We start from the raw sequence: 52,749 nt of genomic DNA, 5'->3' as shown, positions 1-52,749 counted from the left end.
CTGGCCCACAGGGACTCTTACCTCAATATTCTTCTGCCACACCAGTATTAATCAGAGTAATCTTTACTAAAGTAAACTTTTTCTGAATCATGTGTTTGGCAGAAGTGGGACAGGGATGCTCTGCCCAGTGCCAGAAGTGCTTCTGCTTTCAGCCAGATTATTCTGGAGATGTAAAACAAAAGTATTGCATAGCATCTGGGAATCCTAACACATATCCACATCCTACTGAAGACTAATCACAACAGTTTCCCATTTGGAAAAAATCAAGTGAATAGAAACAGTAACTAGCCAAGAAGCACTTAGTAAAAATCCTCCAGAAACTTCCAAAGCTTACAATCGCCCCAGCAGAAAAAAACATAAGTAGCACCTGAATGTTTGCAAAATCAGTAAGGCAGAAAAATAAAAGTCAAAATTGTTTCAACGACAACAAAAACACTCCAAACCCACAAAAAAAAACCCAAACAAACAAACAAAAACAAACACACAACTCACACCACTTGCAGGTCACTGCAATCTTTCCAGAAGCTGGTTCTTGTAACTAGATTTACCTGAAGAATTTACTGTTCTAATGTTAAAAATAGAAAATAGTGATGAGTGCATAATTTGATAAAACTTTACGTATTTGTTTCATTTGTTCTTCGTAGAGGCCATTATCAGTAGCTTAGGTACTACAATGCAAAATTTCTACCAAGATGTCTGTGCTCATATGCTCACATGCAAATGCAAACTTGACTCCTCAAGGATACAGCCAATGGAAACTGTGCAGCATGAAAAATTGTGTATGTCCTACACTAAGTGCTTTTGTTAATCCTCTGCCTAGTCAATCAATTTCTCAACAGTCTCAAAGAATGAGACTGTATTAGTAGTTCCTACATTTACTTTCACTAAACTGATTATAAAAATAAGGATCAAACAAAGAGCCAAAGAAAGGAGAATAATCCATGAGTGCATTTCAGTTCACCTCAAAATTTCATTTTGCATTTTCATTTGACCTCAAAATACCATCCATCAAAAGATTCCTTGTATTTATTTTTTTTCATATCATCATAAACACACTCTAAAACTTGAAAAAAAAAAAATCACTAAATAGTTATTTGGAAATATTTCTAAGTTTATCTCTTCAAAGGCATGAACAAGCAGGAAGGATACACTTTTAGCAACATTTTGAAATTCATGTTTCACAGAATGGTTTGTGAAGTCTGAGAGCATGCCACACAAGTGACCTTTCCTTTCTTCCAAGTAATTAAGATATAAAAGACCCTTAAACTGTATCAGTTTTGGCAGTGACTGTCTCTCAAGTACCCAGATTTAATCATCAACAAGATGTCTCTCACATTCTCTTTTGTTGTACTCTCATTTCATTGTTTGCTATTCCTATTACAAAAATTCTGCAATTCTAACAAGAAAATTCAGAACTTAATCTTCTAAAATGTCTTTCTTCCTTCCCCTTCCCCTTAACCAAAGCTCACATTAATCCCAAGACTGGAAAAGCTGGTATCTAAAGGTTGAAGAGAGAATAAAGGAAGAAAACAGGAGAAAAGTATCCTAATGTGAAGCATAATCTAAGATTTGCTGCCAAGCAAATTCAGAATGTTTGCATTTCATCATGCATCTTTTCACTTGATTGTGTCTAACCTTTCCCATGTTCAAAAAATGAGAATAAGAGAAATATCATCAAGCAATATCTGTATTAATGGATAACATGTATTTCACATAGACTGGTGATACATTATATAGTTTGTAAAAATGTTATTGCATATATGAGTTTAAGGGTTTCTTGTAAGAATTATCAAAAATTATCTGGAGTACCACATTAAAAATACTACCTGCAAACAAGGATATCTAAGGCTGCTTTGCATTGCTCTTGTGGCTAAATCAAGGCCTATCATTCTAGTTACCAAAACACAACCATGAGTTTTTCTCACCCTCAAAAAAAGGAATTATTTATATCCCTGAGCAAGCTCATGTTACAACAATAAATACATAAATCAAATGAATTATAGATTTGGCAAAGAATCAGGAAGTCTTAGAAGATTTGCAAACAATAATAAATTGCTGGTTAAAAAAAAGTCAGTCACATACTTGTATGACATACATGTTTTGACAGAACAAAGACAGTAAATACTTCCTTTTTTGTAGGGCTTGCTTCTTTCCTACCTATTCTTTACTTGGAATTCATTTCTCCCCACATTCGGTTATGTAGGGATGAAGACCTCCATAAAACATTCCAAATTCCACATATTCAAAAGCAGCAAACAAACTACAGTTAAGCTCTAAAAAACAAATGTTAACTCAACTTTCTTACTTGAATATACACTGAGAACAGAAACAGCCATTGACTTTAATGACTAAAACAGATCTTTCAGCTTCTTTTGCTTCTCCTAGGAAATCAGCAGCCCAAGCAAACAGCAGCTCTGCCTGGCATTGCACCTGCCACATGGTAATAACTCATTGCTACAGAAGGCAGCAGCTCTTCACTCCCAGTCCTGCTGCATTCCATCACGTATCTGGCCACAAATTAGTCAGATTAGACACAGCACTTCTCCATAAAGAGTTGCTCAGGAGGTTGGAGGGTATCAGTTTGAGTGCAGGGACTGGCTAATGAACAAATCTATTTTAAAAAATAAGGAGGCTCCACCTCTAGATCTTGGTTGGATCTACCTTTGCCATCCGTAAAGGCTACTGCTATGTCAACATAAAATTAAAACCTCGCTAAGAAAATGAGGAAGTTGGAATAAAATGCTTCTCAACAAAGGAGCAGCAGCAAGAATCTCTACTGGCAGATGGACTGCGAGCCCTGACTCGAATGTGCAACTTCGAACATGGAAGATAATTTGCATACCTAAAACACATAGTAAATTATTTCCTTTAAGAGCTGGATACTTTTAGAAGATAAGCCTTCTGAGGATAGCAAGAAGCAAGAATTAAACAGACAGGAAAAACATCTAATACAGGAAATGGTCTGAGTAACAGCAACCAATGATTTAACTACTGATATAAACAAAAAATAGTATCTACAACAACACTACAAACATTAACACTGTTGATAGCAGTGTTTACCTCTCCTGGAAGTCAGCTTGCTTTCTTCCTCTCATTTAAAGCTCCATCAGCCTCACTATATTTGTGGCTAACTGTTGCTGCAGACAGAGGGCAAAATGCCTGTGCACACAAGACCCTTCTTTCCCTTGCACAACAGCAGACCTTTACTTTTAGGAAAGGAAGGAGCTTCCAGTCACCATGTTTCACTGTGCATCAACTGTACAGTCCTGTTACAACAGACCCCAAGGTGAAAGTGGAGTGATGAAACCAGAAAAGATGAGATACACTTACAACTCTTTGAAGGACCCTAGACATAAGTGTTAACAGTCACACAAGTGCAATCACTTTAGTTCGTTTAAATTTTAATGCCGGATAACAAAGAAAGTGCTTCAATGGACCACATGAATCTGATCTAATGCCACACTGCTTCCCAAAGGGGCAAGCTCCTTCTCCTTACCCTAAGTAGTGTGTTACTGCTGCTTCCCTTGTATTAGTGCAAGCATTTGTGCAGCCACATGGTGAGCTTATCAGAAAACTGATTTGGCTGGAACTAAGCCAGCAAAAAAAAAAAATCGATTCATTTTCAATCAGCATGGTTTCTTGCTCCAGCATACTGTGCGCTCCCTTGACAACAACCCAAAGGACAGGGCAAAATGGGTGGCAGAGGATGAAAGAGAAAGCAGAATCTCTCTTTTCAACAGAAGACCAGCTTAAAGACAGAGATGTGGTATTAAACAATCTGAATGGGAATTCTAGCCATGGACTGCACATCTTCTATGCTCAATTAAGATGTACTGAAAATAAGGCCAACTTTTTCTTTAGTAATTAAAATCAGAGATATTTGGTTCAGTAACGCATCTTTGATTATAGAGAACCGCTTACGATTTTCTTTAAGCACATAGGTTTGCTGAAAATTAACACTGTTCTTGTCATCTAGAGGTGAAACTTGGTATAAATGGTGCACCCTTCATAAAAGCAAGAGCCTGCTTTGGAGACCAAAATAGCAGCTCTGCAGTCAGTGCTCCAAAACATGAAAGCAATGGCTGGGTATGCTATTGAATGAATCATAGGTGGGGACTGAATTAATCAGTGCATAAAGTAGAGAAACTAAAGTATCTGCAGCTTGACTTATTAATTTCATTGTATTTCCAATATATTTCCATGGTACAGCAAACGCTTCAAAATTCTCTGAGGCATTATCATTGCTCAGAGTTCTTCAGAGAAACTAACCACATCTGAACTGCTTTAGTTTCCCATAATCTGGATATATCTGCAACTGAAGCTTTTCAATTTCATTATTGACCAAAAAACACAATCTAATTTTTTCAATTCTATTTCTTCTGTAGTCACATTTTCATGTGTATTCAAGACCAACATGATAATTTATCAAGCAGAAGTGGTTATGCAAAACTGTGTCTGTTTCTACCATAAGAGGGTGGGGGTGAGGGACCTTATGCCTTTCAACAAGAAACTTTAATGCAGAAAAACACAGTTTATTTTAAAATGTCATTCCTTTGACATTTTTGCCTTTTTTGAAGGCGCGTGGTTTGTTTAAAAGATATAAGCACTTTGGAGCCCGCGGTTCTCCAAGGAAATGGAAATGTGAGTCCGATTTCTTTCTGTTGCATAAAAGCACAAAACCCTCAAGCATTAAATCTTAACTTTTTATTTGATTATTGCTGAATGACAACTTTACTGTCTTTACTCCTTAAACAACTTCCTTTCCTAAAACATCCAACCAACTAGAATTCCTATGAAATAAAACCATCTTCTACTACCGGACTTGCAAAAGCTGCAATGAAGAACTATTTTCAAATCTTGTAGCTGATTTAGATTGCTAATAAAAATCCTTTATCAAATGTCACAAAACCTGTGATTACACCAACTCTGTTTGTAGATGCTTGATTGCAACTGAAATGAAATTCAGGAGGTATTCAACTGTGCATAAGGATTTAATTAAATCCTTCCAATACTTGACATTAGAGATATTTGTAACACTGAATTTTTATCCCAGAATTTCTTAGATTTCAGCACTCTATGTCTCGAATGAAAGTTCAGTTATGTATTCCGTATTAGATATGAAAGAAAACAGCAAGAATTACTAGTATAAGTGTATGGCTATATAACATCCTGCCTTTGAAAAGGGCGCAAAAGACATATAGACATCGTTGAGCTTTACAACATTCACTCATGTAGGACTGCTGCAATGCCACTACTTATGTAATGAAAGACAACATCTTTAAGGAAATGACACTATTTGAAACTGCTGGATAGCTATAGCCCTATTGCCTCCCATTATCTAACTGCCAATGGCTTTTACTTGCAACTGGAAGCTTCTCCTCTGGAAAGTGGCATCTCCAACATCACAGCATCCCCCCAGCACTCAGTAGTCCCAAAAGAATTGGCAGCTAAAGGCACTACACACCAATCTGTATATTCTTCCCAGATTATAAAACTCTACTGGCATTTGTTCTTTAGTGCAAAAAGGGCATGGCTTTCTGCCTTCTCCCACCAGTCTACATACAGGTTTTCTCCACATCTTTGCCCCACTCATTCTGATTCAAGAGCCAACAATACAAGAGTGGCCTTGGTTTCTTCCACAACTTTAATCTGACCATCCCAGTACAAAAGCGTTTCTAATAGGAGGAAGATCCCAATTTAATAAATCCAAGTTTCTAGTAGACTCACTATACAACACACGAGCTATAACATCATAATCACTTAACTAAGACCATAGGGGTAAAAAGGCCCCTAAGAATGCTTTGCAAAACTATAAATAACCCATATATTAACCAAAAAGGGCAATTGTTTTTGGAATGCTTTTGTGATATTGCTATTGCCTTTTTGTCTTCTGAGTTACACCACCATGTACGGTACACAAAAATGAACTTCTATAAGATGCAGAAACAGATTGATCTTATCCTATTAAGAATGAAATGGCAAGATGATAATGCCTAGAAATCCAAGCTAGAAAAAGAACTACATTTCACAGGTTAAAAAATGTTTTTTAAATTCTAAAATTATAGAGCAGCCTTTATCATTGCAACACATAATTAATAGAAGCAAATTAAACACATACATATGATTCCTATCACCTGAAATAGCAGCACTCCTCTCTCCTAACTTAGGTGCTCTACTACTGTTCTCTGCTGCACCACCCTGTTAATGTTAACTTCCATACGATTTCTGTATCTACAGAAACATGCACTGACGTTACTGTGGTTACTCTTGTTAGATGAACCTGCATATCATAAAATCACAGTTTTTAAAGGGTGTTACAATGCTTATTATCAACAAGTGATATTGATGAATAAATATCAGTTTAAAACAATATGAAAATTCATACTATAGTTAAGAACTAGCATCTCCTTCAAAAAAAAAGAATCAATGATTCCACAAAAAGCAGAAAGGACAGAAAATTCCATTGTCCATCATATGTATACTTATATATGTGTATATACACGTACACAAATACACATACGTATATGTAAGTGTTGCTAAATATTCCAATTTTTCATATCCAGTTCAATTGGAATTCTCTAACATATGACACAGATGAATAAAAGGATAAAGACTCCTTGTATTCAGCATTTTTAATTGAATTTGTCATTCAATTTTTAGAATGACAAAAACAAGGCAAAGAGTTCAAGTCAAAAATAAGTTATCCATAGTTTGAGGCTGGACTTAATATGTACATCACATTAATCTATACTTGCTAGGCAATGCTGTAGTCTCTAAAGAAAGTACTTTCTCCATTTCTGTATGTGCATTAATCTCACTTGCAACATAATTTTAATGGTTGCTTTTTGGAAAACAGAACAATGATCTCAATAGCAATTTCCCCATGCTGCAAGTGACACATTCGATCTGTCCTTTCTAAATAAATACATAATGCATCTAATCAAGTAACCTTAGACCACACTGTTAATCAGCACTGGAATATAATTTATCAGTACCCATTTCCAGTTTCATTCGCAAAAATAATTTATTAGCTTATGGAATTACAATTATATAAATAAGAAACTGTCATCTTCTGTCAACAGTAATGCTAGACACAGCTCTTACTCATCTTTGGATATGCAAGATTTTGAAAAAAATTCTAAAATCAAACTTACATGTAAGACGACCTTTTCTAAAGCAAACAATTAATGTTCAAATCAGGCAAAAAGATGTCTTTTTTTAAGACTTTAAGACAATCAATCAGAATTTTTGCAGTGCTTCCCAAGTATATGCTAGAAGATAAATGGCTACATAAAATGCACATGGCAAATAAAGATTTTGAAAAAAATCTGATATATTTTGATTGCATAAGCAGCAATAGTCTGTTTCCTACAAATGGCAATTGAGAATTTATCTGTCAGCACTAGTATTGAGGACATAAGATGAAGGATACAAAATATAACACATTACACAATGTTAAGGCATAGCATATTTTGAGAGTTTTTTGAAAAATTCTGTAAATAGGAGAGTTGTTTAGTGGAATCAAGATTCCACATGAGGGAATAAAAATCAGTAATAACTTTGAACCCCTTAGTCATAGTGATCTTCACAGAGAATTGGATTATTTGCCGAGAATAATTCCTAAATTTACCTGTACTGTTATGCAGTAGGCAGTACCTCATGCTTACAGAAAGCTGGAGTTACCTTTAAAAAGCGTTCACTAAAGTCTTCCTCACAGTATGAGGCATGAAAAATCATTAGAACAATGGAAGCTGTTGCCTGTTTAGCAGGATTAGGCCTTTATTTCTTAAACAGGAAAGTGAATATTTTAAGTAACCAAAACATAATCTAATTTTCAAGACAGTCACAGAAACTGTTGAGTCCAATATGAAGTAGAACAGCAAGGAATTCAGAAGATAAAACTGCCAGTTGACTTTTGAAGTGGATAACGTAGTGCATTACAATAATTAGACAAAAACAATCAAAACGTGCTCTATAATTGACCAGAAATTTCTGTCCAGATTCAAAACACTGCGAGCCATCCCAACTCTGAAATTGAACAGATTTAATACCAGAAGAAGAAACAACAATTTTTTATTTTCTGATAAAGTACATCATTTCCCTCTTCCACATTCAACCTTCATTGTTTCAGAGGAAGGGAAGAACCATAGAAGCCAGTTCCTTATATTGGGACTGGAGAAAGGGGAGAAGAGGAAACTTTGTGGATGACCAAATAATATGTTGCCAACCAGCAAACTCAACAGTGGTCAAGACAAGACTCTTGTCAGTCGCCCTCGAGCTCCTAGTTTGTTAGTATCACAGAGGATGCCCTTCGAAACTCAACTTTTGCAAGTTCCTAACTTGTAGTCATCCCTCCCTTGTCATACCTCACTTCCACACATTCATCACCCTCTAGCTTAAGGTAATAAAGTTCAGATGATGATATTCCTTTTCATTCAGCTTAGACCATGGAGTTGTGTCTTTATACAGTAAAAATAAATTACTGTTCAGTAAAGCATAACAGTCCACAAAAAGCATCTGCCTAAAGATAATGAAGCCCACATCTGGTTAAGGCTTCAAGAGAAAAGGAAAGTACAGTTACCTTATAAATTCCTTGGGATGGAGAAAATATGTAATTCACCTCTAAATCACAATTATTCTCTTTCTTCTTTCTCAGAAAACAAAAAGTAATCCTCAAATGAGCCACATTTCATTGAAATTTACTTTGCATACTCTCAAGTATAATATTTACTTTGTCATATATATTCATGATTGTACCGACATCTATAACAACAACAATCAAGGCTCACAAAAATAATGCCTCAAAACAGATATTAAACAATCAGTGTAGAGAAAATAATTAGTTAAAATAAGTATATTATTCTGGACTTAATTTTTGATTATAGACATATAGTGAAAATGCCAATTTATATTCCCACAGCCTCTGAAATTCAGTCCTGGACATTTTATTGTACAAACATGTGTCCCCATCGCTTGGATCAAACAAAATCCTTGGGCAAATTTTGTATCTAGTTTGTGAATCAGCTAGAATAAGACAGGCACTGGAGCAAGGCTCATCATCTGTTTACCCGATATTTCACACGTGCTGGACAGCATGTTGGTCTTCTTTAAACAGAGCCCATTCTCGAGAAGCTGGTGTTTACTCACAGCAGTAAAAAAACCAAGTCCCTCATCAGATCCCAGCCAAATAAATTCAAGTCCCCATAAGCTTTCTAATTACTACATGGGGCAGTACAAGGCACAGGACATGCTATTTCCAGAAGTTTCTGTAGCTGTGTTTAAATACAGATTTCCATTAGTGTATTATTTCACTTTCCACACGTTCAGGTCAAGATAATTTTAGTAATACAAGGTTCTACCAAGAGATTTCTTATTGCAGCTGCAGCTCTACCCTTTCACATATTTCACACAGCAATGAGAAGGAATGCAAACAAAATATTGCTCAGAGTAATTGTATATACCTAAGAAATGTCTTATAATTATGAGTTTTATTCTTTACATAAGAATAGACTGGAAAGTACATTGAACATGTAGGCAGGTACTTGGGACTTTTTTTCCCCTGCTTTGTGGCAAGTGGAAAATCCCTGCTATGGTTTACTTCTGCAAGTTAGCAATCACCTTTATTACAAAAATGTGAGACAATTTTTTTTGAAGGACACTTCAAGATTTTTATCTTCAAGTACAATTGTATACATGACTGAAAGCAGATTCATCACTTAATTTTCGGTAATTTTCTTTCAAGCTTGTTGTTCATGTAAACAATTACAGAAAGCTAGAATTATTTTCTAAATGCATCAGTATGACGCAGACTAGTGTATACTTATCTTTGCTTTGTTTAATGGAAAGAGCTTTTAGGCTGTGTAAAATGCTAGTGATGGAATTGTCAGTCATTCAAACAAGTAAATAGCTTTTTCCTCCAAATTATGCTTTCACAAGATTTTCGTAGCTACTTAACCTCAGTCCCTCACTACTTCTGAGTTGTTGCTTCTGTTAAAGGTTCTTTCTCTCACTCATGTCCAGAAATCTTTACCTCCAGCTACTGGGAAAGTTGTGAGATCTATGGGTCTGCATATTTCACCAGACTCTCTGAACTTGAACTTCAGACACTGAAATCCAGCACATATAGCCTTCCACTAGCACCCAAATACTGCTTAATGCATCAATCCCAGCCAGTTCAACTGTCATTTGAAGAACACTTAGAAGCCTACAGCTCGCTGGCTGTAATTCAGGAAGCTCCTTTCTCCATGTGACACAAGAACCTGCCTCCACAGCCAGTTCTTTAGAGAGACGCTTTCTCCTATGTGAGCTCCTTACTCTCCACATCCAACAGCAAGAGCTACTTGAACAGTACTCTCAGGTGCCTTTTAGAGCTGAATCCCCCAAGACAATAGGGAAAGAAGACTAAGGCGGCTGGGCAGGGAACTGACAAAAAACAAACTGAGATTCACATGCCTTTGTGGGGCAAACTAACACATTATTTTGTAAACAGAAAAGGCCAGTAAGAGGCAGGTAGGTACAAAAGATTTCCTAATGTGACAGTTTGTTACACTGTACGTGACCTCTTCTTGGTGTCACTGTGCCAGCTGAAGAGTTTAATAAATCATTCTGTCTCTAGCTCTTATTGTTGTCCTTCTTGGAATAGGCTGTCACACCTTCCAAATGTGCTGCCTATTTGCTTGTTTGACAATATACCCTGGCCCATTTCATAAGAAATAAAAGTTGTGTCAAAAGAACTATATTCCTACTGTTTAACTCAGCTTATTTTCACTCTGATGGGTAAGAAACTGCTTATGTTACAGACCTTCAGGAAAACAGGAGGGCTGGTAACCTGTCAGTATAGGTGGAACTAGAACAAGAGATGCATCTAGACTTAATGCTTAGTTTCAAAAAGCTATGTAGTTCTTGCTTTTTCTTTTCCTTAAAGGTGCACATAAAGTTACTTGTTACTCCAGTATTAATCTGAGTATCACATTGCCAGTTTTAAAATGGGAAGAGAGATATCCCTATGCTTCAGAGGAACATTGAGAAAATCAGCTGGGTGATATTTAATAACTTTTTGTACATCCATGCTAAGCACCACAAAGACCTATAAAATTAACAGTTCTATTTTTATTCTGTGCTGAGGACAGAGAGCAGAAAAAGCACTGACTACTCTTCAAACCATGAAAAAAAAATGCAAATAATAGCATTGCACTAAATGTATATAATCTTTAAATTAATATATCTAGCTGTATTAAAACACATAAACAAACAACCATAACAGATGCTAATTCTTAAAAATTGCACAATCGGCTATGATTTCTTACTATTAGGAGCAATTTTGTATTAATTTCAGCAAAGCTACTTCAGTCAAGTTCTTTGTGAGTAGAAGGCACCTTGCACTAAACCACAATATCCTGGACTAAACCATCTGGACTAAACTGCAAGCATAGTGCACGGTGACAAATGGTATATACACTGAGGAAAGACATTAGTATTTTCTGAATATTCTAAGTTTACGGAGCATTCTTAGAGCACAGAGTAACAGATGGATGGAGAGAGTGTGTCCTGACAAATTACATACATCTCTATTCCTATTTGAATTGTAAATATCATGTTGATACAAGTTACCCTGAGAATAAGTTGTGGTACACACTTACATAATCTTCTGCTAATGTGAAGTGTTGAAAAAAACGCTTGCTGTTAGCTAGAAGCATGACAGAGTGATTCGAATGCAAGAAAAAGCAGTTAATATTGAATACTGTCTTTGTAAACAGATTTTGATGGATTTAGCTCCATCGTTTATAAACCAAGAGACTAAACATAAAAGGCAATTAGGACATTGAATGTCTTCAGTACCAAATCACTTGTGAATTGCTACATGAAATACAGAAGCCATCACTCAGAATTAATAAATATTGCATCTTAGTAATTTATCGAAACAACAGTTTTTTCCCCACTATTCTCTATTAATACAAATTTTGGGAACATTCCATCTCCTAATTCCTTGAAATGAAGGTATCCAGCACAGTGACGATAAGGCTGGACAGTTGAAACTGAAGTCTGCTTTTAACTCTGATCCAGACTTTCACTCTCACTTTAGGTGAGTTCAGCTGCACCCAGACTGAAACTGGGAATGCTTCCCGTCTCATGGATTTGAGTGTGCATCTTGACTACATAATGGGAAGAGTTTGAGCGCGCACTATCATCTGGAAGTATCACAGGCAGGAAACCAAGTCACACAGGACGGAAACAACGTCATGCAGTGCAGGTGCAGCCTGAAACAACCTCTTGGACAAAAACCTTGCCAAATTCAAAATGCAGTCAACAGGTTAAAGACTCAAATGAAATAATCACTATAGTCATGAACCATAAGCTGCTGTAACATCATACAAGGTCTAGTGTCACTTGACACACAGCTAGCTAGTTAGAAATCACAGCCAAAAAAAGTTATTACTGCATGACCCATATTTTATGTGCCCACTGACATGGGGCAGGAAGTTACATGCAATATATAGGCTTTCACAAAGAAATCTAAAATCCTGTATCCGAACCTTCTCCTCAAAAATCTTGTGTTTCCACACTGCCTGCACAAGTAGAATGCCTCAAAACACATACTCATAGATTCATAGATTTCTAGGTTGGAAAAGACCTTAGAGATCATCGAGTCCAACCATCCCTAATCCCCATTAAACCATATCCCTAAGTAGATCATCCACCCTATTCTTAAACACATCCAGGGATGGGGACTCAACCACCTCCCTGGGCAGCCTATTCCAGTGGCTGACAACCCTTTCAGAGAAGAAATACTTCCTAACATCCAACCTGAACCTCCCCTGACTAAGCTTATACCCATTTCCTCTTGTTCTATCACCCATCACTAATGTAAAGAGCCCTTCCCCTACCTCCCCACCATCTTTTCTCAAGTATTTGTAGGCTGTAATCAGGTCTCCCCTCAGCCTCCTCTTCTCCAGGCTAAACAGCCCCAACTCCCTCAGCCGCTCCTCATAAGTTTTATTTTCCAGCCCCTTGACCAGTTTAGTCGCCCTTCTTTGGACTCGCTCCAGGAGCTCAATATCTCTCTTAAAGCGAGGGGCCCAAAACTGGACACAATATTCCAGGTGCGGCCTCACCAGTGCCGAGTACAGGGGCAGGATCACTTCCCTGCTCCCGCTGGTCACACTATTCTTGATACACGCCAGTATCCCACTGGCCTTTTTGGCCACCTGGGCACACTGCTGGCTCATATCAAGCCAGTAGTCAACCAACACCCCCAGGTCCTTCTCCGCCAGGCAGCTCTCCAGCCACTCTTCCCCGAGCCTATAGCGATGCTTGGGGTTTTTATACCCCAAGTGAAGGACTCTGCACTTGGCCTTATTAAAGCTCATGCCATTGGCCTCAGCCCAACTATCCAGTCTGTTCAAATCCCTCTGAAGGGCCTCCCTACCCTCAAACCTTTCCTCTGCGTTGCTGTACATACAGGGTCCTGAGAGTTCTTTAAAAGAGAAAGGTCATAAATTGCCTTTTATCATGTAAGCACAAGATTGAAAATTCCTCTATTGTACACCTTCCATAGTATTAAAAAAAAAAAAGATAGAATTGACTTCATGAATTGAGAAATTTCTAAAGATGTTTGCAAATAAATGTCCTACAGTACTGTGATATTTTCTTTTGTATCTCAGAGCCAGAAGATATTTTACTTTAAATTACACATTAATAGAAATAGATTTGTTATCTTTGTAAAGCCACTTCTCTCAATGTAGAAAACTGTGAGATGGGCTCCCTCTAGAGTCTTATCTCTGATACAAACTTTGAATTACAAAAGATTGCATAGGTCGTTTATATACGCCAACATCCTACTTAGTTCCTTTCCAAAAAAAAAGTTCTGAGATACAACTAGCGAAAAAAAACTTTACATTCCCAGTTAAATAGGTTTATGTATTTGTACAGATCAATTAAATCCTTAATGTAGAGCAGTAAATTTTGCTTTTCTAGATATCTAACACAAAATCCAAATAAATTTTGAGATAGTTCAAAAACCTGAAGCTAAGCTTAGAAGTGTATATATCTGTATCTGTATTTAAAAAGTGTATATATAAATAAAGTATATATATATAAAAAGAGTATATATCTCTATCTGTATTAAAAAATAATATATCTTTACATAAATGCATTATGTATACGTAAAAACATTCTTTTCCCCTTGAACACCTCTTAAAGTTGTTTCAGCAATTCAAGTAGAACTCACAGCAACCTGGAGTTTGACCTTATTTGATTCAGGTCAGTGGATGCTTTCCCACTGACACAAGCATGACAACATGAAAGCAGATTATTAGCTCCATAGTAACCAGAGAAGGGCATAAAAAGTGTGGGTGGACAATTTTATCATCAACTAGTGAAAACTGTATTATAACCCATACTCATAGAACACAAGACTATGTCTTCCACCCAGAAGATAATGAGTGTGGAGGGGAGATGGTGAGCAACAGAGTGAGACTGGTGTGTGTCTTCTTTCCCCCACCAAATATGCCAGGGGAGCAGAGCTGAAGCAGCAGGGACAGGGGAGTAGGCTGAACCAGGAAAAAGTCTGGCATCCTTAGTTTCTACGTAGTTTTATATTCTTTTGTTTCCCACTCATTGCGAAAGAAAGCACAAGACTTTAGCTTCCAAAAGTATATTATATTGTAAATGTGACAGCCTCTTCTAGAAAGAAGAGATGATTACTTCTTCATAAATCTGACAATCACAATGATATAATTAACACAGATGCACATAAATAAATTACAACCAAAATAATATGTGGATTGAAATCTGTCATTGATAGAGATACAACAAATCATAAATGCTTCCCTCACTTTCTAATGCTAGGATTCGCGCTCTTGTTTTGCTCTACAGTTCTAGATCTAAATCTCATATTGTACTTTTAAAAAAAACAAACCAACCAACTAGCACATCACTAGATTAAGATGGCTATTAAGTTTTCTCCAAAATAGTTAAGAATAGTTTTCAGATTATTTTTTTCCTCATTGCAGATTATCAGTTAACTTACATTTTCCCTTTACAAGGTACTAGGTGCATTACTAGGTCTGGTATCACAGTCATCCTCTGCAGAGTTTGGCATAGAGAAGGTATAACAAGTAAAGAGTCCGATGCCTTGACTATCTTAGTCTTCCTTAAATTCTTAGGCTGAGCACAGAAAGCTCTCAGTACGACCTCTTAAAAACAGTGGCACTGCTTAAAAGAATATGTTGAATGTCATCAAGCAGTCCCTTAGGATTTTGATACATATATATCAGAGTTCAGTCAGTCAATAGGACTAAAGGCTTAGAGAGCAACAATATTCTAGAAAAGTTTATCATTTTTTAAAATCACCTTATATTAGGGAGTAAGCATCAAGAGAAATAGAAATAAACACATTATGTCATATTTTCCTTTCTTTATGCTTCAGTTAAAAATTACATGTGTGATCGCATCACACAAATTTTCTTTACTAATGCAGTTAAGACTTCCTTCTAGTTTTACCTATTAATAAAACAAGCTAGCATCTGTTGTTATGGGTTGGAAAGGATTATCAAATACTATGTACAACATCACATAAGTTTTCGAACACCAAATTAATTCAGGACCTTCTACAAAGCTCACTCTGCCTTAAATTCATACTAGCTTCCTTTTTTCTTCCACAGGTCCTACAACTCCCTACAAATCCCCCAAAGATTGGGTTTTGGGGTTTTTTTTAGCATACTTGGAAGGTAAGTTTTCAAAAAATAATCAAAGGAATGAATCACTATCAACGTAAGTTTGTTCGGAGAGAACCCCTTGTGGTTGCTCCATATTTTATTTTAAAGGGTTTCAGTCAACATTCATCCCAAAACCTGAATATACTGCATCCCACAACACACCATCAGAAAGCATAGTAATATTTAGTCTGCGATTAAAATAATTTTATGACAACATCCTACAAAAAATATGTTCCAACATGAATAAATCAAGCAGTTACTCTAAACCACTTGTCTGTTGGTTTCCTTAGGGGAGCAGCAGCCACAGCAGCCAGCCCTCTACCCTGCCTCCAGCAGGGTAACTTTGCAGCTCCAAGCCCTTACTGCAGTGAGTCCAGCAGGCTGTTTGGCCTGGGCTTAGCCAAGGCTAGGCATCCAATAGTCCCTAACCCAAAACCAAGGCAGCACACTTCTGAGAGCTCTGATTTCTAAGGAAGACAGGATGAAGTCAAAGCAGAGCGATCTGAGCATTAAGTTGCTGCATCCTAGCTGAGACAAGCACCATGTTTTCTCCCTTCCTAGGAGGCAACAGTTAAAAGCATCCCTTCCAGCAGAGCCTGGTACCTTCTGATCCAGCACTCTTTGTAACACTACTACTGCTAACCCATCCCACCGCTGAGATCAGCACAATTGCACAAGCACAGCTCCTGTGCTGCAGCCCATTTCAGACAAGCGCCTGCAGTCAAGCATCCTTGACTTTACCCGTGGCAGCCCCACTCGCAGTAGGGAAGCGGGTCCAGGTGGGACCTGAGCCTAGGTGGGACCCAGGCCCCCCACACCAGCACTGCCCTTCTCAAACAGAACTGGGATCTGCCCGCGTCTCAGCTCTGCCATTGTCCCAGGGCAGGAGGGAGCGGCTCGAGCGGGGGCCCACAGCTGCACGCCCATGGGAGCCACCTCCAGCACAGCCATGCAGCTCAGCTTCTACTACAGCAGTGGCTGAATGCCCATATTAAAGTTGTTTACTCTAAAAGCAACTACAAAGCTCTTAGCAAATATCACATTTTTTAACAAATGCCAAGCAGTTAAAAATTGCTTACATGTTTACAATAAATATCAAAGACAGCCAGGCTTGAAGCACGTTGATTTGCAATCAAAGTATGAATGCTAGTTTACATAACAAAATGAATCACAGTCACTTCGGCTTCCACCATACTCTGATAAATTCTTGGATCACGTTAATATATTATGGCATTCCCACAGCTGTTAAATCTATTACCTCGATTGTATAGAATTAAGTTCTGCAAACGTTCATACACACAAACATCCTTTTTTTTTTTAAAGTACAAAGCACTTCAGTGCAGTCATGATTTTTATTTAAACAAATGCACGTCAGGACAAAGTGCCTACAGAACTGAGACCATGTGTACTAAACAGTTTCCTCTTACTTTGAAAAGTATTTATTTCATAATAACCGTACTAATATCCTTATAATTTGCTTCTAAGAAATTACATATTATTACAACCTTTCACCTTACACATAAATTGAGGACAGAACTAAAAATCGAACATAAGCATTTTTTTTTCTCAATTCTAACACCATTTAGTAAAGAAGTTGAAGTAAGCTGATTTCCAGAGTTGTGAAGAGGGCACTGTGAAAATTTGCTGTGAGTTCAACAAAACTATGTCAGTTCCCATCACAGGGAAAGCAGTTCTCTGTTCAGGATCCAGCCCAGCAACCAGACTAGGCATTTAAGACACTCTGTATTTTGACTTTACAACATACATTCATTGCAAGAATCTCAAGTGCAAACTGACTGAATTGACAGATGTCTTAAAAAGCTAGTGCTTATTAGAAATCTTCACTTTATTACCATTTCAGCATAGAATTTAAAACTATATGATGCTTCAGACCATGAATTAGGAATCTATTTAAGGATCATGAATTTTAACAGGAGCACAGGGAACAACTTTAAAGGAATATAGATAAAAATAATGCCATTAACATCAGTTTTAAATTAACGAGCCATGTTTACCTGGCTATTGTTACTTAGGCTCATTAAGAATATCTGAATGAGACAGGAAATTTAAAATAATATACTGGGTTTATCCATCTGGGTTTTTAAACACTTTCTTCTCATCAGAAATTATAAATACAAGGTAAATAAATGGACAATGTAAATAAATCAGTTTTAAATTCTCTGTACTATTTCAAAGGCTTAAACCGCAGCACCCCGTACAGTCAGACGTATGAACAACGATATATGTCATACCGGTGGAAATGAATGCTTTCTCCTCACAACGCCGCCTTCAGAAATCAAACTAAGCATGACACCTAACACAAAAACTTCATTGTATGTTAAGACAGCTACAATATAGGTAGAAGAGGTCACATTAACACAGCACATAAGTGTATGCAATTTGATGTTCCAGTTATTCTGGAGCATGTCTATAATGAACAAACATTTATCGGCTTACAAAGTGCAAGGGGAAGCATCATCATTGCAAACAACAGCAGTCAAACACTTGTTCCATACTTCAGTGGTAAAATACTAAATAAAACCAGAGGAATGACCTATGAGCCCCAAGGGAGGATGATTTTAAACCTCAGTGACAACAGAACAGTTGTATCTCTACTCTGCAAACAAGCTGCCACACAGTTTGCTCCTACTGTGTATGAGAATGTGTAGAGATTTGTTGAAGACATATGGTTTCCACTACACTATGCATGTGATGGTTCAGGTTAGAAGAAATCTAACAGCTATGAGGAAATATTGAGGTACAAAGACAAGTAGAATGCAATTGTCACAGACTTGTAGGTCAACAAGGGGACGTACCCTGCATAAATAGCACCATACAGCCCCATCACAAACCCCTTGCTCCGAAGAGCACTTACAAGAACAACGCTCATGATGTCAAAGGAACAATTTTTGTGAATAAAAGTTCATCAGTGAGAGTAAAAGATCACAACCTAAGTCACTAATCTGAAAAATACTCATTCTTAAATAACTAACCCAACATGATGCCAGCAGTCACTTTCACTGCCTTTGACAAGCACAATTTGACCTACTCCAGCCTAAAAACGTCCAGCTCTGCCTCCTCCAACCCAATTTGCCTCATCACTGACTCTTTTTTCTCCTTTTTAACTTTTTTTCTCTAATTCCTGTGAGTAGAGCTTTTCCTAGTCCAAGTAGCTAACTTTGGACTAAAGGGTGTACAAGGAATAACTGCGCTCCCCAGAGAGCACAACGCCCAGGCAGAAACCCATGAATGGAGAGAAGAAAACCTGGGCTTCAGACCGGAGCAAATCATTCAGCCACAGGTACGGACACATGCACCAGCAAACCTAACACTGAGAAATGAGAAAGCTGTGCGGTGGAGGGAGGGAGTAGGACAAATTATTTCCCTGCCCATGGCAGGGGGGTTAGAACTAGATGATCTCTGAGGTCCCTTCCAACCCTAACCATTCTATGATTCTAAATACAGACTTGTCTCATTTCGTCCTAGTTCATGTCATCAACCTAAAGTCGAACAGTTCGACTTGCTGTTCATGGGCCACTGCCATAGTACGCAGTTTGTGAAGATGGGAAATCTTAGCACTGCAGTAAGAATGCTTTGTTTTGTTTCCAAACAGTGCCAGACAGCTCAGAATTGCTGAAAAGAGGCCAGTGCAGCATGCAAAGTGGCAGTAAGTCAGCAGAATTGGAGTAGAATGCTAAAAATCTGAAACCTCCAAAGGGAAGTTTACATGATAAATGAGAAGAAGCAAGCCCCTCTTGCATAGTGACTAAATACTACGAACATTAAGAACAGCTTCCATTTGTTTGCTCTTTCTTCTGTTTTTTTTTGTACATTGACAGATAACTGCCACTGCTATTTTCCCCAAAATGACACCTCCATCATCATTTTTGAAGGTTTATGCTTTGGTTTTAGACTTTTGGAAGAGCTGCACTGATGTTGTTATTCTTCTGCTCTCTTTAATAAAAACTCCTTCAAGGATACGAGGAATCAAATCATCAATATTTAAAACATCGAATGTTGAAACACTCAGACAGCTCCACCATCTGCTACCGTGGCAGTTTGCATGCCCCCCCCCGGCATGCAAGTCTCGCTTCAAGAGACGTGGAGCTCTCTAAGACCCAGTCACGTTCGTGGATGCATTGTATACAAATTAGTCGCCCTTGTCCTTAAGTTATTACAGAATTAGGAAAAACCGTTCAGCCATGACAGATTAGGGCAAGGCAGGAGTTTCGGAATCAAATTTATCAAAATTTTTAACCTTTTAGTGGGCTATAGTGAAGCCATCTCTGAACGTCTCTTCAGCTAAGATGTCTGAAAATCCTATAAAATGTTGTAACTCAAAGTTTATTTCTATGAAACAATTTATCCTATTTAGACTTACAAAAGCATCGGTGTTAACACTTCATGTTCTTAGAACAATGATCATATATCTTAAACTGTATACAGGTATACAGATTTCTGGGAGGCTGCTAGGGAACAAAATGAGGCACAAATCCCTGGAACATAGAAAGGGAAAAAACACTTTATAACACAATAATCAGGAATTCAAAAGATCAACTACTGGTAGACCAAGTCAGATAGAAAGTACATTTTTGCGTTCAAAATCTGTAAAGAAACAAACTGTGAAGTAGACGTTACAGGAAACTTCTGCCCCCACAGTCGTATCTCATTTTATCTCCTCATCTCTTCTAAACTGTCAGAAACTGTCCTTCTGACAAGCACCGTGCAAACAGCTTTTCAACTGCATCAGAGAACCTCAAAATACACTTGAAAGTTACAGTCAAATGAAGCTCTGCTTGCTTGTAAGACCACACTCCTTTTATAGAAGATTTTGAAAGTTTGCTAACAAGGCTATGGAATTCCTGGTGGGCTCCTTTGAATTTTTAGGGTTGTTTGTGTTTGGCAGACGGCTTTCATTTGTGCAATGGTTCCTCAGGAATTCTGCCACCAGGAATGACTGCAGAGACATATCCTTTCTGCTCACACCCCTTCTCCTGCCAGCTCCACATAACATAAGTTCATGCTGATTCTCTAGCAGCCTCCAACAGGAATTGGTTTGCAGACACTATGGCCTGAAAGAGCTGTATCCTACAGCACTTCCAGCCACTAAGCATCAATTAAATAGTTTACTGGAATAGGCCCAGCTGATGAATGGAAAAAAATAAAACCTGGTTCCTCCTAAATCACCCCCCATGCATCATACAGAAACCTTCAAACTGCCACAGACTACTTTAGTTTTTCATCTTCTTTAAACTGCTAGTAAGAACAACAAAATTAAGTGACAAAATGGATAACTTTAAGTTCAAAATGTGCTAAAATGAACAGAATTTCTGCTCAAAATCCTCTTCATTAGCAATTATTGCATATTTCACTGCAGAAAAAAAGAGTCTTTAGGAAAGCTGAATGCTAATTTTAAAGCAATCAAAAATGCATAGATGTTTTAAATTACAAGAGATGGCTCTGTAACATCTTGACTATTTAAACAGAAGCAGATGGTTTACATGGCTTTACTGCTTAATTAAACATTTTATATATTCTATAAAATTATATCTGATGGCATTCTTTCCGATTGACTTTCTAAATTTAAATTACAAAGTAATTTTATGTATGCACCATATTAACCAGAAAATTATTTAAAATATTCATATCCAATACTAATTTACCAATCCAGTTTCTATTTTCTAATACATGTGAAAAATCTAATTGCCCACCCCTTTCCTATTTCCTCTTCATGATAATGCTAACATTTTCTCATAATTCTACTGGATTCCTTTATTTTAAATAGTCCTAATTTAAAATCCCATATTTTAGATTTTCCCTTTCTATCCCCTTTATAAAAACAAAAATAGTGGAACAGGAAAAATAAGACGGAATTTATTTTACGAAGGCCTTAAAACCGACTCCAAATAAGATCAGGTACAGATGTCGCTACAATAGTAAGATATAACTACTGATGAGTGTAAAAGATTTGAGAGAGATGATAAAGAAGAAGGTTTAAAGAAATTGCTTCGAATTCATGTCATGAAAGAAAGACAACTGGGAAAAGGTATGCTGTCCCTGAGTTCCCCAGGGGAAAATAAAGTCAGGTTCCACAAAGCCGCAATGACACAGTTGGAAGAAAAAGAGGGATGCAAAGAAAAGACTGAGCATAGTGGGTAAAGTTTTCACAAACTCTTTACTGAGTACCAATTTGATGTGATAATTCCAGCAAAAGGAAGGGTTTCACAATTATTTATAGTTACAGGCATGACTTTCTAAAGCTGATTCAAAACAAACATAGTAAAAGGTAGAAATAGACAAAACAACAAAACAATCACTGAACCAGGGGCTTGTTTAACTGTGTGACTATTAAAGACAACCTTAGATTAGAATGAAATTCATTCTATTCTTGTGGCTTATAGTTCGAATTGGTTAGAAAAGGTAACATCATTCCTCATGTGCATAAATGGCCCTGCTCAGTTACACTTCAGCACGATCCCTACGTAAGCAGATGACAAATGCCAAATCACAAATTGAAGCATGAAGTTGCTCTTAAGTGACTTGTGAGTCATGTAAAGTCATTAGGGTCGCAAGTCATTACACCCTCCACGTAAATCAAAAGCTTCAGCATTAGGGCATGCTGCATGTTTTAAGCTACAGCAGCTTTTCCTGGTTCTTTCTTGGCACTTGTTCAGCACTCTGCAGCTCAGAATTCCACAAAACTTTAGAGGCCTCACCTGCTCCTCTGGACCCAACACAAATCCACACCAATGAGCAGGGGAGCAAACCAAAACATTAATAGATAGCCCTTAATTGATTAAATGCAGCAATGTCACAGCACAGTTCTTTACATACCACCAGTACAGTGTAGAAAAATAAATAACCTTATTGTTCCATCTAGACATGCAGACATGTATTTCGATTAAAAATAGCAGTTGGAAAAAGAAACAACACAGAAACAAAAAACTGAAGCATTTGAGTAAATGCTCAATTTACTCTGATTTGAGTAAATCAGAATGTCAACTTGAAAAAAAATATTGCAGTAATATGATAAAACTAGGATAGTTAGCTGTTAAAGTGATCATAATCCTTAAGACTATGTAAGTGTCTGCTCCCCATTTCCTTTAACACTCAAATTAGGCATTCAAAACCATTGACAAAAAACAGCAGAATAACTCATGGAACTTACTACCATTAGGAATTAAAGCAAATAGTTTAGTGAATATTTTTAAACATGCATTGTTTTCAAAAACATAACATTAATTTAAATTAAAGTTAGTATTGAAGTCTTAATCATGACTGAAGATCAAGAAATGCCTATTCTTGTGTTCTCTTGCTAAACAAGAGAGTTTTTGTACTTTCTCATAATATAGCATGCATTTCCTTCTAGCTGCATATGAGTTCAGAGAGAGAACTGATTTCACTTACCCAGCAGTTGCTTATATTCCTTCAAATGACGCTTGGACTGAAAAAAAAGGAAGAAACAGTTGACAGTTAGTTACACTAAACTAACTTAGGACTGACACATTTCATATGTTTTAGCATGCATTCTTTCCCTAATACCCCTGAGAGACTTTATGCATCATCGCATGCTAAATGAACTTTTAACGGTTGCAAGAGAATATCCCCACCCCATCTGGAACATCCTAAGTCACTGAATACATACATAAAGAGATAAATGTCGCAACAAAAGGTCACTCCTTCTATAAGAAGTTTCATTTAAATTCTGAATTAAAAACAAAGGAACCATCCACTAACCTACTTTGCCACATAACTATTAGGAAGGAAATATAAATGTTTCAGCAGATACGTTTTTCACTATTACTTTGACAGATGTTTTGATTTCTGTAGGTTTGTAATAACACGAAAATTGTAAACTACTTTCTCAGGTACACTCTACTGGAGTATAATATTTTTGTCTTTGCTGACTAAAGTTTTTTTCCCTAAATATTTCACGATGGAAACGTTTGTTCAGACAGCTAAGACTGAGAAGCAAACACAAAAAGCATGAATCAAATCACTTTCAACAAGCCTTAGGTGCTTCCATGTCAGTTTGACATTGGCTGAAGTATCTAACTCATGTTTGGTTTTGTCTGTGTAAACGACAGTAAGTTCAGAGAGCAAACCATAAGACTGTTCCACATAATTGCAAACAAAGCAAGTGTGTGGAGGGGCAAACGGCAAGAAATTCTGGATTACAGGCATTGCGATACAATCCAGAATTATCTTTAAGACAGGTAATTCTTGCAAAGATTTGTTGCAATGTACAAGTATTTGAGAACCTGCTTTCCAGACCCTGTTCATAAAGCCAAGTATGTTTTGTCTCCACAAATAGTAACAACTGGCAGCACGCACAGTATTTCTTAACCATACCTGAACTTTCAGAAGAAGTCCACCCCGTCCCCGAGAGCACCCTGCCACTTCCCAATCGCTTCGTAACCCTCGGCCTGACATACTGTACTGAGCTGCCAGCGGGAGCACCCCGGTGCCTGCGGGAGGGATCCAGCAGCACGAATTACACCTGGCGCGTTGCTCGCTCCGCTGCCCGCTGCCCTCTGCCCAGCGGGGAGCCTCTGGCAACGCCTTTGGATCTGTCTGCTTTCAGACATTCACGCCACTGTGGACGTGTGCCGGGAAAGGCAAGGGACTGACGGCGGGGGCACAGCTCCCCGCGCCGCGGGCACACGCCGCTGCGCAAACGGGCTCCTTGGCGGGCTTTGATCGGTCGAGACCTGCAAGGCACCTTCGCGCACGGCTCGGGCACCGGCGGGAGCCTGCCTGTGGAGGGCTCTCCTCCTCCACCCACCAGCTGCACTTCTTTATTCCCGGCCTGCCCGGCCCACCGCGGGTTCCCCGGGCTCTCCCGCCTATCTCCTGCCTTCGGCACCCACCCTGCTGCCCACCACCGCCGGCCGTAGGCAGCGGCAGCCCGCGCCGCGCAGGGGGCGGGCCCGGCTGTGGAAGGGGCGGGCTGGGGCTGAGGCGCCGCAGCAGGGAGCGGTCGGGAGGAGCCGAGCCCCCCGCCCGAGGCGGGCGCGGCGGCCACGTCAGCCCCGGAGCCGCCCCGCCCGCCTCCGGCCCAGCGCCGGATCCCGGCACGGGCCGCCCTTCCGCCCGGCGCCGGGGTGAAGGCGCCGCCGTCCCATGCTGCTCCGCGGCCGGCCCGCTCCCCGCCGCCGTAAGCCGCCGGCCGGCGCCGCTGCCTCCTCTGCAGCCCAGTGAGCGCCGCGCCGCTTCCTCGGGGCTCGCCCGCCGCTGAGGCAGCGGGGAGGGGAAGGGACCGCACGGCCACACCGCCCCGGCGGCGGCCCCTCGCCGCACACCCCGCTCCCGCCGCAGCCCGGCCGCCCCCGCTGTTACCTCCGGCCTCTCCGCGGTGGGCGGCTCCCGGCGGCGGCCGCGCATCGCCGCGTCCCGCCGGCCCCCGTCGCTGAGGCGAGTCCGGCCGCGGGCCCGCCCGGCTTTATCTGCCAGGGGCGCCCGCCGGCTCCCCGACGAGCGGCCCTGCGCCCGCCGCGGCTGCGGGCTCGGAGCTCCCCGGTCCTCTCGGAAGAAATGTCCCCCTGCGGTACTGAACGTAAGTGTGAAGGAAAAGTGAGCGGTACTAAAACCGCTTTTTTTTTTTTTTTAAATGTGATGTTAGGGGCTGGTTTTGGTGTTATTCAGTAAAGCTCTGCGTAATTACATCATTCGCGACACACATAATAAAGAGCTGGTCTGTCACTCGTGTGGTCTTGAGAAAGAGGGTTACTGGCCATCGAGAAACTTCATGTTCATGAAGTGCATTCTGCACGAGCTGGCAATGGGGTTCTTTACTAACGAATGTTTATTGAGTAACTAGGAAATGGTACTTAATTGCTTTTTTCCTCCGTCTTCTTATAGGTCGTAACTTTTGCAAGACCTGTGACATGAAGTAAGACAACCAGCGTTTTGAAGAGCTCTTGTCATAAATAGCGGCTGTATCTCTTAACGTCGGCGGATTGACTGGAGGCTCTTCCCAAAGCCTGCTTAAATCAGAAACTGTAAACTTTCCAAAAGCTTCATAATGGAGTTCTTAGTATCCAAAGGAGATTATACTAGATGTTTCAAAAGATCTTTACTGCTAGTTTTAGTATGTGTAATAGTTCTTATGTGTGCTGATCAGGACTACTATAGTTTACTTGGAGTATCCAAAGAAGCAAGTAGTAGAGAAATACGACAAGCATTCAAAAAACTAGCATTAAAGTTGCACCCTGATAAAAATCAGGTAAGTTACATCTTTATCGGGTCAAAGTTGTTGAGTTAATGGATCTTAATGTTTAAAGAAAAAGTAGTTTTAATTTACCTAAAATGTTTCTCTGTTCTTGTGAAGTAACATAACCACCTGTTAACATGGTTCAGCTCAGATGTTCTGCAGAGAACATTTACAAAAAGAGATAAACTAGTCGTACATGATTGTGTTGAATTCAGGCTGTATTGAATTGCTGTAGTAAGAAAAGGAGTCAACATCATTTAATTCTTAATTATATTTTTGTAAATAGAGGAAGACTTACATCCCTACCGTACTACTTTGTTGGTAAACTGATGAGTTCGTCTCTTTCTGTTTAGCTTAGGGGAACTTACTGTTTCCCTAATATGAAGTCTCAACAGCAAACAACATCAGGCTGTACTGAGACATCAATCTCTAAGTATCAAACAGGACAAAGCAGAAATTCTGGGACTGCCAAGGCATAATGAGGGAGGGTAATCAGGAGCTCTAGAATAACTAGAGAGAGAAGACTGGGAACTGCCTCTGTGGTCTGTGCTACCATATTTTCTAAAGTACGAAGAAATCACTTTTAAATTTAAATCTCATCAGTTTTTCATCAAGATGTCCTGAAATAATCAGAAATTCACAGGAAATATGGGGGTTTCGATCTTTATGTGTGCAACTGCACCTGCACAGAGTCCCAGCAGCCAGTAATGTTCCATATGAGCTTGGGAGCCACCTGCACAGAGTACGTTGAAGCCTCTGAGCCACTAATGTTTTACAATGGATTTGAACACGACAAAGCTCGAAGAGAAAGCCAAATCTCAACAAAGTTAGAAATGCCAACTTGTAGCTATTAACTGCGAGTTTTGTTTTCCTTATGTTGATACTTTAAAAATTATAACATTTTTGGGTCGGATTCTGTAGTTTCCAAGGATGCAAATACTACTAAAGATTTTTCAACAGGTTATTTTCAACATTAAAGATGATATATAGAAGATGAAGCCATTACACAAATTCCATAATGGTAATTAATTTCATGTGCATCTAGGTAAATAAGTCAAGAATCTTTAAGGAAAAGTGTCTTTTGAATGAAACACGTAAGCAGAATTTAAAAGGGTGGGAGAGTGCTGCAGATTTTGCTCACCACTGTTAAACTGCACCAGCTCAGAACCCAAACTGGAGTTCAAAATATGTCTGCAGATTGTTCACTGTTTTAATTCCATAGCTACCTAGAACCAAAAAGCTTTTTAAATAAAAAAATGGGGCCTCTGTCTACAAAGTAGATCAGAAGGGATGAATCTGTCTTTATTGCAGAGATTTTCAATCTGAACGAGTGGGAGTTCTAGGAGAATAGAAAAGATTATAGAGGAAATGGAAAGTCTTCATTCTTAAGTATTTTATTTTTTTCTTTCATTGAAGAAAGAGTGTTGAAAGAAAAGTAATCACTGGAGAATGTTGCAGCCTCCTACCAGTTCGCTTTGTGTTTCAACTTGTACTTTAGAGAGGATGAAGAAATGAGCAGAAGACACATCTAGCTTCAGGAAAAGAAAACTTTATTCTAGTTTGTTTGGAAATCACTGTGTAATGCCTGCTTCCATCACAACTGACATCTTTAGTAGGGACACGAAAAGATTTCCAAATATTATTTTCTCGGTATTATATGTACAATATGGTTTATTAATTACTTACTAATTATAGTTTTCCTTAAACAGAATGATCCAAATGCACATGAAAATTTTTTGAAAATAAATAGAGCCTACGAAGTACTTAAAGATGAAGATCTACGGAAGAAGTATGATAAATATGGAGAGAAAGGTCTTGAAGATCAGCAACAAGGAGGTCGTTACGAAAGCTGGCACTTTTATCGTTATGATTTTGGTAAGTTATGATGTGCGTTTGCGATTTGCTTAGAACAGTCACAAGCAAATGCAATATTCAGATCTATATCAGATCTTTTTATGCATTTCGGATTTATCCTCTCCATATTTCTGCCTGCTCAGTTGTTCTCCTGTAGCTGTCATTTTCTCTCTGTTGACTCAATCTCTTATTTAGCCTGTTAATTGACTACTCAAAAAATACCAAAAGTGTAATAATCTATTTACCTAGCCTTTTGTTCCTGCTGCTTACCTTTATGTTTGTTTATTTTTAGTTTCAACTTCTTGTTTGTTTGTTTTTAAAGCCTAAAGCTGCGCTTTTTTTTTTCACTTACATTCCACTGTTAATGTTTAATCAGTATTCTTTTTACTCTTTAATGCAGGAAGACTTTTTTTGTTTATCTAAAGTGTTCTCAAGTAGATTTTGAGAGGAGATTTTTGCACTGTCAAGTGCTGGTTTATATGCAGTTACACAATTAGAGATCAGTAAAGAGGTAGTAGAAAATGAAAAAATAACAACAGAGAGACAAGTTATTTAATGTTTCTCTCAACAAATTTTAGGTAGTTGTAGGGAAAGGCTGGGATGAACCATTCTCAGAGCTGCTGTAACAGGACTAAGCTGAAATAGGGAGCTGAGGAACATGGTTTGATACGAAAGAAAAAGCTGAAATGAACATCCACCTTGGCAGAATTTTTTTCTAGCGTAGTTTGATTTAATGTGCCTGAGTCTCTAAAAAATTGGAATTGAATAAACCAGAGGTGCAACTATCACAGGAAAATATGGAAATTACCCTTAAACTTCTTCAGATAAACAGATTTAGGAGACTTTGTCTGCATGAAGTTACACTGCTCGATTGAGAAAGAGTATCCTTGAATGTCTATTAAACAGTCATTTGGAGGGTATCTATATATTTTTCTTATATATTTTATATGTGTGTATAGATAAAAATACGGATATTTTATATGTATTATATTACATGATATATAAATGGAAAGTAATACAAAAATTACCTTGTCACCTGTAGAAATTAATTTCTCTTATTTATTTGCACTTAATCCTTGTGTACCTCCGGTGAAATGGCATCTCCCCATGTTAGGGACTGTAGAATACCCGTAGCTGTAGTAGCGTAATGTAATGTCTAATAGTACGTTCGGTGTCTCTGTGCTGTCTTTCTTGAGTACTTGAAGTAGCAGACTGTTTGGTAGTGATGTTCTAGGTAGGACTGGTTAGCTTTTGAGAAAAGTTGTCTTCCTTACCTTTATTCTGTCCACTTTATTCCACTGCATTCACACAGTCTGTTAGTGGAAAAGCTGGTGGCTGGAACACCTTTGTGATGTAAATAGTTTAGATAACTAGGCTGGGAGAAGATGTGAAAGCTTCCAGACATTACATGTAGCTCTCTTTGCTGAGAGCTGAAGCTTCTTGAATTTTAATCTGACAACTGGTTGATGTTATTTCCAATGCTCTTGCCGTAAGAGTGGTAGTTCAAGTTCTCTACTCGCTTGGTGCCTGGTCTCCTGAAACACCCGAAGAACTTTTCTGTTCTGATGGTGGCTTTTGTAGCATGATGGTGCAGGAGTTCGCAAGAGACTAAACTAAGGTTACATATTACTAAACAAATAATGGCTTCGTTGTAAAAACTATCTTTGCCAGCTCACTATTGCAATTTAAGCATGCTGTCTTCTGTTTTCTGTCTCGTGAATAAGATGATAGTTTGTTTCTTTGTTTTAAAGATGGTGAAAATAAAAAGCAATTATTGGTTTTTTTCAATAGGTATTTATGATGATGATCCTGAAATTATAACATTGGATAGAGGAGAATTTGGTAAGTTTTAAATAAATAACTATCTGTTTAACAGTACAGCAACCCAAAGCATAAATTTTTACATTCTGAGCTGTATATCTATAGACTTCTATTACACATCTATATGAAAAATGTATGTCAGAAAATCATCTCAGTTGAGAAAACAAAAAAACCCAAACCCTTAACGCTTCTTGGTAAATGCTAGTTAGCAAATAGATCAATATCAATAAACAGTTTAGATTAAGTTTGAAAGATATTTTGTGAGATCTATAAGAGGAAATTATTTGAATTAAAATTTAGTTTCTCCTGATTTATTATTTGGTGTCTTGTCTAAAAATGCACTTGATAGAACTTTTCTATTATATTTCTATCAATTTTTTTCCTGTGAAATCCAGTCAATTGTGCCTTGCAGAAGAGGTTCAAAACCAGAAAGTGATAGCAGATACTAAAAACACAGCTAAGTAAAACAAGAGCTGGAAAGATAATGCTTTCAGTGAGGACATCATTCAGGTTTTTTTCTTTTAAAATTCTAGCTAAGACGGTTACAACTAAAAGACATTAGAGAGAAAAAATACTGGATTTTGTGTGATTTTTCATCTGCATTTTGAATACAGTTACCTTTGTATGGACTGGATCTACATGCTGAACCAGCTTTGAATGTGCCTTATTTACTTACCATTTTCTTCACTCCATATAGATGCTGCTGTTAACTCAGGAGAACTATGGTTTGTTAATTTTTATTCTCCTCGATGCTCCCACTGCCATGATTTAGCACCTACGGTACGTGTAACAAGCAAATTCACTCTGAAAATGAATTGTTTTGCATAAACCAGCATAAAACTTAATGAAGTGGATTTTTACACTGAAGCTGAAATCAAAGACAACAATTCGAGATTCCAGAAATAAAAAGTGCTGATTGTTCATTATATCTTTATAGGATAATATACTCTTTTTTTTTTTCCCCCCTTTTTTCTAGTGGAGGGAGTTTGCTAAGGAGATGGATGGAGTAATACGCATTGGAGCCGTCAACTGTGGAGATAACAGAATGCTCTGTCGAATTAAAGGGATTAACAGTTATCCCAGTCTGTATGTTTTCAAAACTGGAATGGTGAGTGATAAAACTTGAAGCGTTTTTAGAAAGAGTGAAATCTGGAAGAGTATTTCTTTAATACTTGTTCAATTGTAGATCTTTTATAAAAAGATCTTCCTCTTAATATATTACTTCCTTTTAATAAATTACTTTTTCTCTTCCTTCACCTTGGTTAAATTTATTCAGAAAGTTAACTTCAAAGACAGATATCTGGTTTATACAGTGCTTTTTTGAATCGTTTCACTATGCAACGTATGACTTATGATTTGGGAGGATACTGTCAGCAGTGGTGCTGTAGCAAAGCAACAAGTCTACTTGAACAGTTTCTCTTACAGTATTGTAATGGACTTTTCAAATACAAAGAGTAGTCTGTGGTTTTGAGTCTAAAGAACATGACTTAGGTCATACATACCTAAAGAAACTTGGAAATCCCTTCCACAAGATTTCCTCCGTGCTAGCTGCATTATGTATGTCGTGCTTTATAGCTGCTTGTTAAGTAGTGGTGCCAGGGGTGGTGTACAAATTGCACTTGAATAGTTGGGTACGTTTTGACAGTGATAAGATTTGAGAGGTTGAATGCAGAGATTGTGTGTAACTAAATGGACTGATGCAAGTGATTTTTGTTTAAATAGAGATATAATCATTGGGAGTTGGTGTTTCTAGGACTAAATTATCTTTGTGTTGCACGACTTGGAAAGAAATCACATTACAAAATTCAAATAAAAGTTAAATTCCAAACATTCCAATATAGGAGAGAGAGAACAGTAGAGCTAAGGTGGGGTGGGGGTCCCGCAGTTTCGTAAGTACTGTTATAAAAAACCCAATAGATTTTGGGGGGTGTTTTTTTTTTTTTTAACTTTATAAACTTTATTCTTTCTATTCTACAGCAACCAGTGAAATATTATGGAGACAGATCAAAAGAGAGCTTAAAGAACTTTGCCATGCAGTACGTTACAAGCACAGTCACTGAGTTATGGGCAGGTAATGTTCACGTGTTTTGCTTGGGGTATTGTTCTTGAAGTTGCTTTTACCATATAACATATTTCAGAAACTATGTATACAATTGAATCTGTCAACTGTTGCTAAGTGTTATTTTTGGGATTAAAAATAGCTTACTGTAATTTGCTAATATAAATATAAAACCTTCTTGTGTCATAGTCACGTTTAACTAGTCACAAACTGATGCAAATTGTTTCACTCTTAGGAAACTTTGTTAATGCCATTGAAACTTCGTTTGCTTCTGGCGTTGGTTGGCTGATCACCTTCTGTGCTGAACGTGGGGGTAGGTGTATTAAATACTTGTCAAATAAGGCAAACAGGAAAAAAAGTACTTGTGCTGATAGTGGCATAATCCCCTTTGCTCCTCATAAAAAGTTGTAAAACATTTTAGATGATCACAGTGTTTGGGCTGTGGGTCATTTCAGCTCTGTTTCAGAGGCAGTTTGACAGAAGGGACATTAATAGAAAGATGATGCTGTTGTGCTTCTGTAATGCCACGTGAGTCGTTGCAGCAGCGCTCAAGTGTAACCCCTCAGGAAGGGAACTGCAGAAAAGGCCTCTGACTTCAGTTTCCAGCTCAAGCTCAAATGACAGGTACTGCGTAGGTGCAGGCCAGCTCGTCGTGGTAGCTGAGTAGAAGAAAGGCTGTATCTCCCCACTGAACCACCAGTACTCAGAAATTAGCTGACTGCTTTCTTTTAGGTTAGGTTTGGACAGAGTAGCTGGCTCTTGCCACTGATGTCATGACAGAGATTAGATTTGCATTATTTTTTGTAGCTGTTACTGACTTTCTTGGGATCAGTGTTTGGATACGGTATACGAGAAAGTCGCCTTGGTTAGCTGGTAGAGCTAAGTAAATGTGCTACACCTTTGACAAATAAAGATTTCTTGGTCTTACGAAGAGACCTTTGCTCTGTGAACTGAGTAACTGGAGCTGCAGTCTTTGATTTACATTTGTAAATAGCTAGATTTCAAGTTGCAGTCCTTTTGTTATGAAGTTTTCAACTTCGGTCCAGTTAGTGAGGTTGATGCATCTTCTTATTTCCAAAAAATATCTGCACAAGGTAGCTATTCAGTCTAGATGGGTGATTACAGCATACGGTGTATTTATTATAGTGAGTTATTATTTAATTCACAGAAAATCGATATTTCCATTGAAATCTCATTCCAAGACAGTACGTAGATACCTCTTGGCTTTGTTTTTTTAAACATTGGTTGAGAAGAAATTTTAAAGGTCAGTCTTAGGCATAGCAAATAAAACATTAACATCTTTAAAATGAGAATTCTGTGTTCATGAAGCAAGAGGATGTTATTCGTGTTATTTTTAACTTAGAGTGGACAGCCATCAAGCGCGGATGTTACAACTTCAAGTCACTGAAATACTGGACAAGTAGCCACGAAGCATGCCTTTTGAAATGGTCACCTTGGTAGGGAGGAAAGGAGTAACTCTAAACCAGAGTAGGTTTAGTTCATTAATAATTTGAAGGTTTATGTTTGTAAATAAATCATTTTTATTTTGCAGATTGCTTGAGTTACCAAACACGCCTTAAGCTAGCTGGCATGTTGGTAAGCATGTTTCACTTTGAAAGCATTACCTGTTATAGTTAAAACAACAGAAGTGAAAGCATAAAGTTGTAGCCAGAACTCTCACTGAGTTCAGTGGAACCAAGATTTCACCCATTAACTTTCAGAAGAGTGAAATATTTTACTTAGTAGCTACTGGAATAACATTAAATTTTTAAACAATTTTATAAAATATGAATGAATATTAACTAATTAATTACAATGTGGTCTCCTTCTGTTTTTTAAATGTTGTATATTATTGCTGAAGCATTTTTGAACCTAAAATTAAAAAATACTCTTTGTTTTTGTGTTTGGTTTTGGTTTTTTTGTGTGTTTTGTTTGTTTTCTTACAGGAAGGTCTCGTTAATGTAGGCTGGATGGACTGTGGCACCCAGGGTGAGCTTTGTGATAATTTAGATATCTCGTCTAGTACTACAGCATACTTTCCACCTGGAGCCACCATAAATAACAAAGAGAAAGGAGGTGTTCTGGTATGAGTTGTTTCTCAACTGTTCTGTGTTTAGATAGAATAAGGTGAAAACAATGACAAAGGAATGTATAATTTCCAGACTGATTATATACAACTGAAAAGATGCCTTTTTCTTTTTTCTTCTAAGTTTGTACACCCATGTATGAGTTTATCTCCCTCTTGGCTTCCAAGGCAGTGATCCCTGGAGTGAACAGGAGCATGATGCAGTAGCATCAGCCTGTAGCTCTGCCTAGTGACCTCCTCAGGAGCCTCCCTGGGCAGCTATGGGAATCCAGGGCTGGGATGTGCTCTGTGACAGGCCCAAGAGCTAGTTCTGAAGCTGCTACCTAGTTATCCTGGGCAAGCTTGGGAGATTTGCCATGTCCGCCCCATTTTTATTCTAGAAGGGATATGCCCCAGGTATCAGGAGTTTGAGAAATGCTGCTCTGAACAGAGTACTGACATGTGTGATAAAAGTCCTCCTACGTTGTCTGTCGGCACAGATTATGCTCTGCGGCTACATTCTAATACTGCAACCTCCTGCTGGGTTTGTGTGGTAGTTTTAACTTCCTTGACTGATGGGAGACGTTTCTCAGTTTGAAGTGTGGCATGTTCCTTTCTTGTCACTACTGTTATGTTTATCTTTAAAAGGAGGATATTCAATGTGTAACCTGCCTACTTTCAACCTTTTTACCAACTCTGAGTTACGGATTCATATCACTTCCTAAATTCAAAAAATTACTGAAGCTTAAATATCTGTACACAGTTAAGGAAGGCTGTAAAACTAGATTGGAAACCTTATAAACATGATTGGAAAATTTGGTTTGAAATTTGAATTTCAGACTCTTGGCACCGTTTTGACAAAATACGATATGTTGAGTTTAATATTGTGGGAAAACAAGCTAAAAAGCAGTATTCTGAGAGTGATGTTTGTGAAACTATATACATGAAAAAGAAGTTGATCAAATAACATGTTATTAACTGTACTTTTCAGTTGATGTAAAGGAACAAATCAGAATAATTTCCCTGACACTTTGAGTACTAATCATCAACAATCAGGTTGATGTTTGTAATTCCTTATAAATAAACATAGTTAACTTTTCTTCCTAGTTTCTTCACTCCCTGGATGCCAGAGAAATATATCAGGAAGTAATGCAGCATCTGCCAGACTTTGAAATTATCTCTGCAGCATCATTTGAGGTAAATTTTTAAAAATATGTTAAGATTTTTTTGAAATAATGTGGTTTTATATTTTTTTATTGTTACTTTTTACATTTTTCAAATCCTGTTGATACAACCACCTAGTATATATTTAATTGAAAATTACTTTTTTTACCCTCTGTAGCCAAATTATTTAACATTGTTTGTCTACATGTACTTTTGTTGTTTAGCAAAAAGTAATGGGGGGGGGGGGGCATGTATTTAATAGGAAAGTAGAAAACCACAGAAATTGCCATTGCAGTTCACTCTGCAACTGTAACTTTCTAGTTATTTTTAAAATCAACTATATTGTAGAGAATTTTATTTTAATTTATTTTAAATGTATTTTGTCAGTAATGTAAGAAATAAAAAATACTTCTTGATTCATGTTAAATTATGTATGAATTGAAATTAGAAGTCATATAAGTTACTTATGTAATTTTTGTTAGTCTGGGAGAAAAAAAAGAGGAAACGTCTTTTCACACTTAGCAGTGTGATCTACAATAGGAAATGCACATGGAAACAAAAGGTACAGAGGGTAGCTTGTAGCCAGCGTGGTTTCAGATTTTTTCCTCTTTCCTGCTTATGATGCAGTGAAATGAAGTTTAGTGGAAGGACTACAAGAAAGAATCTGTTGAGTAGAGGAGGTCACTCAGATATCAGATGAATAATTGGTCATTTGCCTTTATAAAACATAAAATGAATTTACAATTTGGTATAAGTTGGTAATAATGGTGTTTTTTCTCTCTGTTTTTGTTGTGGGGTGTGTTTTTTTTTTCCTTTGTTCAAAGGACCATCTGGCTCATCACCGATGGCTGCTTTTCTTCCAGTTTGGGGGAAGTGATAAATCAAATGTACAGGAATTTAAGAAACTTAAATTTTTACTTAAAGATGAACATATTCAGGTAAGTCTGCTCACTTATCTACCGCTAAATGCCATTTACATTCAGAGAACAAGTCAGTATGGTTTTCATTATTGTTAGCTGTTACTACCACCTGCCACCTCTGATACTGAAAGAGGTATACTATCATATGGTAGATCTGTAGTAAAGTATTTAATTTGAAGCAAGCAATGAAGTTTCCCATATGGGTTGAATAATTTAAAACCAGTTAGGAAAGATTATCTTTTAAATCTGCTCTCTCATGGGAAATGTTGCTGCAGGGCCCGTCCAGTTAATAATTTAAAGTTAACACTTCAACATCAAATTGATGTATGTGAAACTGTATTTTAATTACTCAGAAGACCCTAAAATTATCTTGATTATTTTCTTAATAAAAAGAAACCAAATTCAAACTTTTAGTAAAGACATATGGATTGTGTTATTCTATAAGGTACGTATTTTTAAAAAATTGTTGCATTGACTAGAAGAATTTTAATGTTTTTTTGTTTTAGGTGTCTTTTTGCTTCCTTGCTATTTTGATTGGAGGGGGAAAAAAAAAGAAGATTCTTTAAGGTTTTATTCCCTGATTTGGTCTCTGAATTTAAAAATTTAACCTAATATAGCTCTGCTAGTGGTTTTCCTCAAACATCATAGTTAAAAGATTGTCTTAAGACCTCTTGTTGTTTTTAAAAAGCTACTACTTTTCCATATTTTTACTTTAATGAATCTATCCTAACTTACTGCCTTTCAAATATGTTAATCTATGTAACTTACGATGCCTTATTAAAAATTTCACTGTCTGCTAAATAGGTTGGCAAGTTTGACTGTCTTTCCTCACCAACCATCTGCAACAAACTATACGTCTCTCAGCCTTGTTTAGCAGTCTTCAAAGGAAAAGGAACTGGAGATTATGAAATTCATCATGGTAAGGGAAACTTTGGCAAGTTTAAATCATTACATAATCGCTTTGAGATGACACTATCTGGCAAACTGCATTTGTTTTCCCAAAGAACAGTTTTGTAGTTTTAATATTTGCTATTTTACCTCTGATCTTACTGTAGCCTTGCACAAACTTACTTCCTGTGTTTTTTTTGTTGATTTTTTTTTTCCCCTGGGTAAGCAGTCATCAGATGACAAAAGATGTATTTTTGTCTTTACTATTCTATTTCAGTGTCATTTACATAATTATATACAAATGAAATCTCTGAAGCTGATGAGGACAGCTTCTGCTTTGGAGAGGATAACCAAAGAATGCTGTAAGGCACACCCTTCATAGAGACTTAACATGCTAGCTATGCAGAGCTGCCAACTTGAGAAACTTGGATTTGATTTAATATGTCACTGCACTAAAACTAATTCCACGTTTTGTTAACTTCCATTCAAGAAAATCTAAGTTGAGACTTTTTACTTTCATTTCCAAAGTAGCAGTTTCCTTCCAGGAAAGTTTGGAACTATGTTATACTGTGTGCTGCTGAAAGGATTCAAACACGCTGATTGAAGAACAGAGCCTGAGGCAAAACTGTAGCTTGCAGCAATAGGTGTAGCTTCATCCAGAATGCGGCACAAGACAATTATGCAAGATGAAGTTCTCATTTTTCGGCCTCTGAAATATTAGAAACAGCTTGCTAGAATTAAGTCAGAACCTCAGTACTGTAATAAAGAAGAAAGGAGAAAAGTTTTTGACCACTTAGAAAAGTTTAGTCGTATCTAACGGGGAAAGATGATCCCATACATCTAATGATTGCTGCTGGGAAAAGCCTTACATACTGTCTGAAATTTCCACTCCTGCAGAGAAGCCAAGAAAGGGTCATATACATACAGTATTTTTAGTTTTTATAATGGCATAGAGTAAAAATAGTGTAAGAGAAATACTGTGGACTACAGTACATTCAGAAAAGAATGGTTTGGTTTACTATTTACAAAATAGATGGCATCTAGAATGTTTGCCAATCGTCATCTCACTCCAGTATTTATAACAATATAATACTCAAAAGAATCAGTCTTTTTTATATGCTATGTTGAAGGGCTTCAACAGTTTAAAATCTAAGAACAGTAATAAATCTTATTAAGTAATTGTGCAGTGACTTCAGATTTAATTACCCTGAAGCTCTTATTCTCAGTTCCTTTCAAGTCACTAACTCTCATTTCTGCTGACAAATATGTACGTGAAGGGTACGAAGAGACTTCATCTTTGCCCACTAGAGCTGTCTCAGCAGGAGCTTCAGTTAAACCTAAAAAGCCGTGATTTATCAGTATCATTTATTTTGCTTGAAGTCTTTACTGCGTCAATACCTTTGCCGATGCCAGTGTATCTAGAACAGTAACTTTTTAATTCCAACAAACACTAGTAAGATGGCAAAACAGCCAGTAGTCCAGTCACAAAAAAATATTCATTTTGTTTGACAAAAACATTTATTTAGCTAATATCAGCTAAATATCCAGTTTAATATTTAGCCAAATATCAACTATCACCTAGAGTATGCCTTACCTATGTAGGTTTGGACAGTTTAACATTGTCTTCCTGAGAAAAAGCAAGCCAGTTCCTGTTCAATTTATTTAAGCAGACCATGTTTAAAGGGAAGAATAAAGTTTCTTTTCTACATTGTTCTTTGAAGGAAAGAAGATCTTGTATGACATTGTTGCATTTGCCAAAGAAAGTGTCAACTCTCACGTTATCACACTGGGACCTCAGAATTTTCCTGACAGAGAAAAGGAACCATGGCTTGTGGATTTCTTTGCACCGGTAAATATTTACTATCTGTATTTCTCTTCTATAATCCATTATTTAAATATGTAACAAAATACTAGGAGTACCTTGAAAGCGTCCTTCAGCGTCATGAGATAGTATTGTAATTTCTCATTCCTTGGCAGCACTAATCCCTAGACTGTGTGGGTTTTGTATTGAGTGGAGTTTGTTGTCAAAGCAGCACATTATTCATCTCAAACAGCTTACGTTCTCTGTGAGCCAGCCGCAGGGAAAGTGATCCCACTTACTTGCCTTTTGTTTTCTAGTGGTGCCCTCCTTGTCGAGCTTTGTTACCAGAGCTGAGAAAAGCATCAAAACATCTTTATGGTCAGCTCAAATTTGGAACGCTGGACTGTACTGTCCATGAAGGGCTTTGCAACATGGTAAGCTGCAGGAACTTTTAAAAAAAAAAAAAATCCTTTCAAAGAATATTATTTTCTTCTAGTTGGCGGTAGGGGGATGGGAGCAAACAATGCTTGTTCTTTAATATTACTTTCTTAAAGGGTAGTGAATCAAACAGGACGTTTGTATCATAATTTTTTTCAAAGGAGAAAACTTATGTAACCACTACAGAGAATATATTAATGCAAAACAGAGGTCACATTTTGCTCTAATTTCATAGTGTTATTGGAAGACTCTGGAACTATCAGAATTTAATAATTCCTGGGTTTTTTTTTAAGAGAAAAAAAGAATTAAAGTAGACCCAGAAAGTTTTTTTTCTAGTGTGCATATAAATACATACAGGCATTCTTTTTGTGCTTCATATAGGATGAAAAACAGTAAAACATGTTAAAATACAAATTTTAGATTGATACAACACATTTTGAGGTTGTCTGCAAAACCACTTTAATTCAGTTCACCCCAACTGGCTTTGCTTTTTGTTTTGTAGTGCTTAAGAAGTGTAGTATCAATTTCGAAGTAAAAGAAAGTTTATTACTTAGCAGTTTATGCTCATTTAAAGATATAGTATTGGAATGAAAATTACTTTTCATTCTTTTTTTTTCCGTGCTTAAATTTGCTTAACTTTTGCTTCAATGAATTTCTCATGGTTGAAATTGTTGACATTACTTTTCCTGAATTTCAGAAAATACTACATTTTGACAGCTTTCCTGCAACTGCACATTTTATTGTTCACAAGAGCTTTTTATGTTAGAATGTTTGTAATTATCTTTAAAATGTGAATATCTTAAAACACATGAAAAATGAGCAAAAAATAACAAGCTTTTTCAAGTGTTATATGTGTTTACACATTGAAGAATCCAGATCATGGAAGCATCTGTGTTCAATAGTAAACAATAAAGTTATTCATACAGTACAAGCATTTTCACCTGAAGACTGGGAATAGCTTTAAAGTTAAGGCTTACAAAGCCCATGGATTAATTCTTCTATTTGTGAAGCGTGGTAAAAGAACTACTGGCTGGTTTTTAAATTCAGAACAAACTATGCCATCTCTAAATACAAATGGCATCTTTTCTGTACTGGTTTGTAATGGTTTCAAACTCCCATCTGCGTGGAGTTGAGCAGTTGCACTGTACAAACTGGATAGATCGGGAGCTGTGAGCCACCAATACCGATGGCAGTGAAAGGAAAGTACCAGCAGCCTAATCATTCCTTTGAATTTCTCATTTTCTGTTTTGTTAGCATAACATTCGAGCTTATCCAACAACAGTTGTGTTCAATCAGTCTGACGTTCATGAATATGAAGGACATCACTCTGCTGAGCAGATCTTGGAGTTTATAGAGGTATGTAAATGATAATCCTTGTTGCAGTCATCCTGTCTACACAGCTCATCACAAACATGTTCTTTAGTTGGAAGATTCTAAGATTTTTATTTTTTTTTTTAATTAATTAGACTAGTAAGATAAAGAGGGTAAAAACCTTGGACAAGAAAAGTGATCCAACAACTGTCAGGCAGGGATTTGACACCTAATGGATTAATTTCCCTACTCTGTCAAGTAATTTCTTTGAGATCATTAGCAAATAACTTAAGATTCTTTCCAATCTGCAAAGTAATAGTAATGATTTCTATGTCATAGGATAAAGGAATTAAAAGTATGAAGTGCTATATGTAATATTAAGGTGAAAATGCCTCACGTACACACTTTGACATAGGAGGAAGTTCACATTTTTTTCAATTAGCTTGCCGCCCTCCGCACTTCTTAGATGTTTCTCAACCTTTCTTAACTCACAGAACTGCAAACCATTGGTACTCATCATTGTTGCTGCCACAGTTCTGGCACCCATCTTTCCTCCAGCATTGAGGTTCTCTCACTGCTAGATGCACAGGCTATTCTCCACTTTTTGAAGAGGCTGTTCACGCGCTCCAGGCAGCCCAGAAAAAAGCAGGTTTAAGAGCACGCACGCAGGAACAGGTGGAGATCAGTCTTTTCCAGTTGATATTCAGAGGCCCCTAGTGCACCATGTGTATTCTTCTGCATACCAGCCTAAATAGCGTGAGTGAGTCTCATAATGCCTGTTCTTGCCAGGTAAGCTGAATTTCTTGCCTTTTGCCTCCTTTTATGGAGAACAGGCAGAAAACCTCTCTTTTGCAGCCTAGCTGTATTTTTTTGCTAGCTTTTCTCAGCAAATCAGGCGTATGATTGTTAGGCTGAAGGGATGACTTTTGATGCTTCAGTGCCTTTCAGTGATGTGGAATCTTCCCTACCACAGCAGCAAGCAAATCTCACTAAAAGAGGGTCATTCCCAGAGTTTGGTACGATCTGTTTGTATGTGATGGCACTAGATGCGGGATAACTTATTTTTGTGGAGTATGTGTCTATAAAGGTCTTTACTTTAGGATCTTAGGAATCCATCGGTGGTCTCCCTAACACCAGAGACATTTGCTGAATTAGTTCAGAGAAGAAAACGAGAGGAAATCTGGATGGTTGACTTCTACGCTCCATGGTGTGGACCTTGTCAGGCTTTAATGCCAGAATGGAAAAAAATGGCCAGGGTAAATGACATTCAAAAGTTTTTCTGCTTTTGTGTCCTGTTCTGTGGAATTATTGAGATGGTACAAGTGCTGTCTTAGGGATTTGTAAACTGAGAAAGTCTAGTGATTAATATTGCGGACAAAATGGGGAATTCTTACTGGAGAGTTTTATATTGTTTCAAATACAAAGTTTTCCTTATATTTATTTTTAACGGTTCAGTACATTGATACTGTAATCAAGTTTTTGCTGTTGATACAAGTGTGTTTTCCAAGATCCAAGAACCTTTAGAGTAACTAACTTTCCTTGATGCTTAATGCTTTACATAGACAACAGCTCTGCGTTTATTTAAAACAAAATATGGAGAAAAAGATTTATCCATAAACTAGATAAGAATTAGTTGAAATAATTTGTCACTTCATTCTCAGTATCCATTATGATCATTAGTCATCTTTAGACAGCAGTTAGACTTTGGTGAAACATCTGACTTGAATTTCAGATTAAAGGAATTCAATCTTATCCATCTTAATCGTTTCCTATATTAGGATGATTTTTTTCTGGTATCTTTTCTTCACTGAAAGTAAATAAACATTAAATACCCTACACTGTAAGGCTGATTGTCAGTTAGCTAAATTACACATACTTCAATGTGGAATTGTTGGGATTGGGGAGGCTGTTTTTGTTTTGCAAGGTCATTACAGTGTTTCCTCATTTGCAACGATAATATTACTCTACTGACCACCGTCTGGGTTTTCCTCAACATGTTTCCAGGAATTTGAACTAGAAACTCTGAGGAAAAAAACGAGAGCTTAAGAAGCAAGTCCATGACTTTCAGACATTTAGAACTCAGCAAGACTAGGAGTTCTAGCCAGGATTCTATATTCTGGTCAAACACCTGTAAAGTATTAGTAGCTCTATTACATCCAGTAATCATCAGCTTCCCTGCCTATGCCAGGTGGTTTGGGCCTTTGCAACTAATACAGTGTGTTCAAGACACAGGCCAGCTGTGCAACTGATCCACATCTGCACTGTACCAGGATCTGTCATAATTACTGAGCCTATGATATGAAACATGGTATTAAGGTAGTCCTTACGCCAAATAACCACACGCTCACGTATCTTTGAGGCAAGGTAGGTGCCTCATGAGCCATGTGCACGCAGCTCATCCTAAAATACACATGCATGATGGGAATGCACTTGGGTGGCTGGCTCCCCTTTACAGGAAAGAAGAAAGCCTTGTGATAATCTTGGTTTGTTTTGTTGTTTTTTTCCCCCCAACTAAGTGATTAAGACTTCAATTCTGAAGTATTACTGAAATTGTAGTAGTATTGATTAGCATATTTGATTGTAGGTTTTCTTCTTTTTTTTTTCAGATGTTAAATGGATTAATCAGTGTAGGCAGTGTGGATTGTCAAAAATATTATTCTTTCTGTCACCAAGAAAACGTTCGGGGATATCCTGAAATAAGACTCTTTCCTCAAAAGTCAAACACAGCTCATCAATATTAGTAAGTAGCTTACTTCAGTTTGGGAAGTGTTAGATGATGTGAAGCAAGACAAATAAACATCTGTTGTGTAGAAGAGGTTCATCACAGCTATTAAAATAGGCTGTTATGATGCAACTGTCCTAGATGTTGACTTCATTACTTCCAACTAGTGTCATTTTATTTCAGTAATTTGAACTGAGGCTGCCTCAAGAATCTCAATTTTTATTCTTCTTCTTCATCGATTGCCAGTTTTTTAACTTTAATTGCCTGTTAAAGTAGATGATTTAAATAATATAATACAAAAATACTACTAGGCCTTAATGATTGCAAAATTATCTTTAGAGAACAGAGTGGTGTAGCCATCTGATCATCCTCCCTGCCAACAGTCTGTTAGCACCATTGCAAAAATTGTCCATCATATATCTGGTCATCCCATTCATTGTATCATTAGTGTGGAAACAATCAGTAACGAAACAAGACAAAAATTCTGTGGCAAATAAAATCTGGTGAAAAACAAACAGCTTGTCCCTTCCATTTCACAGTACTGATTGAAGATCCAAGGATTTCAGGAAGCACATGTGTATTTAAAGATAGGTACCAGTCTGAAATAGCAGATGTATCGCTTCATTATTTCACAAACTGGAAAGTTCTATTAAATGCTGGCAGATAAAAAATTGTAGTGCCCCTTCATCATAGTGCGTAATAGCAGGCTTCAGTAGCTTTCATTGTTGGACTGCTTGCCTTTTTTCAGTTCCTCTAGACAAAGTTTCTTTTAAAAGCAGAGTATTTTTTTTTCCTGTTGAAAACAACTATGTTGGTGAATATGACTGTTAAGTGCCAAATTCCTAATCATGACTCAGCTATTTCCTGCAAAAATAGGGAAACTTGTCTTTTAAAATAAAGATCACCAAAAATTATCAAGTCAGATTTTGACTAGGTAACTCTACTGAAAAATACTTTGTTATAAAATTGTAAATTACTGGATATGAATTAATCTTTTTTCTAACTTGTCACTGGAACTCCAAAACTAAGTAATGCCTTGAAAGTCCATATAATAAATCCTTGTCCAAGTAATCAGTTTGCCTGGCTTTTTGATTGTCAAATTTAGGGAAATGTATACAATTAATAAGTCTTTCATTATAATGAATGAACATCAATTAGAAAATATATTAAAATATTTCAACTTAATTCTCATGTTTCTTAAAGCCTGCCATTTTATCTGGAGTTACCAAAGATCCTTCATTCATAATAGTTCTAGCTGTCAAAGCTTATGTGCTCTGAACCAAGTTTCTTATTTTCTTGACACATAATTTTCATTTCTTTCTTCTCTTCCTGTTCTAGTCCTTAATTCTGTATCTTTGAATTGTATTAACGAGGCTTATTTATTCAGATTTGAAAGCAAGGTAGAAATATATCCTGGAACATATGCATTTAAGTTCATTATTTCATCATCTCCACTCTACAAGAGTGTTTTTTCCAAGCAGAATTCAAACTGCTGTGCAACTAGACTTTATTTTTTTTCATCTTTTTATAGTAGCTACAACGGATGGCACAGAGATTCATATTCACTGAGAGCCTGGGCTTTGGGGTAAGTTATGGCATTGAACTTTGTTCACAAGCTGTCTGTATAGTTTGCTTGCTAGGAGAAATTAGTATGTAAATGCTATGTAAATCAAGAATTAGAAACACTTAGGTATATGTATTGCTTAATTTCAGATGTTAAAGTTTCCACATCTTTTAACTCAAGCTTTTAAAATGTGGAGAAACAGCATATTCCTTACTGTCCACCCATTTTCTGAATACCATAGCAGTATTTTGTCTACCACTTCTAAAAAGTGATTCTCTCACAGTGTAAAGTGTAGAGTGGGGATTTCCAGACTACTGATATTTTTAATTTCAGAAATTCTCCTTGTGCTTAAATGGAATTTGGATATGTTTAAAGTTTTGAATGGATTATGACTGCTGTTCTTCCTTTCCACAGATATTTACCACAAGTGTCTGTAGATCTGACTCCTCAGAGTTTCACAGAAAAAGTTCTGAATGGAAAAGATCACTGGGTCATTGATTTTTATGCCCCTTGGTGTGGACCTTGCCAAAATTTTGCTCCTGAATTTGAGATCCTTGCAAGGGTAGGTTTTTAACTGCGTTAGCAGATTGTTATACTCGTAATGATTAAAATATATCAGCACTTCATTTCTTAGCAGTCATCTGAAAATCGCATACCTGCAGCAATCCTCCTCCTTATTGAAACTCCGCGCTTTTTAGATCCCACTTGCCAGTTGGTATTGCCTCTTGCACAGACAGACACACATACGCTTTTTTGAGACAGATTATGATGGAGTGACCTTTGGAACTGTGATGTGCTTTGCCCTGAATTCCAATAGAAATGCTCTGCTGAACACGTAGTGACTTCTGACACAAGGTTAACAGTCTGAGAAGCAAGCAAGCCACTACTCTGAGATATTTAAAAGATTTGAACAATGTTTTTCATTTCCTTTTAGCTGCACTGCTGGCTTACTCAAGTTATTTGCGTACAGTCATCCATGGAAACTTAAAGTTTGTTTCTTCTAAACGTTTCTTTTTAGACCATTAAAGGAAAAGTAAAAGCTGGAAAAGTAGACTGTCAGGCGTATGCTCAGACCTGTCAAACTGCTGATATCAGAGCCTACCCTACTGTTAAGTTTTATCCCTATCAAGGAACAAAGGTAAAGTGTCTCCTTTGTGTACACTGGTGAGCAGCTACTCCTAGTAGATGTATTTGATTTCCCATTAAGACTTAAGAGACTATTTCTGTAATATATTCAAATGCCTTATTTAGATATTCAGGAGATGATACAATATTAATCAACTTCAGTAATATTTAAAATACTAGAACAATTGTAAATTAATAGAAAAGTAATTAAAACTTGGGCTTAACCAGAACCAGGGTTTAATTTTGCAGGGGTCTCATGTGGCAAAATGTTTTTCAACCTTTATCAATTCCACGACCAGCTTACAAAAGCAAATGAAAGGAAATTTGGACAACTTCATTTTGGCTAAGGAAGAACATTATTTCAATGTAATCATAGCGTTTCATTATAATTTTGACTTTAATGTATTTTAAGATAGAAAATGGATTAAAAATATTTAGTTGTGTTCTATCTCAGAAACAAACCTTATCAAACCATTTCAATTGTCTATGTGACTCTCTGTCGAGGTCAACATTTCCTACTAACAGTAGTAGTAATAAATTAAAAAATTGAAAATATCCAAATAGCTGTAGAAAATTGCCTTTGTTCTTGTAAGACTATTCAATTTCAAGAATATTATAGTTGTCTTTTAAAATGTGTTAATGCTGAAGAGAAAATATTCAATGCGTTCTGATAGTTAAGCCGATTTTTTTAATTATACTTTCCTCTTCTTTTTTAACTGAATCTCTTATGGGAAGCTTTAGAAATCCTTCCTCACACCATCCCATCAAATTCAATGAAACTTTTCGGTGGTAAAGACTAATGGTTTTTCAGATCTCAAAAGCAGCGACCCACACTGACAGATTTCATGAACATAGATCATGAAGTAGCATAATGGCTGTCTAAATTAAATACTTAGCTGAATAAATGTGGGAAAATTATAATTATTTTCGGTTTCTTTAAGGATCACAACAAAATTTGCGTAGGTCAAAATTTGCGTCGTTTTCAAAACCAGCAGCTAAGAGTGGTTCTTACTATAAAAAGAATTAGCATTGTTTAAATGGACACACAAGTATATCTATGAATCATAAATCAACCTACTAGAGCCATTGTCATCTTCCTTGCATTCTTCTTGAATTTTATCTGAAAGAAAGCAGATTTTCTATTCAGTGTAGAGCATGGGTCATGTGTTACACAATTAATATTTTTTTAATTTTTTTTTAAGAAAAACATTCTTGGCGAATATATAGACAGCAGAGATGCAAAAGGTATTGCTGACCTTTTGAATGAAAAATTAGAAGCGATTCAAAATAAAGGAAAAAGAAAAAAATCTAGAAATAAGGTAAGAATACTTATTGTGGGGCCTTTTGCCAAAGACTTACATTACTGTAAATAATAGCTCTTTACAACGATGTTAGTATTTGCTCCTTGTCTGTGAAAGACTAAATGCCGTATCTTCAAATAGTACCAGGCCCATTGTACTTCCAGTCTTGTTTTGGTTATTCAGAGTCAGTTCTCCACATGCACAGATGTGGCAGAGCATGCTACAGTTGCAACATCAGTTATGGCAGGGCTGAGCAGAATTTGTACGTGCCCATGGGCCAAGCGCGTGCCCGTGGGACAGCCGTGTTACAGACAGTTGAGATGCACCGTATCCTTCAGTGTAATCCGCAGGCACCAAATTACAGAGGCTGATTAGTGCAAGATTGGGGTTGACATTTTAACTCAGAAAGACACAGCTGTTAAGTACCTCCTTGAATTCTATTAAAGACACGTTTGTCCAGTTGAAAAAATTAGTACTACAGAGAAATTTAAAATCTCAGAAGAAAACCACCCAATCATTTTATTTGTACTTTCGGAATAACTTAATTGCTTATTTTCTTGTCACTAGGATGAACTCTAAGTGGTACTGGAAGTAGATAAGATTCAAAATATTCTGAAGCTGTGAATATAGAAGACACCATGAGGAAAATATAAGGCTGATTACGTTCATGACAGGACAAAAAAGATGAAGAGTTCACAGGCACACATGACTGTATGAATTCTGTTAAACTGTGGGGAGATGAAAGCGTTTTGGTTTTGGTGGAGGCATTCAATGTTTCTGCAAATGCATTCTGCATGTCTCTCTTCCGATATACCAACTACCTTCTTCCTAGTGAAATGTTGGAATTGACCAGAAACGTGGACTATATCACTTTTTCCTACCCATTTACTAGTTCCTTATATTTTTCTGTCTCTTTTCAAACACTTTTTGAATGTGGCACTCAGCCTGTGGCTGAATATGCACTCAAACCACTCTGCAATGCAGAAACACAATGAGGGATTGTCTATTTGAAAGACAAACAATTTTACCTGATGATTATTCTGTTTTGGGGTTGCAAACAGAACCCCAAATATTTTTGGTTGTTTTTGTTATTGTCTAGTCAATTGCTAGGAAATAAAATCAAGAACTGGTAGCAGAATAGATTTATTGAATTACATTGCTCCTGCCCTTGAGTGGCGTCCTATATTGTGGCACTGGTGGTGGTGCCAGAATGAACTGAACTTTGAAGAGCTTTTTGGTTGTTTGGTTTCTGTTTGGGTTTGTTATTATTTTATTTTTTAAATAATGCGAAAAAAAAATCAAAAACTTCAAACTCAATATTTCATTGACTTTCAAAATTTAAGTTATGCTATAGCAGCATCTGCTTAAGTTATTAGGCCATAACTTTATTGCTGTCTTTTTAAATATGAATGTACTCTGTGGACATATGTAACCTCTTTTGGTATTACCACTTTTCCTTTCTCTGCAGACATGTTGCGGGGGGGGGGGTTGTTTGTTTGTTTTTTATATAATCTTTAGGCAAGCAGGATAGCAAGTGCCTTTTTTAATTTAATAACACCATACATTGTGATGTAGGAGACATCTTAATAGAATTCCCACTCTTTACAGTAAGTATTTTTCATAGATTCTCAATAGACAAGAATAATTACAGAAGACAACAAAATGTCTGCTGCATTTAGGAGCTCAACATTGAAATGTTTCATGTTTTCAATAAAATGCTGCTGAAAACTTGTCAGATGGCCTTTCTCCCTGCTCTCCATGTATTTAGATTTGGCATGACTAAGTCACTGTGGTATATTATAAATTTGTAAATACGTTGTTATCTACAAGTAATTTATTTTATAAAGACAGCAGCAAGAAATTCTAGGAAGAGATTCTAGTAACTTTGAGACATTCAGATGCTTCTTCCCTTATGTTCAGGGTTGCCTCTGTCACTTTGCAGTTCTGCAGTGTATTAATCTGAGAAAGAAGAGAATGTATTATTGCATCTTTTTAAATAAAGCAGACCTTCCCACATCCACATCAAACTTCAGCCTCAATCACAGTCAAAAATGAAAATTTTTCTATTTTGTAACTTTAGTACAAACTCTGTTTTGGTCAGTTTTTGCACATATGTTTAACTGTAACTTCAGTTCCTACCTTCTTCCTGGAGAATGAGGTCATGCTTTCGTACTCTAAGATCCTACTGTTAAAAATCTAATGAGAAATAACCTAGCACGGGTATTTGTGCAGTCTCTTCTTTATTCCTGTTAATGTACAGTTTCTCTCTTATTTTGGCTAACAGGAACAGACTAGAAGGATACACACACCCCCCCAAAAAAAGTGTTTCACAGCAGTCTCCTCCATAAGACGATGGTAACATAAGAACTTTCTGGCTTTACTATGGCTGTATTTATAGTTCAGCTTTTTGTAAAAAGTTAATTTATCACTTCCTTCTGTTTTAGTCATTTGAAGCATATAGATAACTACTATGAAGTGACAATACTAGTCTCTTCATCAAAATATCCTCTGCACTGACTTACTTTGCCTGGGCTACTGGTTTTGAAACTCATTTAGGCTGTGGGGAAGAGGATTTAGTTTAAATATCAATGAAGTTCATTTAATTCTGTATCATGATACTTATTCTCTTTGCATCAAATTTTTTTTAAATTTCTAAGCTAAAGACCAAATGGATGCATATGGGGAAAAAATTATCTTCAGAACAGAAAGATGATACAGGTTTCTGATAAGTTTTTCCAAGTTTTCATGTTTATTTTTTTTTTTGCCAGCTGCTCTTTCTGACAGTTTTCAATAAACTTGGGGGAAATGCAGTGAGTAATAAAATCTTGCCTTTATTTCTAGCCCTACAAATAAATAAATAAAACCTTTTATACATCATTGTATACGTTTCTCTAAGGACAAATTCACATAATTACTTTATCCAGTTTTTACTAATCAAGGGTTTAAACTGGTTATTCAAGACACTTCGGAGCAGCATTATTTTTAAATTAGAATGTCTTGAAGCAGTCAGGTCCCTCAATTTTCTCCTGTAGCATCACAGAGGTGTCAGCATCGCCTCAATCTTCAGTAATCAAATTACAAACAAAACAAACAAATCCCACCACCAAACCACAAAAACCACCCAGAATAATTAAAAAATTCTCTAAATTCCATGACAAATTGTATTGGTCAAAATATTTTGGAATACACTCCCCCACCCCCAATGCCAAACATAGTTCAAAACAAGTTACAGTCATATTTTAGCAACCGTTTTGATAAAGTCCATTTCATATTTTAAAAGAAAAACCTTCAATTTCACATATCCAAGCAGTAAACCAAGCAGAAGATGAATCCAGAATAATACATGAATGAAAATAGGAGCATTAAGTAACATTCCACCCTTCCTTAGTCCCCCTCTGTCCTCCTGAGAGTAAATTCCCATTTTATAATCGTCATATGACCAACATTGTGATTGTGTGACTGTTCAGCTGGGTGGACAAGTGTGATGCCCTGTGGGTTCTGACTGAATGCCACAAAACGTCTCAGTCAAGTCAAAGCAGGGCACGAGCACGCTCCAGGGCCTCTGTTGCTTAGGATGTGCAGAGGCATTAAGTAAACACAGGCAGTCTTGCCAAATTTCCCAAGTTACAAGCAGCAGACATAAGGCTGGCCTTGCACCTCTCCTTCTCATATAACTACACATGCACAAACCAAGGGCAACATGTAATAAAACACAAAACATATGGATGTTATACAATAGGTGGCACAGTACACATGGAGGCCCAATGGCTTTTAAATTTATCTTTTGCATCTCATTTTGCTTTAATTAAAAGAAGGACTTCTGTGGCTGTTTAGTGTCACTGAACTGATTAGCTATCATGCCTTATACTAAAACAACAAAGTTCTAAGACACATTTGGCTCCTTTTGCTTCTACTGCTGCTAAAAGGTACAAAATTATAATAGAGAAAATATGGCAAGAGTTTCAAGCAACATATTGGTTTTATATGGTCTGCAGTTGGAAAGATCCTGTTTTGATTAAATTTGGCAAGTTTGATTTTTTTTTTTCCATTCATGGGCATGCTTCATATTTTATTGGTTGTGGAAGTTCCATATATTTTTATCAGTTCATAGAAAGACCTAAAATGTGTTAATCTTTAAAGTTTTCAAGAGGAATGCACATAAAGAACTGACTTCATTTACTGAAACTTTCCATCTGAAAAAAGTGATGCTCCAAGTCCAAATACCTCCAACCTTGGTCTTCCCTCTATGCTAGAATTCATTACTAATTTTTTCCTCCATCTATATCTAAGCCACCACACTTTCAGCTAAAGGTAAATCATCAGCATAATATTAATTACTTACCCTCAACATTAAACAGACTCCTCCTTGTACTGCTAATTTGCTAAGCTCTAACAGACTTCCCTGTGTGTTACTAGCTGCCAACAGAAACTAATTACAGTTAGTTGGGCATAAAGAAGAATGTTTCCTAAATAAATGTATATGATCAGCGTATTCTGCAGACTATTTCTTGACTAAGACTACAAGAGTCATGTCTGTTAACATTTGGTATGTATTCTTCACAAGTCAACATGTCTTCTAAGAAAACATCTACCTTATTTAAATGTCAGTGTTTCAAAAAACATTCAAGAGCTGAATTAAGTAGGATTCAGGGTTTTTTTGGAATATGATACATAGCAAAATCAAGTTAGTTCTGACGAATTCTTACAATACAACTGAGCTAGAATGGGAAATACTGCCTTAAAGATTTTCTCTGCTTTCTAAGGCTTAAGGGACAGGAAGCAGAATATTGTTTTTCCATAAGGCAGCTCAAACTTACATGAAGTAGTGAATATAATTTCTGCATATTGTAGGCTATCATGGAGCCACATAGAGAATGACCTTATTCTTTTCTAACCTCATCAAGTACCAGACATGTTAACAAGAACATACTTTAACCAGAATTGATTACAGATCCTTTCAATCATTAGAAATTCATATAGCTGACCTGAAGTTCCCAGAAAATAATTTTCTTCCTATAGCATATAATGTTTCAGATAGTCTTTATAATCCCAGTAGTTTGGTTTTTTTCCTCTTGTTATGTGCATGTGTACATTAAGCAATCCCAATCATGCCATCCTAGATACTTAACTTCTTCATCAGGTAGCTAGTTTACTGTTGTTATGTCAGAAGATCTCGGCTAGTTCAGTAAAAAGAAGCCCGTGTCCAGGATACTACGTGTTTCATTTTTGCTGAGGCTGTATTAGAAAAATATCCTATGTAAACAATGGAGAAAAGTTACTATATTCCCATCCCGTCTCTGCAACTGTAATTCACTGCTCTCTTCTCAGTAATTATTATGGTCACTTAATTCTCCTACCTTTGTTCACTGGATCAGTATGTCCTGAATGACTTCATTATTCCAATTGTATACTAGAGTGAGCAGACTGTGTTTATTATGTATGATTTTTCTGTTGAGGCGTGAGGCTGGAACAGCATGCAAGCAGTACCTGTATGCCTGGCCAGCCACTAGAGCCACGGAGTACCAGTGACCTTCTGGCAGTTCCTCCTATTCTGCTTCGTCCTTTTTTAGCTCTCGTGCAGCTGCAGCTGTAGGGCACCCCTGTTCCACAGCCACTGGTGTTAGAATAAGGCCCATGAGGGGAATTACAGCTGTAATAACGTAGGTCTTTGTGCATCACACAAGACGTGGTAACTCTGTAGGCTGTGGTGTTACACGCACAGCTGCACTCAGTTCAGCTAAGACAGGTGGGCACTTTGTCACCTTTTCACCTTTCTGTTCTCAAGGT

At 37.2% G+C, this 52,749-nt stretch overlaps 1 protein-coding gene across 1 annotated transcript; it reads left to right on the top strand.

The window, feature by feature from the left end:
* Positions 1–25,624: 25,624 nt before the first annotated feature.
* On the top strand, positions 25,625–47,651 carry DNAJC10 (DnaJ heat shock protein family (Hsp40) member C10). The gene is made up of 22 exons (XM_009990151.2): positions 25,625–25,941; positions 27,639–27,804; positions 29,575–29,625; positions 30,302–30,384; positions 30,581–30,712; positions 31,582–31,675; positions 31,899–31,976; positions 33,216–33,259; positions 33,610–33,747; positions 34,836–34,925; positions 35,717–35,830; positions 36,617–36,731; positions 38,422–38,549; positions 38,819–38,935; positions 40,194–40,295; positions 41,351–41,506; positions 42,857–42,990; positions 44,504–44,557; positions 44,951–45,098; positions 45,555–45,674; positions 46,864–46,980; positions 47,530–47,651. Exons 1-22 carry the CDS (start codon positions 25,741–25,743, stop codon positions 47,539–47,541), a joined length of 2,394 nt encoding a protein of 797 aa, XP_009988453.2. The 5' UTR covers positions 25,625–25,740; the 3' UTR covers positions 47,542–47,651.
* The last annotated feature ends 5,098 nt before the right edge of the window (positions 47,652–52,749 follow it).

The sequence above is a fragment of the Tauraco erythrolophus genome, chromosome 8 (assembly GCF_009769465.1).
Source record: "Tauraco erythrolophus isolate bTauEry1 chromosome 8, bTauEry1.pri, whole genome shotgun sequence".
Taxonomy (NCBI): Eukaryota; Metazoa; Chordata; class Aves; order Musophagiformes; family Musophagidae; genus Tauraco; species Tauraco erythrolophus.
Note: the sequence above shows the minus strand (reverse complement) of the source record. Positions and strands in the feature narration are given on the sequence as shown.

Bases quoted from the DNA above. Each gene is read 5' to 3' on its own strand.
- DNAJC10 (XM_009990151.2), top strand. From the start codon at position 25,741: ATGGAGTTCTTAGTATCCAAAGGAGATTATACTAGATGTTTCAAAAGA. The intron at 27,805-29,574 runs GTAAGTTATGAT...TTTTTTCAATAG, and splicing joins CTTTTATCGTTATGATTTTG to GTATTTATGATGATGATCCT. The intron at 42,991-44,503 runs GTAAGTAGCTTA...ATCTTTTTATAG, and splicing joins AACACAGCTCATCAATATTA to TAGCTACAACGGATGGCACA.